Below are 52,624 nucleotides of genomic sequence, written 5' to 3' on the forward strand. Positions count from 1 at the left end.
AGTAAATAAAGTTGAAAAAAAAAAAGGACATAGCACTTAGCAATAGTAAGCCCCCACAAAGTGAAGGTCCCACCTCTCTGACCCACCCCTCCAAAATGCGAGGACTGAGGTTGTCCTTCAAAACACAAACTGGGGCAGCCCGGGTGGCTCAGCGGTTTAGCGCCACCTTCAGCCCAGGGCCTGATCCTGGAGTCCCACGTCGGGCTCCCTGCATGGAGCCTCCTTCTCCCTCTGCCTGTGTCTCTGCCTCTCTCTCTCTCTCTATGTCTCTCATGAATAAATAAATAAAATCTTAAAAAAATATAAGAAAGTCCAGGAGGGCAGGGACTGGGTCTCCCCCATCAGACTGGGGGCTCCCAGCAGGTGGGGACTGGGCCTCCTTGAAGGCAATGGCAGTGTGTCTCCCCTGAGCTTGGGACTCCCCGAGGGTCAGGCCCTTCCCCTGGCTCTGCTTCCCCTGTGCTCCCCCACCCTCCAGACTGAGATGACAGGGAAGTTAAGTCCCAGACTCGGGAGATGGGATCAGGGAGGGGCCACCTCACCCATCTAGTCCAGCCTGGCCCAACCCGTGAGAAAGTCCCTCCAGCCTCCCCTCCCATCCCCAAGGCCCTCTTCCTCCTCTTCCGTTACCTGGGCCTTCATTACTCAGCAGTGCTTTTAGGAGAAAGTGCACAGGGGCCCCCAACGCCCCCCTACTTGCATCCCCAAAATTCTGTGGGCAGAACCTTCTCTACAAGTCAGGCTTCTCAGAGTTCAACCACGGAGGGGGCAGTGGAGGGACCTGGGCCACCCAGCCTCCCTTGCTCCTGCGACCAGGGCAGGAGGGCCGGAGAAGGAAGGAGGGCAGGGGCCAGGGAGGGGGCATGTGTGACTCTCCCCGGGTTGGGTGGCTGCCACGCCACAGCAAGGGCACAGAGCCTGCACCAACATCTCAGGGAAACTGAGGTGCACACACTTGGCAAGGGACAGGAACATGGGGCTGAGAAGGCCTAGCAACGTCAAAACCAAGAGATTCAGGGCATGGCCAGACCAATGAGGACAAAGTCTGAAGGGAGCCCAAGGCCCGGGTGCCACAGAGGCCCCCAGAACCCAATGGCAGCTCCATGGCTGTGTGTGGCAAGAAGAGCCAAGCCTCCCGAACCCACAGGGGAGCTAGGCAGAGTGGGGCCAGACACGGAACCCTGAACCCCAGAGGGTGCCTAGGAGAGGGAGAGGCTGGGAGGAGCCCATTGGAGGAGACATAGGGGTCAGGGAGGAGGGGGAATCCGGCGGCGGGGAGGGGAGCCAACTGAGGGCCAGTGGTGGAGGGGGCCCAGGGGAGTCCGGGGGAGGGGGTGCTGGTCAGGCCCTCTGACCCCGTCCTGACAAAGGGCCGCCTGGGGACTGCCACAGGAGCAAGATGGATGGGGCTGGGGCGGCCAGGCCCTTTGTGGCGGGGAGATGAAAGGGAACAGCCTTTGAGGAGATTCTCCAGCCCACCCCCTCCACCCCGGCTGCCCCCCACTCCTGCCCGTTGGCTCCCTGCCCCTCCCCCCACCTCAGGAGCCTCGAGTATTGTGGGAGAGAGGGGGTGGGGGGAGTCGGAAACAGGGCGGGAGGAGCTGCGTCCAACCAGGTATTTCCCCTGGCTGGGCCCGCATACCTGAGAGATGGGGGGCAGGCCGCTGGATGGGGTGGCGGGGGCGCTGGGTCCATACACAACTCGAATGGGCGAATGAGCATAAGAAGCAGGGTCTGTGCCCGTGCCAGTGAGGCCCCGGAGGAGCTGGGGGAGACTGTGGATCCAGCGGGGACCAGGGGTGTCTGGGCGGGCCCTCCCGCCACTACCACAGGCCTGCTGCCCTCCTGACCTCTCGGCTTCTTCCTGTCCCTGTCCCCCTTGGCGCTGCCAGTCGAGAAACCAGTTCTGTGCCTGTCCTGGATAAGGATCTCTAGCTGGGCGCTTCCCAGGCAGCGGCAGGAACCTGGCAGGCTGACTGGCACCGCCGCCCCAGCCAGGGCGCAGGGGTCTCTCCGCTTCTCGTCTCTGCCACGGGCCAGGGCCAGGGCCGCCCTCCCTCCCTCGCCCTCGAGGAAGAGATCTCCTCCAGTAGCCTTGTAGGGGGCAGGGGGCCTCTGTTGCCTTCCCCCCTGGGTGTCCCAGAGGCTGGGTCCCTCTCCTGCCCCTTCTGCCCCCTCTGCCCCCTCCCCCCAGGCTCCCCACAGGGTCCTGACACCGGCTCCCTACACTAGGGTCAGCCCCCACCCAGCCACTGGCATGGAGGGGGGCAGGGGAGACAGGGTTGACCATACTTAACCCTAGTCCATGCTCTTCTCCTGAACCATCACTCAACTCCCCTGACATTCTGGTCCCTTTCTCATCCCCCTACTGGAACTGGAAGGGACTTTCAAAGGTCATCTCCATTCTTCTGCCTCTCATCACATGTCTGCCTAACCTCTGTCCCTGCCCAGCACCCCAGAAACCACAGACCACTCCTAGAGCCGCTGCCCGCCCCCTGCCCGCCCTCCGCAAGTTTGGCCAGCCTCTCCCAACTGCCAGATGAGCAACTCTGGCAGCCTTCAGGGAGACCTGGGGGCGTCTGGAGGCGAGGGGCACTCAGGTCTCAGCTCCTACCCCCACCCCTGGAGGTGAACAGGTGTGTCAAGCCAGGCTGGGATTCAAGCTGGTGACTCAAGCGCGCAACTGAGCCGCCGACAGCTGTGCTTGTCCTCAGCAATGAGCCCTCCCTTCCACCGCCACCCAAGATGGAATCTTAGAAGCTGGGAATTCTAGAAGCCAGGAATAGAGTCCCAGAAGGAAGGGCCCTCAGGGATCATGCCTCTCCTTTGTCTGAGAGGAAACTGAGGATCAGAAAGGGGTGTGGCTTGCTTAGGGGGTCACTCAGGCAGCAGGGAAATGGTCGCTTGAAAGGCTGTGGCTTAGGCCCAGTAAAACCCTCGTGGTCCCAGCACCTATCAGCTGGGCCCCTCACACCTCTTGCTCTCCAGCAAGGGGAGTGGGTTCACTGGTGTGGAGAGGACTCTTCCCTGTCTCCTGCCCTGGAGCCCTGGAGCGAGGCAGGCAGGTGCCCCTCGCTGGGCCTCTTTCCTCTTCTGGGCCGCAGATTATGAGGCCGGGACAGGTGCCGGGGGCCCTTCAGTCTCAGGTGGGGGATTAGAAGCTAAGGTTTCAGCAGGAGACTGAAGGCAAGGGTATCCCTGGCTCAGCCCAGAGCTGCAGGGGGTGGGAGAGCCCTGCTCCCCTGGCTCAGCAGGGGCAGGCAGGACTCCCAAGCCCCTTCTACCTCTGCCCAGCCAGGGATGTGTGGGAGCATCGGGAGGCCAGGGTGCCGCATCATCCCCCAGCCGGGTGACACACAGGGAAAGGTGGTATCACTGTTTTCAGGGGAGCCTACAAAGGGAGGAGCCAGGCCAGGCCTTTCGCAGCAGCAGCAGCTTGTGTCCCCCTGACAAACATTTTCAAAGCCCGGACTCCGTGCAGACATGGAGCAAATATTCTCTGACCCCTGAGAGGTGCCAAGCGTGTCATTTCAACTCCCCCCTCCGCAGTTCCAGAGTCAGGTGGGCCCTGGGAGGTCGCTGTGCAAGATGGGGTCCTCTCCTGCCACCCTGCCCAGACTGCCTGGGGCTCAGCTCCCACCTCTCCTCTAGGCCCTGCAGAGGCTAAACTTTGCAGACAAGCTTTCCTGTAATTGTCCTTCTGTCATCACAGCTCTTGACACAGAAACCAGACAAGGGGCTGTGGAAAGGCATAGGCAGAAAGGTGAGGTCGCCTTTCCAGGACCCTGTCTGTGGGCGAGACCATGGGGACACAACCCAGTTAAGTCCAGAGACTCGCCAGAAAGAGATTTGCCCTCCCCCAGCCTGCTCTGACTCACTCCTGCCCTTTGTCCCCAGCCTTCCAGGGAAGTCCCTCCTAAAGCTAACCTAAGTGCCTCCTGCTGTAGCATCAACTCCTCTGGGGATGGAACCCAGGGGACAGGCTCTGGTCTCAGGGGGCCTCAGGAACCAGGCTGCGGAGTGGGTAGGCACACTTGGGTGGAGATGCTGCTGCTGCCTCCCTCACCTTCCCTCCCTCGTTCTCCACCCAACACCCGGCCTTCCCCTTTCCTCAGCCCCCCACTCAAGCTCTTGGCTGGGAGCCAGCATTGTTCCCTCCCGGCTCCCACTCCCCTCCTCCTTCCCTCCCTGCCATCCAGAGGCAGCAGGCCCTGGGCATCCCCACCCCCCCCCACACACACACACCAGGTCCCTGCTTGCCCAGAGGGAGAGATGTGGGAGCAGAACTTCGGTTCCAGGTTCTGCTTCCTCATCAAGCTCCACCAACAGAGAAGGCTGGGAGCTTGGGTTACTTGGGGCCCCTGATTATTTTTAATGCCACCAGCTCACAAGATAAATATACCTCCCCTCCCCCAGCTGCCCCAAGGACTCCCTCCTTCCTCACCATTCCCCCAGGCTCCTCAGACCCTAGGGGCCTTTCCTTCTTGTCACATGCTGTCCTGCTGGGTCCCTTCTTGTCTCTCTGGATTCCCAGCAGGGAGACAACTTGGCCCCCAAATCCCATGGATGAGTTGGGGAGATGTGCTGGCGCTACCCTGTACCTTCTTGAGAACTGGCACTCTGCAAAGGACTTCCAGGGGAGCCTGCCCCTGGGAGGAGAGGCTGGGGCAGGCCTCCCAGAGCCCTGGGAGGAGGCGCTGGACAGAAGGCACTCCTGCAGGTTGGTCTGTCTCCTTGGCACCAGGTGGGGCCTTGGGGCCCCACTCCTCCTTGGCCAGGGGCAGGGCTTGGTGGAGGGGTGGGGAGAGGGCTGGTGGAGCCCACCTCTGCCTCCTCTCTTATCCCACTCCACTCCCGCTGGTTGGTCCCACAAGACAAGCAAGTTCTGCCTGCAATTCACTTCTAGGCCTCTTGCTTTGATCCAAAGAACATTCTGGCAATAGTTCAGTGCAGGGACTGCAGCTCTGAGAGAGGGCAGAAGAGGGAGACTGGGATTGGGATGGATTGTTGTTGGTTCCTTGATTGTTGGAGTCCCCGGGCTGAGAAAGCCACCCAGGTCCTGAGGACAGATCCTGTGAGCCAGCCTGCAGCAGGTAGCTGGTCTGCGCAGCAGATACCTGCCACCACACAGGAGCAAATCTTGTGATGGTCGCCTCTGTTGGGCTGGTCCCACAGCTTCTGCCTCACAGGCCTGATCGTTCCCTGGATCCACAGAAGAAAAGTCTGGGCCATTTTCCCAAGAGCCCCCAGATGCCCAAGATGACCTCGTCTTCTGTAATTATTTTCAAATACTTCAGGCAGTCTATCAATTAAGAATTATACTGGGGGGCAGCCTGGGTGGCTCAGCGGTTTAGTGCTGCCTTCGGCCCGGGGCGTGATCCTGGAGTCCCGGGATCGAGTCCCACATTGGGCTCCCTGCATGGAGCCTGCTTCTCCCTCTGCCTGTGTCTCTGCCTCTCTTTGTCTCTGTGTCTCTCATGAATAAATAAATAAAATCTTTTAAAAAATTATATTGGGGCACCTGGGGGGTTCAGTGGGGGAAGCGTCTGCCTTCATTCGGCTCAGGTCATGATCCCAGGGTCCTGGGATCCAGTCTCACATTGGGCTCCCTGCTCAGTGTGGAGCCTGCTCCTCCCTCTCCCTCTGCTGCTCCCCCTGCTTGGGCTCTTTCTCTGTGTGTCAAATAAATAATTATTTTTCAAAGATTTTATTTATTTATTCATGAGAGACACAGAGAGAGCGAGAGAGGCAGAGACACAGGCAGAGGGAGAAACAGGCTCTGCAGGAAGCCTGATGTGGAACTTGATCCATCTCCGGGATCAGGCCCTGGGCTGAAGGCAGCACTAAAACGCTGACCACCCAGGCTGCCCAAATAAATAAAATTAAAAAAAAAAAGACATACATGGCACAACTTGACCCCTGCTTCTCCCTCCTTCCCCCCAGAGGGAGCCATTGTCCTCTCCTTCAGTTTTGTTTTGGTTTTTAAAAGATTTTATTCATTTATTTATGAGACACACACATACACAGACACACAGAGAGAAAGACAGAGAGAGAGAGAGGCAGAGACACAGGCAGAAGGAGAAGCAGGCTCTACGCTGGGAGCCCAATGTGGGACTCGATCCAGGGACTCCAGGGCCCTGGAGCCGAAAGCAGGTGCCAAACTGCTGAGCCACCCCGGGATTCCCCTCTCCTTCAGTTTTACCATCCACTTGCTTTCCAGAAATACTTCTACATACACACATCTGTCCAGATGACACATGGTTTTGCAGTGTTTTGAAGCCCCTTGCTTTTCCAGAATGAGAACAGCATGATGCTCCTGAGGTTCATGCACATGGATGTGATTCCACAGTTCTATCAAATGAACACACCTCACAACCAGAAAACATTTAAAACGTGACAGCACCCCAACTACTTGGAGCCCTGGGACCTCTTCAGCCCTGCTGAAGTTTAGCCTCTGTAGGGCCTAGACAAGAGGCTGGAGCTGAGCCCCAGGCAGTCCAGGGAGGGTGGCAGGAAAGGACCCCTCCTGCAGGGCTCTGTGGGTCCTCAGGGTGGCATTGTTCCTGCAGTGGAGGTCGAAGATGTGCAGTCCCTCCTCCCAGATGGTGCCTATGAGCTGGGAGGCCTGGGTGAGGGTGGCTGGGAGGCAGTGGGGGCAAGGACCCAAGTGCCCACCTCCCTCCCTCACTGCTCCACTTCACAGACATACCCTGATCTGTGGAGGACCGGGTGCTGGGAACTTGCAAGGGGCAGGCAGAGGTGAGCAATCTGGTTCAGGGTAGGTACGTATTACTGTCCCACCTTAATGAGAAGCTGAGACTCAGAATTTGGGTGTCTCTCCAGGACTCAAACCCGGGTCTGCCTCTAGAGCCAGTGCTCTGGACAGCCTTGTCCCCTCGCCTGCAGTGGCCTGGGCCCCCAACAGGCCCACTCTGTCAGTGGGGTGCTCGGGCGCAAACTCAGCCCTCAGTCAGGAGGGCATCCAGGCACTGGCACCGAGTCCTGCGCCCAGGCCTGCACCCTACCCCAGCTCCTGTCCACCCCCAGCAGCTCTCCTGGTTTTCTCTGCCGGCTTTTCCCAGAGCTGGGCGGGCCAGTGGTAGCAGGAGACAGAGACTCCACTTTAAGCAGGGTAGAGGGGCTTGAGTTCCATGTCAGTCACCTCCTGGTTCCATGTGGTCTACAGTAGCCCCCAAGTGAGATGACAGGAGAACATAAGGGATGGCAGAGACTAGAGGTCCTTGTTCGTCCCCTCTGACTCATCCTGTGAGCACCACCATCCGCTTCATTGCTGGAGAGAGGGACAGGGATGCGCAGGCTGAGTCCGGACCATGAGTCCAAATTCTGATTGTGTGTTCTTGGGTAGGTTACTTAATCTCCTTGAGTTGTTTTCTCCAGTGGAAATCATGGATGATCACAACATTACCTGCCTCACTGCACAATCTCTAGTTTTTAGAAATCCTGTTTCAGGCACCTAGGTGACTCAGTGGTTGAGTGTCTGCCTTTGGCTCGGGTTGTGGTCCCCGGGTCCTGGGATCAAGTCCCACATTGGGCTCCCTGCAGGAAGCCTGCTTCTCCCTCTGCCTGTGTGTCTGTGTCTCTCATGAATAAGAAAATCCAGTTTCCTGGGGAGGGGATGTGGCACTTCTTGAGGCAACAGCGGCCCCTGGAGGCTGCACTCTGCTACGGGGTGCAGCCACACCCTGAGCCCAGAGCAGGAAGGTGGCCTCTCTGTGGGGGTGCTTGCCAAACCCTAGACCCAGAGGGCCAGAGACAGGAGGGGACAGCGTGTCTCTGTACCTTCTCTCCTGGGGCGGCCTCATCCACCCTCACGGTGCCCCCCATCTGCCCCACTCGGGCATCATCCTATACTGGAGCCCTGCCCTACACACCTCCCCAAGCCCCGGACCTGGGGCCAAGCCACAAGTGCGAGGTCTTCCTGGTCCACCCCGCCCCCCCATCTCACTCTTCCTGGAACTGACATTCTGGGTATTCCCACGTCTCTTTCCTCCTCTCCACCCGGAGCTCAGGTCTCATCATGTTGAGCCTTGATGGTGGCAAGGGCCTCCTGACACGCTGTGCTGCTGTCTCTCCCACCACACCCCACCCCACTTTAATCCTCCCCCAGCACACCCCACCCCACCCCACCTCACCCCACCCCACCTCAGTTCTCCACAGTGATCTTCCTAAGATGCGCATCTGACCAAGTCACCCTTCCACCCATCTGACCAGACCCCTGCCAGGCTCCTTGCTGCCTTGAGGGCCAAGGCCTCAATTTAACCATACTGCCTCCTCCTCTGCCCGCCCGATCACACTCTGGCCCCCCCGTATGCGGCACCCCCATGTGGCCAATATGCCCAGGGGCTCCCAGGGATGGGGCTCCATATTGGTCCTCTGTGATTGCAATATTTACTCGGTGCATACCTGGCAGTCAGTATGGGCTTCTTGAGGGCTATTTGAATAAATTAATGAGAAAACAGACCCAAAGAAGTACACTGACTACTCAAAGTGGCCTAAAGGGACAGGGCTCTTTGCTCAGTGCTCTTTCCACCCTACTCGCTGTCCCTTGGCCGCCTGGCCAGGAAGGAGGCTGGGAAGGCCTCCTGCCCTGTTGCAGAGGATGCAGCCAAGGTTGAGAAGGAGCAGGTCAGGGAGCCAAAGGCTAGGGGCTAAGTTAGGGATGGATGCCCTAGCCTCTGCGTTATGAGGCAAAGAAGGTGGGAGAGGGGATGGAAGGGAAATGAGACCTTCTGAGATGTCCCTGATCATCAACTGCGATAACCTGCTGCTGTAGCTCCCTCTCCCACCCCTGAAGGGCAGCTGGCAGAAAACCCCTGAGGTGTTTTTTTTTTAAAGATTTTATTTATTCATGAGAGACACACAGAGAGAGAGGCAGAGACACAGGCAGAAGGAGAAGCAGGCTCCCCACTGAGCAGGGAGCCTGATGGAGGACTCGATCCCAGGACCCCAGGATCATGCCCTGAGCTGAAGGCAGATGCTCAAACACTGAGCTACCCAGGACCCCCCCCCCAACTCTGAGCTTTTCTGTCCCCTGTTGTCTGTCTGAGGGGGGCAACAGGGGTGAGTGTCCCTTACCCAGCCTCCCTCAGTTGTGGACCTTCCTTCCCCGGGGCCCACGGGGGCTCCTTTCACAGAGTCTTCTTGGCACACCAAGCCTCACCTGTCCCTCCCTGTGGCCCCGTCTATTCCCCACCATCCCTCTGCGGGGAATGGGACACCGGTGTGCCCCTCAGGCGGACCCCCACCCCTGAGGACTCGTCCCCTCGGGAGCCCGCTCTCACTCGCCCTTGTGGGCATCACAGGTCCCCTCTGCGCAGAAGAGGGAGAAGCTGCATCTGCCTTCCAGGGATGGCTGGCACCCCCCAGTGCAGCTGCACTGGGCTCTTCCAACTCCGCCTGCCTTCCCCACGTAGACAGGGCGCAGAGGCCTTCCTGCGGCTCGGGAACCGCTCTTCAGGGGGTGTGCGGTGCTCAGAGGCTGCCGCTTTTAGCTTTGGAGCTTAGCGGGGACATGAGTAGATTGAGAAAGTCTTCATCAAACATTATTCCAAGTTCTCTTGTCACCCTGTCTTCTTCCTCTGGGATCAATTCCCACCTCTCAAGGTCCCTCTTAAAATACAGCATCCAAAACTATACTCCATGCACGGAGGGCCACAAAGCTGTCGCCCCTTGGTCTGGACACCCTGCACCCGCTCAAGGCAGGTGGAGTCATTTTGCCACGTTGGTTACATGAGGACCTTGAGCTCCGCAGAAACCCCCAGGCTGTCTTCAGTGGACACACTCTCTCTTCACTGTTCCTTTCTTAGGCTGCTGACTTTGAAACCAAAAGCAGAATTTTACATTTATTCCTATCAAATGTCATTTGGTTCATTTTTTGGTACTCAGTCAAAACGTAATTCTCCGGCAGCCTGGGTGGCTCAGCAATTTAACACCACCTTCAGCCCAGGGTGTGATCCTGGAGACCCGGGATCGAGTCCCACATCGGACTCCCTGCATGGAGCCTGCTTCTCCCTCTGCCTGTGTCTCTGCCTCTCTCTCTCTCTCTCTCTGTGTGTCTCTCTCATGAATAAATAAGTAAAATCTTAAAAAAAAGAAAACCTAATTCTCAATTCTTGCATAGTCTGTAGATCGGACAAATGCGGCTTCTAGGCTTTCAACCCAGTCTTTGACAAACATTTGCGATAGTAAAGTCGGAGGGCAGAACTCTGTGAGGTGGCCCACAGGGCCTTACTCTGCCTCTGGGTGTGGCCACTGAGCTGTGTATCTACCCACCACAGCATCACATGGCCCAGGTGTCCTGGGCCCAGGGACAGAAAAGTGCCGCCAAAGTCCTCACAAAAATCCTAGGAATCCATGGGGTGCCTGGGTGGCTCAGTGGTTGAGCGGCTGCCTTCTGCTCAGGTAGTGATCCCGGGATCCTGGGATGGAGCTCCGCATCGGGCTCCCCACTGGGAGCCTGCTTCTCCCTCTACCTGTGTCTCTGCCTCTCTCTCTGTGCCAGGCTGTGGTTGCTGGAACCTACTTCCCCTGCCTTAGGAAAATCAATACCACATTTTTTCTCCAGCATCCCAGAGCATCTCTGCTCCCCATGAGCCCCCAAGTTCACCAACAGTGTCCATAGGAGAGTTTGCTCCAGTGCAATGGCTTTCATGGTGATGGTCTTCAAAGACTTCCCCACACGTGGTTTTGTTTGATCTTCAAAGAAAATGTATGGGAACGGAGAAGTATTAACCTCCTTTACGGACAGGTACACTGAGGCTACTTAGAGAAGTTACACAATTTGCCCAAGGTGGTTAGCTAGAGAATGCAAATGTCAGACACGGTGCTCTCTCCTGGACACAGCTCTTGGAAGCCCCCAGCCCAAGCCAGACAGCAGTTTTGTGAGGTAACGTGAGGATGAAGAAGCCTCAGCCTCAGGTGTGCACTGATCCTCGGTCACCCCCTCCATTCTACACCCACCAGCCCCTCCCGGCCTTCATTCCATGTGCTGGTAGTAAATTCCAAAGCCTAGCTGGCCTGGGGATGGGTGGTGGCATCGGTGGGATGGCCTTCTGGTCCCTGACCCCGTTCTATCCCCCACCCCATTCTCTGTGCTTCCCTAGCTCTCTGTAGACACCCTGGGAGCTGAGTATTGTAATAATCTCACTACTTTTACCTCCACCAGCCGACCCTGAGCATTCATCACTGTTGTCCTCACAAACCAAACTGTGCGCTCCTCTGGGGCTGGGGCAGAGTGCTGACACTTAGCAGGTACACAGTGAACACTTACTAGCCTAAACTGGATTTATGTGGGCAGAAATTCCTTCCCCAGAGACAGCCTCCGATTCTTTTTGGCCCTGCCTCTCCTTTACATACTCCACATCTTACCCTTCCCTCATTAACCAGCTCAGGGATCGCCCCCTCCAGGAGGCCTTCCCCACTGCTCCCAACTCTGGTGAGCTCTCCACTTGCAGAGCTGCAGAATCCTCACAGGGATTTTGTTTTGTTTTGTTTTTAAAGATTTTATTTATTTATTTATTTATTTTTTTAAAAGATTTTATTTATTCATGAGAGACACAGAGAGAGGCAGAAACACAGGCAGAGGGAGAAGCAGGCTCCATGCAGGGAGCCAGATGCGGGACTCGATCCCAGGACTCCAGGATCAGGTCCTGGGCCAAAGGCAGGCACTAAATCGCTGAGCCATCCAGTGATCCCCAAGATTTTATTTATTTATTCACAAGAGACGCACAGAGAGAGGCAGAGACACAGGCAGAGGGAGAAGGAGGCTCCCTGCTGGGAACCTGATGCAGGACTCGATCCCAGGACCCTGGGATTACGACCTGAGCCAAAGGCAGATGCTCAACCACTGAGCTACCCAAGTGCCCCTCCTCAGAGGGATGTTTTGAGGATTCCGTCAGAGAGTGCCAGTAAAATGTCAGAATATGCTGTGGCGCCTGCCAAGGCTCAGGACATTTGGGCTGTTTCTGCGGGCTTTCTCTTCCTGGCCCTGTCTATCCACCACCAGGGGGCACGCTCTGCCCAAAAAACCCCCCGACACAGAGGGCAAGATGGGACCCCTCTCGCTGAGAACTGGGGGAGGCCTTGACTTACCAGAACCGTGTGTTTGTGAGCCTTGGGTCATATGGAAGAGCAGTGGGAAGGATGGAGGTGCATAATGGGGAGCACATCCTCTCCCCCGGATCTCCCCGTTTCCTGGTGTGTGTGTGTACGCGCTGCGCCTCCGAACAGAACATATTTGTTCTTGTTTTCCAGGCTGGGTCCCTCTGTCCTCTCTCTGCAACGCGGCTTTCTCTCGGCATTTCAGGAGGGCGAGCACTCCTGTCTGCCAAACAACCAAGGTCCGGTGGCCCAGCGAGTCTTATCATTGCTCCCATTTTACGGGTGAAGAAACCGATTCCATGAGTGGTACCTCTCCTGGGTATGCTGAGTAACTGGGACTCGCCCTGCTGCCCCCCACCCCCACCCTCCGCCTGCCAGGCCTGAGTACCCGGCCCCCTCCCTCTGAAAACCACCCCGTAGGATTGGATTCCCCAGGAGGCCCCCCACTCCAGGATCCAGCACAGCTGCCAGCCACCGGCTTCCCGAACTCCAGGGGTTAAGGCCTGGGTCCCGCCCCTTTTCCCGCCAGGCTGGCGGGAGTATGAATAGCCTCGTTTCCCACTCCCGACGTTCAGTCGCTCGGCTGCTCCTCGCCCCGCCCCGTCATTGTCCCTGCGGGTCTCCTTTTCCCTCCCGTCCGTCCTCAGGGCTGGGAGAGTTGCTTGCTGGCTTCTCCCGCTGCTGCCCCGTGTCTCTCCGCCTTCGGTGGGTCAGACTCTGGAGCAGGATGGAGGGCTGCCTGGGGGAGGAATCTTTTCAGATGTGGGAGCTCAACCGGCGCCTGGAGGCCTACCTGGCGCGGGTGAAGGCCCTGGAGGAGCAGAATGAGCTGCTCGGCGCGGAGCTCGGGGGCCTCCGGGCACAGACCGGGGATGCCTCCTGGCGGGCCCGTGCAGACGAAGAGCTGGCGGCCCTGCGGGCCCTCGTCGAGCAGCGCTGGCGGGAGAAGCACGCGGCCGAGGTGGCGCGCGACAACCTGGCGGACGAGGTGGAGGGCGTGGCCAGCCAGTGCCAACAGCAGCGGCTGGCGCGGGAGCGGGCGGCGGCCGAGGCGGCCCGCAGCCGGCGTGCGGCCGAGGCCGAGAAGTGCGCCCAGGCCCGGCTGGGCTCCCGGGTGGCCGAGCTGGAGCGCGAGCTGAAGGCGGTGTACGCGGCGCACGAGGAGGAGCGCGCCGGCCTCTGCGCCCGGCCCCTCGTCCCCAGCCGCCCCGCCGCGCCCCGCGGACCCCCCGCGCCCGCCCCGGAGCTGGAGGAGCTGGCGCGGCGGCTGGGGGACGCGTGGCGCGGGGCCGTGCGGGACTACCAGGAGCGCGTGGCGCGCATGGAGACGTCGCTGGGCCAAGCCCGCGAGCGCCTGAGCCGTGCGGTGCAGGGCGCCCGCGAGGGTCGCCTGGAACTTCAGCAGCTGCAGGCGGAGCGCGGCGGCCTCCAGGAGCGCAGGGCCGCGCTGGAGCAGAGGCTGGAGGGCCGCTGGCAGGAGCGGCTCCGGGCCACCGAGAAGTTCCAGGTGACCGGGGAGGGCCGGGGAGGCGCGGTCCCCGCCGGGCTCAGGGACCTGCGGGAGGCCGTGGGGAGCGGAGGTGGAGGTGCTGCCGGTGCAGGGGCCCCTTCTTAGAAAATCCGTCCTGGTGCAGAGGCCCTTGACTTTGCCGACTTTGTCTAGAGTCGGTGGGAATGGCGGGGGTTCAGAGCGTGTCAAGCACTCCCCGCCCCGGCGGACAGGCGCAAGAAAACGGCAGCAGCCTCCTCCTCGCTGTCTGGACAGGCCCCGGGCTTCCTGGGCTCTGCTATGGCTCAGAGGATGCACTCAGAGGGTGCACAGGGCACCACTCCCACCCCTACGCCAGCCTGCCAGCCCGCAGCGCTGAGTCTGCCCGACTGGCCACTGGCCACTGCCCAGATCCTAAAGGCCTCTTCCCCAGGACAGGAGGGGTTCGAGCCCTGGGTGTGTGGCCACCAGCCTTACGACCATGTCATGGCTTCTCGGCTCCTGCAGCACATTCCAAAGGCCCGGTACAGTTGCTCGCTCTCACAGGGTGCAGATGGGACCAGCAGCTGAGGAAATAGCCTCCAGCCCGGGCCAGACAGAGGTCTGGCCATGGCCACTTCCCACCCTTCCTCTCTGAGGAGAAAGATTCCAGAACATGTGGGAAGCAGAGGGGGTAGGGGCCTGGTGTGAGAACCTGGAGACAGGGATTGGGACCCAGTGTTTGGCTTCCAGTCCTGCGGGCTCCAGGCCTCTTGATTAATCGTTTTTCCTTCTGCTTCCACTTTTTTTTTTCCTCTCCTCTCTCACCCCCCACTTCCTGTGGGAGCTGAAATCCAGGCAGCACTGGCTTCCATTCACTCTGCATCCTCTGAGCGGCAGCCAGACCTTGGGAGAGGCCCGAGAGGGGTCACCATCCTCATCTCCTCATCTTGGAGGCTCCAGGGGGGGTGCTCTGGAGAGGCATAGGGCAGTAGAGGCAGGAATTTGCTCTATGGAGAAGCCAGAAGCCAGAGAACAGAGGCAGCAGCAGCAGGGGGGTGGAAGGGGTAGGGGGGTGGGAGGGGGAGAGGTGGGCACAGGTTAATTAGCAAGAGGAGCCCTGCCCCTCACTGGCCCTCTCTGGCTTGTTCTGCAGCTGGCAGTGGACGCCCTGGAGCAGGAGAAACAGGGCCTGCAGAGCCAGATTGCCCAGGTCCTGGAAGGTCGGCAGCAGCTAGCACACCTCAAGATGTCCCTGAGCCTGGAGGTGGCCACATACAGGTATGGGTTGATGGTGACCAGCCCCAGCACACAGATACACACCTGCTCAGAGGCGGAGGCTCCACTGCAGGGACCCAGAGCCATGGGCCGTGGCAGCTGTGCTACCAGTAGGTTCCGTGACTCTACTGATTCTTCCCAACCCAGGATGTGTCCCCCTACCCTCAAGCCCACCTGCTCTTGTGGGTTTGGGACCAAAAAAGTATCCTGTGCCTAGGAAGTCCCCCAAGGAGAGATGATGTTGCTCAGTGGATGGCCTCAGGAGAGACAGCTGGACACACGTGGGGCATCTCCATCCAGACCTTCCCGGAAGGGGCTGAAAAGCCTGTGTGTATATGTGTGTGTGTATGTGTGTGTGCACGCTGAGGTAATGATGTCCTCTGGCAGCCCCAGAAAGAAGGAATTGCAGGTTGGGTGGAGGATGGCACTGACTTGCCACCTGACCTGGGCCTCAGTCTCCTTGTCTGGAGATGGGAGATGGGCTGGGTAACATCCAAGGCCCCTTCCGTCCTGAACATCATGGGCTTGACTCCCCTCAAGCCCTAGTGCCCCGGTTCTGCCCAGACCATCTGCTGATCACATTTCCTGTTGGCTCCAGAAAGGCTGAGACCAAGGAAGTGCTGCCTCTCTGGCTCTGTGGCCTTGGGCCAAAGTCCAGTCTCTTCTGGAAACCTGATCTGTTGGGTGGAGGACCCAGTGATGGAACCCAAGGAAGGGGCTTTGCCATAGGGTGGGGGCCAGCGCTGGACACACCATGAGGACAGTACCCTCAAGAATTTCCAGGCCAACCAAGACAGGGACGCTGGGGCAGGGGAGGCAGGGCCGTGAAAGGGAAGGTCAGTGAGGATCTTGAGATGAGGAAGAGGACACTGTACCTCCATGGAGCACAGAGCTCAGAGAGCAGGTACCCGGTAGGCAAGGACAGGTGAGACCATGGCAGACACTAAGCAGACTCCGAGTCCTTGAGAGGAGCAGGGAGTAAATGTTCAGCATGATCTGTTGAATTGGTTCGTTCCCCCTCCTCCTCGTCCCTTCTTCATTCCTCGTGGGGCACGGAGGCAGGGCTGTGGACACAAAGACTTCCATTGCCCTGAAAGGCTTGTGATCCAGAGTACTTAGAGATCTCAGGATGAGGGCCTTGACCCCCAATCAAAACATGCAGGGCAAGGGTCCGGGCAGGCTTAACCACTGGTTTTTGAGGCATGAAAAGGATTTGGAGAGAGAGAACGGAATTCATTTGCTTTTGTCTGTGACCAGCTTTGGGGGCCCTGGGGGAGAAAGAGGGAGCCTATCCCATGGGAACCGCCTGAGAATTCCCACTTCCCCTGGGAAGCCCCCCTACTCAGACCCTCCAGACAGCCCTGTGGACAAAGGCAGCAATTAGCATGAGAATCAGCCCCACAGAGAGGATGAGATCACTGGCCTGGGGGCGGGGGGGATGGGGGGAAAGAGGGGGAGGTGTGTGAGTGTGTGCGCGCGTGCTGTGTAGACTGTGTGGGAATCTGCTCCTGTGTCTGTGAGTCTAGCGGTGTGTTCCAAATAAATGTGCGATGCTGTGTGACCTAGTGTGTGATATCTGTGGCATGTGTCCATGTGATTTCCAGAGCACAGCCAAGTATTGGCCCGCATGTGGCTTTTGTGTGGCGGCAGAAATGAAGAGAAGTCTGGCAGGATCAGGGACACAAGCTCAGTGGAGTCCTTCATGGCTGACTTGCCAGAGGCCTGTGAGCAGAGGGGTGACCCAGCTTTTCCTCCCTCATCCCCAGGACCCTCCTAGAGGCTGAGAACTCCCGGCTGCAGACCCCTGGCAGTGGTTCCAACCCTTCTCTCGGCTTCCAGGGTAAGAGGAGGGGCCAGATTCCCCTTCAGACTCTTTCCTTTGCTCTTTATACCCCGAATGATTTCTCTCCCGGGAGACAGAGTCTAGATCTTGACTCCTGGGGCTGCAGTAGCCGTGGCCTCTCAGCCCAGCCAGTGGAAGGTGGGGGCAGGGCTCATGGGCACTCTTGCCACACATGGTAGCTGCCTGGAAGCTCCCCGCCACTGCCAGTCCCTCCTGACACTGTTTCTTCCCCTCTGCCTTTCCAGACCCTAAACTGGAGCTGCATTTCCCTGGGACCCCAGAGGGCCAGCACCTGGGACCTTTGCTCTCTGCCCTGAGCCCTACTTCCCTCTCCTTGCCCTTGCCTGATACCCTTGAGACACCCATGCCAGGCTTTCTGAAGAGCCAAAAATTCCTTCAGGCCCGTACCCCAACCTTGGCCAGCACCCCCATCCCGCCCACACTTCAGGCTCCCTGCAGTGTTAGAGATGCAAAGATCAGAGCTCAGGATGCCCCCCCCTCCCTGCTCCAGCCACAGATTGGGAGGCAGCAGGTTCCAGAGGCTATACAGGCTAAAGCCAAGGTGGCCATCCCTACCAGCATCCTGCCAGGACCAGAGGAGCCTGGGGGCGAGCAACGAGAGACCAGTACAGGCCAGTCCTCTGAGGATGCTACCTCTTTGGCCTCATCCCTCAGCCCTTATCACTCTAGTTTAGAGGCCAAAGGTAGAGAACTCAGTGGGTCTGGAATGGCCAGCAGATTCCAAGAGGAAGGCAAAGGGCAAATCCGGAAACTGGCAGAGGAAGAAACAGCCATAGAGGTCAAAATGGTGAACAGTTTGCAGCAGGAAACACAGCAAGAAGAGGGTCTGAACATGCAGGAAATCCAGGACTCCCAGGGTCCTTTGGAAAGAGAGACTCTGAAGTCTGTGGAAGAGAAAATTCAAGAGCCATCAATGTCTCTGGAAAAACAGAGCCATGAGACATTGAGATCTCTAGAGAGGGAGTATCTAGAATCTCTGAGGTCTTTAGAAGAAGACAAGTTAGATAGGCCAAACAGTCTAGAAAAGGAGAATCAAGAGCTATTGATGTCTTTAGAAGAGGAGGATGCAGAGGTAGTGAGACCTCTAGAAAAAAAGACTCTAGGACTAGTTAAGTCTGTAGGAAAGGAGGACCCACAGATGTTGCAATCTCTAGAAAAGGAGAATAGAGAAATAATGAGGTCTCTTGAAGACGGTCTGGAGACATTTTTATATCCAGAAAAGGAAAACCAAGAGTTAGTAAGGTCTCTGGAAGAGAACTTTGAGTCAGTGAGAGATCTAGAAAAGGAGAATCAAGAGCCACTGTGGTCTCTGGAAGATGAGAATCAAGAGAACTTGAGACTACAAGAAAAAGAGAACCAGGAGTTGCTAAACTCTCTAGAAGATGAGAAGCAGGAGACCTTGAGGCCTCTAGAAAAAGATAACCAGGAACCACTGAGGTCTCTAGAAGATGAGAACCAGGAGACATTGAGATCTCTAGAAAAAGAGAACCAGAAATCCTTGCGGCCTCTAGAAGAAGAGGACCAGGAGACAATGAGACCTTTAGAAGAAGAGAACCAGGAGCAAGTGAAGTCTTTAGAAGATGAGAATCAAGAGAACTTGAGACTACTAGAAAAAGAGAACCAGAAATCCTGGAGGTCTCCAGAAGAAGATAACCAAGAGACATTGAAGCTTCTAGAAGAAGAAAGCCAGGAGCCAGTGGGGTCTTTAGAAGAAGAAGACCAGGAGACATTGAGGCCTCTAGAAAAAGAGAACCAGGAGCCAATGAAGTCTCTAGAAGATGAGAATCAAGAGAACTTGAGACCACTAGAAAAAGAAAACCAAAAGTCCTGGAGATCTCTAGAAGAAGACAACCAGGAGACACTGAAGCCTCTGGAAAAAGAAACCCAGGAGCCAGTGGGGTATCTAGAAGGAGAAGACCAGGGGACATTGAGGCCTCTAGAAAAAGAGAACCAGGAGCCAGTGAAGTCTCTAGAAGATGAGAACCAGGAGACATTGAGATCTCTAGAAAAAGAGAACCAGGAGCCAGTGAGGTCTCTAGTAGAAGATTTGGCAACACTGAGACCTCTAGAAAAGGTGAAACCAGAGCCACAAATGTCTCTTGGAAAAGACCAGGAGATATTTAGACCTTTGGAAAATGAGGATCAACAGTTATTAAGGTTCCTAAAAGAAGAGAGTGTAGAGGCAATGAGATCTTTAGAAACAGAAAATTTAGAACAACTGCAGTCTGCAAGAAAAGACTTGGAAATATTGAAACCTCTAAAAACTCAAGAGTCACTGTGGTCTCTAGAAGAAACGAATCAGGAGACAATGAAGCCTTTAGAAAAGGAAAGTCAGGAACCACTGGAATCTGTGGAAGAGCACCAAGAGACACTGAGACCTCTAGAAAAGGAAAATCCAGAATCACTGAACTCTCTGGGTGAGGGGAACCTAGAGCATCTGAGACCTCCAGAAGAGCTTGGTAAGGAAAGTCAAAGGTACCTGGCTGAGGAAGAGACCCCGGAGCATATGGAGAATCCAGAGTCACCAAGGTCTTTGAAAGAGGAAGGACAGGAGTTGCCACTGTCTGCCACCCAGCAGGGGTGGGAAGATATGGTGGGGGGCCAAGAAGTGGATCAGAAAATGCTCCCTGGCAGGGCTGCAGTGGGTCAGGAGGCTGAGGGAAAGCTGGACCTGAGAGAGTGGGATGGCTCCGGGAAGGAGTCTGTAGGGCATGGAGAACTGCAGCTGGCAGCCACAGGGGAGGTCTGGAACCCTGGCAAGGGGCACCCAGGTTGCCCTGAGCCCAAAGAGCAGAGGATCCCGGTTAAGGGAGTCGGTGGGGAGGGAGGCACTGAGGGTTTCCAGGACCTTGAGGTTCAGCCAGAGCAAGTGGGGGCCCCAGGGCTCCAGGCTCCCCAGGGAATGTCAGAGGCAAGACAGCTGGTATCAGAAGGTGGAGATGAGTCCCCAGAGGGTGGCCAAACCTCCCTAGAGGTCACTTTGGGGTTGGAGACAGCTGTAGAGGACTCTGCTCCAGGAAGCCGACAGGTACCAGAGCAGGAGGTGGTAGGGCTGGAGGACCCAGGCCACCTGGCCAGAGAGGAGGTGATGGTCCCACCCATAGGTGAGGAAGGTTTGGAGGCAGAGAGGATGCAGGGCTTGGAAGGACCCTTTCTGGGCTCAAAAGAGGCAGTTGCTCTGGATCCAGAGCCTTCAACCCTGCTCAGGAAGAGCACAGACCCCCTGGCACCTCCCCAGTGCTGGGAGGAGGTGGAGCCTGAGGCTCCTTGGGGAGCAGAGGTAGGGCTTCCCGTTGAGACCCAGGGCCCCTCTCACAGTGGAAACAGTGGGGGTACCCCTCAGTCCAGGCCCCTGGGGTCAGAAGAAGCAGGAGAAGATGCAGACCTAATGCTGGGACCCCTCAGCCCAAGGCCCACTGAACCCCGGGTGCCCACCCCAATCCCTGGAGATGCTCCTGGGCTCCAGCTCCTGGCTGAGGGGAGCCAGGAGGCTGGCTGGGGGCTGGAGGGCAGAGCAGAGGCTCTGGGAAGGGTGGAGGGCGAGCAGGAGGAGTTGGGTTCTGAGGGGAGCCCTGAGGATCTCCAGGAGGAAGGAAAGAACAGAGAAGACAGTGAGGCCGATGAGCTTGGGGAGACTCTTCCCGACTCCACTCCCCTGGGCCTCTATCTCAGGTCCCCAGCCTCCCCCAAGTGGGACCAGGTTGGAGAACAGAGGCCCTCCCCTCAAGGCCAGGCCGGAAAGGAAGGCTGGGATCCTTCTGCCCTGGCCTCCCAGCTTGGGGAAGAGGAGGAGGAGGAGGGGGAAGAATGTGGTCAGGACTCTGACTTGTCGGGCGAATTTGAGGACCTGGAAACTGAGGGTTCTGTCCTTCCTGGGGTCCCTGGGGAGGCTGCAGAACGTCCAGGCCAAGTGCCTCAGCTGCTCCTGGAGCCAGCAGCCTGGGACAGGGATAGGGAGTCTGATGGGTTTGCAGATGAGGAAGAGAGTGGGGAAGAGGGAGAAGAAGAAGAGGGAAGAGAGTCAGAGGCTGGCCACTGGGGCCCGGGGCTCGCTGTTGGCACCCTTCCAGGGCCAGGTGGCCCTCAGAGAGGGAGCTTCCTGGGGTCTGAGAGCGTGGATGTCAGTGTTCCCTGGGATGATGGCTCAAGGGGCATGGCAGCTGCTTCGTGCGTGAGTGTCCTGGAGACTGAGTCCCGGGACAGCACGGAGCCCTCAGGCTCAGATGAGGAGGCTGACCCTGTTCCCTTAGAGAGGGGGGACCAGGTCCCTGGCCCTCTGGGAACCCTCACTGGGGTGGAAGAGCCAGGCCTGGGAGGAGGGGACGGGCTTGGTGTCAATAGCCAGGGCCCCAGCCTGAAGGAAGAGTTAGAACATATGAATGGGGAGGTGGTGAATGGGCTGCAGCAGTCTGAGGGAGGAGGGCAGGGGGAGCTGGGGGGCCCCGAGGGGAGCCAAGGGAGCCCCTTGGAGGAGGATGAGAGGGGTGCCCTGAAGACCCCTTGGGCGGGGCCTGCTCTTCACCTGGGCCCCAGCCAATTCCTGAAGTTCAGTCAGAGGGAAGGAGATGTAGACTCCTGGTCCTCAGGGGAGGACTAGAGAAAGTGCCTCCTCCCTCACTGACAACTTGGTGTGTGTGTCTCTGTGTGTGTGTGTGCGCACACACACACACACGCACGTGCACCCATACTTGTAGGAGGTCCCTAAGCCCCCTCCCTGCTCAGAGGCAGCACCCTTAAATTATAATCTCTTGACCTGTGGTTTCTGTCCAGGAGGTCTGGCTGGCCAAGGTGAGGCAGGGTGTGGTGTAGGGATGTGTTCCAAGAATGGAAGCTCTGGGAATACAGCCCAGCCCCTTAGACCCTGCGAAGGGGGACGTCTGGCCTGCACTGTCCTGTAAGGCTGAAGCCTATTGAACCACTGTAGGACTAGGCCCCTTCCCTCGAGCACCCCTTCTCCCATCTTATCATTGGGGAGGAGCTCCTCCCAGGAGAGGGGGCTGGGTGGTGCTCACCACAGGGCTCACCAGCCCTGTCCTTCCTTGCTGCATCCTCTTGGGATGCCTGGCCATCTGGTGAGGGTGTGCTCCCATGTCCTGACCACTGCCCCACCCCCACCCCCACAACGTATTCCTGCTGTGTTGTATCTGGCTCCTCCCTGCCTGAATAAAGTCATTCTCTCGCCTCCAAAATCTGGACTCTTCCTTCCCCAGTGTGGGGGGGGCCTCAGGGCTGGATGGAGTAGAGGAAACAGGGTGACTGGGGAGGAAGCTAGTGCGGAGGAGCTGTCCTCTGAGGACAGAAGGACCTGGAAGGCCTCACAGGGCCCTGGGAGGGCAGGGTGGCAGTCCAGGTGACCCCAGTGCCAGCAGAAGCCAGGCCCATCATCATCTCTGCCCACAGTGCTGATGACAGGGATTAGGCCTGGGGCCACCCCACCTTACCCCCCTCCCCTGACCCCTCAGTGCCGCCATATAATGAGCCCCTTGCCTCCAAACCCAAACAGTCTAGCCTGTGATGTCTGCTCCGAGTGGCTGGGTCAGAGCTGGATGAGGGAGGCTGTGTGGCCTCTCATCATGTCTAACCTCTCTGAGCCTCAGACTCAGCCACAATGTGAGGTGTGCTGGACAGGGTGATGAGGTGGGGGCAGGAAGAGCAGGAGAAGGCCACGGGAGGCTGGGTGGGGAATGCAGCCTAGATCTTCAGTAGGACTTCCTCAGAAGATGGGAGGAGAGGGGGGATAAACTCAAGCTGTCAGGTGTGAAGGAACCAGCGGCTGTGCTGCCAATGGGTTTTGGCCTGGGGTCCCCACAGCTGCAGCTTCTCCCCATCCCCACCCCTCTTCCCAGGAGTTATCCCGGTCCCTGTGTGGGGCAGGGAGAGACCAGGGGCTCCTGGATTAGATGGGGCCCGAGGCCTTGAAATCAGGATACCCAGCAAGAAACCACTCCCGCTCAGGGCCGCGGCAGAAAGAACTGGCAACCCCTCTAAAGGTCCCGGTGCCGGCAGGCTGCCACATTTGGAGGGCAGCCCAAGTCCGGAGCAGGCTCTTCCTCTCCCCAGGCCCAAGGCTGAGGGCAGAGGGACAATGAGAGGATGAAGTCCCAACCCCTCTGGCCCCACTCAGGTCCTCTGGCCAAAGAGGGGTGGCTGGACAGGAGGTGCCCTGACGGAATCTCTCTGTCCCCTTCTCTGCTCGGGAGTCTCTGGATGCCCAGACCCTCATGTCACACACGGCCCTGCCCTTGAGTGTAGGATCTTGGCTGTCCCCACCCTTCTGGCAGCCCCAGCCTCCGCTCTCCCTCCTGTACCCACCGCTGACAAGGCCTTGTCTGATCCCGCTGGGCCTTGGAGCCAGCACTCTGGCATCCAGGCGAGTAGGGACCACTCCCTGCCCCTCCGCACAGGACAGAGGAGCCCTGTGCAATATCTGCTCCCCTTGGGGGCAGCTGCCTGGGCCAGGGGCCAAGGACAGAGGCCACGCCAAGCACTCCTTCCCTGTCTCCGGGTACCCATCCTGCCCCCCTGACGCCAGGATCCCTGGTCTCCTATGGGGTGGGTGGGGGACAGGGAGGATGTGAGTTAGAAATCAGGACTTCTGGGCAGCCCGGGTGGCTCAGGGGTTTAGCGCCGCCTTCAGTCCAGGGCGTGCTCCTGGAGACCCAGGATAGAGTCCCACGTCGGGCTCCCTGCATGGAGCCTGCTTCTCCCTCTGCCTGTGTCTCTGCCTCTCTCTCTCTGTATCTCATCAATAAATAAATAAGATCTTAAAAAAAAAAAAAAACAAGAGTATTACTTTTCAACAAATAACTTGCTGAGCATCTGCTATGTGCCATGCACTGTGCATACACTGGGAATCCAGGGTTCCTTGCTCCCTTCGGATTGAATAAGAGCTTCTGAGCATAGGGATCCCTGGGTGGCGCAGCGGTTTGGCGCCTGCCTTTGGCCCAGGGCGCGATCCTGGAGACCCGGGATCAAATCCCACATCGGGCTCCCGGTGCATGGAGCCTGCTTCTCCCTCTGCCTGTCTCTCTTTCTCTCCCTCTCTCTGTGACTATCATAAATAAATAAAAAATTAAAAAAAAAAAAAAGAGCTTCTGAGCATAAATCACACTTGAAAACAGCTGTAGGAGGTTGTGGGAGCATAGAGCAGGGGACCCCGCCTGACTTGGGTGGGGGGAATATGAGGAGGGGGAGAATGGGAGGAGGGGGAGGGAAAGCATCCTAGCTAGAGGGAACAGCATGTGCAAAATCCTGGGGCAAGACCAGAGACCCTGGCTTGAGGAGCAGAAGGAAGGTGGGTGTGGCCAGAGGTGAAAGATGAGGGGGAAGAAGGTTCACAGTGAGATGATGGAAGGTCTGAGTCCTGGGCTGATGCCTTGCCAAGCAGCCAGGAGGTGTGTACATTTTCCGGGGGGAATGAGGAGCCTCTAATGGGCTTGAAGGCATGGGTGGCATGACCAGGTTTGCATTTTCAATAAAACCTTCTGGGGGTTGGGCAAGGAGAGGTGGAGTGTGCAAGGAGTACTTCAGGAAGGCTACTGCAGTGGTCTGGGCAGGGGCGCTGGTGGCAGTAGGCATGTAGAGGACAGAAGTAAGGGAGGCAGGACCTCAGCTCTTGGTGGCACCGCTGTGGGAGACAGAAGGGTATGTGGCAGCGGAGGCTCTCAGGTTCTTGGCTGGGACAGCTGGGAGATGGTGGTGCCATCTTCTGAGCTGGAGAATCAGCTCAGGGGCTGCCCTGGAGTTCAAGAGAGAGGGCCAGGGTGGAAACAAGAGCCCGAGGGTGGGCAGCCTGGGGGTCACGCAGAGAGAGCCCAGGATGGAGCCCCCAGGTAGCTACCTGCAGAGGCTAGTCGGGGGACCCTGTCCTCTCAGAAAGTTGCAGGAAGGCTTAGACGTTGTTGGCACACAGGGCCTGGGGGGGTGGCAGGGTGCTCAGCAAACAGGTATGGAATTAATGAAGGAAGGAACGAATGAAGGAAGGAAGGAAGTGTGATGAGGTCCGACAACAGGAAGCCCTTCAGAAGGTGGAGTCCCGAGAAGGGAACAAGGAGGCAGCACCCACCCCTCCAGCACCACCTCCCAAGGAGGACAAGTGGGAGGTTATTCTGGGGCCTTCATGGGTAAATATAGCCTCTGAACAGGGTGGGGGCAGGGTGGGGGGGCCCCCCCGGAGATGGCTTCCTCGGTTTGTTTGGGGCACTTCCTTATAAGGCTATGCAGGCTGAGGCGCCAGAGGGTGAGGTCAGGGGCTGAGCTCTCCAGCCAGCCAGCCCAGCATCCCTGTCCCTCCAGCAACTCCTGTCCCTCCAGCACCGGCCACCCACCACCCATCACCCAGCTGCTGGGTCTCAGAGGGAATCAAAAGCCTGGGCTTTGGGCTCGGGCCAAGGGAGCTCCGAGTGGGGCCTCTTAAAGGAGCCGTGGCCTTCCAGCCTGTGTGCATGCCCAGGGCCCTCGGCCGTGGCTCCCCATGGCCGTGACTCCCCGTGGCCGTGACTCCCTGTGGTCTAACCTCATATCTCCTGCCACAGGCTGCCCCTCTCCCCAGCCTCTTAAGAGCAAACACTGGGGACGCCTGGGTCGCTCAGTGGTTGAGCGTCTGCCTTTGGCTCAGGGTGTGATCCCAGGCCCGGGATCAAGGCCCACATCGGGCTCCCCGCAGGGAGTCTACTCTCCTTCTGCCTATGTCTCTGCCTCTTTCTGTGTGTCTCCCATGAATAAATAAAATCTTAAAAAAAAAAAAAAGAACACTGAAGTTCATCCACTGCTTCCAAAGGCCCAGGCCCCTCAGCTCCTCGCAGTGCCCCCCTCTCGGCCCCTCCTTGGGGACCAGCTGCTGCCACTTGACCCTGTGGTGCCCCAGCTGCTGTCTGCAATGCCATCCTTGGCAGGCAGGGAAGGAGGAATGTGGTTTAATTTCAGCTGGAATGTGCCCTCTGGGCGGCCCACAGTGAGGGGAGGGACAGAGACCAAGCCCACAGGAGCCCAGGAAACCCAAGAGGACTCTGGGTTGGGGAACAGGCTGCTGTGTCCTCCTGGGCCCCCTGCATCCTGCTTCGAGGCTCTGACCAGGATGGGTTCTCCAGCAGGACAGGGCTCCCTGGGAGCTGGGCAGAGACGCTTCTTGTGCACGCAGCTCTCACGGGTGAAGAAAGGAGCCTTAGAGAGAGAGTCTCAAGTGACAGCACTGGGAAGGGAATGAGTGAAAGAGGCACAGAATGGCCTAGGGCAAGGGCCCCCAAGTCTGCTGTGGAAGCAGAGGGAAACATGGAGCTCTGCTTCCTCCCTCACATCCACTTTTCCTTGTCTGCCCATGCAGGGGTCCTTTCCCGATGACCTCTTCCACCCAGCACCCCCACACCCAGAGCACATTTGTCACTTCTCCAACATTCCAGGAGCAGTGGGTTGGCCTTCTGCTCCCCTGCACCTTCCCTAGGCCCCATTATTTGAAGGACCCCAGGCTGGACGGCCCCTCTGCATCCTGACATCAGGGACTGAGCCCAGACCCCAGAGGCCCAGGCCCCAGGGACCCTCTGGCCCCCTCCTGTCTTCTCCACCCTGACCACCCCCATGACTCAGCTGTGGCTCCAGAAATAATTCGAGGCAGATGCCAGGGGCCCACCATTGAGAAACTACCTCTTGGCAGCTGTGCGCTCAGCTGCTGACAAGCCAGGGCCTCACAGTCCTGAGAAGGGTGGCTGAGGGCCTCAGGGCTAGGGAGGTGGCACATAGGCTCTGGCCCCTCTGGGGCCCCCCACTCCCAAGCCCTCCCTGTCTCCCTGTTTTCTCCCCTCCACTGTCTGCTACCTGCTCTTCTCCCAACTCCCAAATCCCGTGGTCTCTCCTGGGCTCCTTCCTTTTCTATCCACCTCACATGTCATGGAGAACTTCAGCTCACCCTGATAGGAAATTTGATGCACAGAGTGATGTCCCCTACCCATGCTACTAAGAGTCCCTAGACGCCTCTTGGGGTACACAGAACACAGGTCAGTGGGCTGTGGGCTGTTCCCCTCCAATGCCCCAGCCCCAAGCAGTCAACAGGCCTTCCTCTGCTAACAAGCTAGCCAAAGACTCAGGGAAAACCAGCAGGGAATAAACACAGAGGCCGCAGATCCTCCCACTCAGACGATTAATTAGAGCCCAGAGTCCTTTGGTGGGCGAGCGTCCTCACATTCTTCCTCCTTCTCCTTCTTTTCTTGTCTTTCCTCCCCTTTTCCCAGCTCTTCCTCTTGCTCTGCCCCTGAATTTTTCCTTTCATCCTTCCCAGGAGGAAGCAGGCTGCTTTGTAGCCAGCAGAGTGGAAGTGAGACCCCAGGAAGGACCTGGGTACTTGGGGGAAGGCAGGAAGGCCAGTCCAGCTGGGAGAGGGGGCACCTGAGTCCTCACTAGGGGCAGTGATCAGAGGATCAGAGGATCAGATACAGCCTCCAGGGTGAGCCCTCCCACCCCCGGGGCCGGGCGGGGGGGGGGGGGGGGGGGGCTGCTGACAGGCTGAGCATTTTTGGAAGTCTTTGGGAGGCCAGGACAATGGGGCCCTTTCTCTCATTGCACAGGAGACAGTTCCCTGGGGCTGGGACAAAGGCCCCAGTGAGGTCAGGGCTCTGTGTGGGAGTTGGAGGTGGGGGAGGAATGGTGAGGTGGGGTGTGGGTCAGAGCAGGCTGGGGGATTGCTGGGGACCATGGTAGTCGGTGGGCACCTGGAGGGCCCATTTCACTCATGGGGCCCTCAGGCCCCTCTGCATGGGGCCCTCAGGCCAGACTCCTGAGGCTGGCCTCCCTTCTCAACTTATATCCCTACATTCTGACCTCACCCCAAAAGGACAGGAAACCCCTGGAGAGGATGTCTCCATGTCTAACGTGGGGTTAGACATGTGGGCAAGAGGCTTGGAGTATAACCAGCATCCATTGCTGGGCAGGGCTGGGCAGGGCTGGGCACATAGTCCATGCTGTGCCCTGGAAGCACAAGCAGACACCCTGCTGCAGGCTCTTCGCAGAGAGACAGGGCAGGCACTCCAGGAGCTGTGGATCCCCCCTCCAGTCATCGCACACGTGCCGATGTGCACACACACACAGACACGCATACACACACATGCAGGTCAGTGTTGGATTTTGTTCACGGTGCTGAGTCATCCCTGGACCAGCTCCCGCTTCTCCAGGAAGCTCCACAAAGCCAGGAGAAGGCTTCCGTTTCCGGCAGCCTTGCTCCAGTGGCCAGCAGGTGTTGGGGAGGGGGAAAGGATTCCAGTTCCAGGCCCGGTCAACCTCTGGCACTGTCCTCATCTAGGCTCAAGCAGTGGAACCCTGCCTCCAGCCGTGGGGAAGAGTCAGTGAGGAAGTGTTGGGGACAGGGCTGGGCAACCCAATCCCCTTCCAGCTCACCCCAGGAGCCTCTAGAGGATCCAACCTGCTGTGTCAGCTCCATCTCTGTGAGGGCCTGTTTCTCAGAGAACCTCTCTTAGGAGCCCAGGGACAGACACAGCCCCTCCTCAGCCTTCTCTTCAGGCCCTACTTTCAAAAGCCCACCTTGGGGGATCCCTGGGTGGCGCAGCGGTTTGGTGCCTGCCTTTGGCCCAGGGTGCGATCCTGGAGACCCGGGATCGAATCCCACGTCGGGCTCCCGGTGCATGGAGCCTGCTTCTCCCTCTGCCTGTGTCTCTGCCTCTCTCTCTCTCTCTCTCTCTCTCTCTGTGACTATCATAAATAAATAAAAATTAAAAAACAAAAAACAAAAAAAACCAAAAGCCCACCTTGGTCTTGATGCACAATTCCAGCCAAGCGCCTGCCATCCCTAACAATGCACTGACTAGGCAATCCAAAGGGTAGTACAGAACAAAGGGGGGGGGGGGTGTCCAGGGCCTACTCTGGCCCCAGGACGGTTTTCCTTCCTGTGGCTCCTGAAGAAACAGCCCCATCCCTAGCCATGGGAGGGCAAGAGGTAGGGCAGGTGAGCCTGGGGAGGAGAGGAGCGAGGTGGTAGGGGGGCTGGGAGGTCACGCTGGAGTCCTGGAGACAGTGAGTTTGGGGTCTCCATCCAGGGTGGAGAGGCCGAGGAGCGGGGCAGCGCGGTGCTGCGGGTGGGATGGGGTGAGGCCCCCCGCGGCTCCCACAGGCACCTGCCGGGCCTCCCCTCCCGAGGCCCTCCCGGGCTCCCAGCCCTCCTGCTCCGCCAGTCTGTCCCCTGTCTCTGAGTGTATCCGGTTCTGCGGACTCGCAGGAAGAGGACTCAGAATTGCCCACGTGGGGGACACTGGTCATGGGCAGCGGCCAGCGGCGGCGTGCGCGCGAGTGTGACTGCGAGTGGGCAGGGCCCCCATCACGAAGGCACAACCCCGCGCCCTGCGAGGCGGTACACGCGCACTCCCGGCGCGTCATCCTCTCCCCAGTTCTGAGAGTGACCTCACCGTCCCAACCTCCGCTGACTCACGGCCCCAGGGCCAGCGCAGCCTGGCCGGAAGTCGCCCTCCGCCCCGCGGCCCCCTCCCCCTTCCCCGCCCCCGCTGCTCGGAGCCAGAGGTCGCGGCGCCCCCTGGCGGCCTCCCGGGGCCCCGCGGCTCCTCGGCCCGGCCCCACTCGCGCACGCGCACAGCGCACTCTCGGGCCGCCGTCCCCGCGTCCGCAGCGCCCTCTGCCGGTCACAGTCCGGAGACCCGCCAAGGTCCTTCCCGGAGTCCAGCCGGCCAGCAAGGCTGGGACTTCAGGGCCCTTGTCTGGCTGCCGCATTCCCGCGTCCCAGCTTCCTCTGCGGCAGTCTGGCCCCCAGACCTGCATTCCCTTCACCCTAACCCTCAGCCCCGAGAGAACACCTCCCTGGGAACTTCAGAGCGGAACCACCAAGGCACCGGCCTCCCAGCCTTGCTCTGTGGGCCCTCTGTCCCCAGACTGTCCAGGTCTGCTCAACTGGGCACCCTGGCACTCCAGCTCTTTCCAGACACCCTGACACTGGCCCCCTGTCCCAGTGAGCTCCTCCACTCGATAAATCCGTCCTGGGCAGCTATGCGGTGCCGACATCATTCTCTCTGCTGACATCTTGGGGACTTCTCTGACCTTCAGAAGCTCATCACTGCATAGGATCTGTTTATCCCAGGAGGCCCAGCCCAAGCCCGTTCTCCTCTCTTCCTCTCCCACAGAAGCATCAAATTTGCTTGATTGCAGTTGCTCAAATGCAGCTTTATTTCAGGCTGGTTTTACTGGTTCTCCATCCTGTAGACCCATTTCCTGGGAAATCTGATTGTAAGGGGGCCAGGTGTTCCCAGAGGGATGGAGTGGACAGGAGGGGACAGGCTGGCTGGCAAGGAGAGGGGCAGTTGAGGCACTTAGGGACTCCCTTGAGCCCCCCCCCCCCCCCCGCCCACCATAGGGGTTCTGATGCCCAGGGTAGGGGCCAGAGGGTCTAGTCTAGGGTGGAGCTGCCCAGGCACTGCCACCTGGACTCCAGCTCCACCCCTCACGTGGTCACTTCCTATGATGGGAAGAGGGTGGGAGAGAGGGCAGTGCTGGGGGCAGCAGTTGTTTAAGGCCTTGCTCCTTGAGGACCAAGAGAGGGCCTGGAAGGAGGCATCCGTGGTGCCTGCCAGCGTCCCAGTAGCCTCCCCTGTTGTCCTCCTGAGGCCTTCATTGGGTGCAGAGCCCGACCCTGGGAAAGATGTACACGTTCATCCTCTGTCCTGGGCTCCTCCCTGTGTCTCTTCTCAGAGCCTGCCCTCTGGTGTTACTCCTCCTGACCCCTGATCTCATCCAAACACTAGCCCTGGCTCAGCACGTAAGAGTCCAGGGTGTGGCCAATGCTCTTGGACATCCCCCCCGCTGAAAGGGACCCCAGAGTATCCAGCTCACCACCACCTCCTTCCTGTTGCCCCAGAGGGGGGCAGCGATTACTGCAAGGTAACACAGCCAGGGGCTGGCAGAGCTGGGCTAGAGCCCAGGGCTACTGTTGGATAGCTCCCCACCTGCATCTTCCTGGCACTCACAGGCCTGCGGGGCACACAGGAGATCTGGGGTGGCTCCCAGTGACCATTCTCCTGGCAGCGGATTAGTGGCAGGTTGCGCTGCATCAGCCCCTCCCGGCACCGGTAGCGAAGCACCGTGTCTACTTCATAGCGCAGCCGTGGGCGGCCAAACACTCGAGCCAGGGGCAGCTCTGGTGGAGGCCCACAGGACACTGCAGGGGAGACACAGTCAAGGACTGGGAGCCTAGGGCAGCCCCGGGTGGTTCAGCGGTTTAGCACCACCTTCAGCCCAGGGCCTGATCCTGGAGACCCGGGATCGAGTCCTGAGTCAGGCTCCCTGCATGGAGCCTGCTTCTCCCTCTACCTGTGTCTCTGCCTCTCTCTCTCTCTCTCTCTCTCTGTGTGTGTATCATGAATAAATAAATAAAATCTTAAAAAAAAAAAAAAAAGAACTGGGAGCCTGGCTCTGTGGGTGACAGTTCCCAGAATCAGGAGGAGGAGGAAGGGGAGGGCCACAATGTGATGCAAAAAAGAGCAGAGGTTCCTGGTGGGTGCACCTCATTTGTTATCTCCTCCTTGCCAGTGGCCTGGGACACATTTCTGACTCCTCCGTAGCTTTTCCCCCTCCTTTTACACACATGCGGCTTGGGTCCCCTGGCGCTCCCCTCCTCCCCCTTGCCTGGCCTCACCCAGCCCCATCTTGCAGGTGTAGGACAGGTGGTAGTTGCAGGGTACATCACTCCACTGTCCCTGATCGTGCCACACCATGACCACGCAGTTCTCTCCAGACAAGAAGTAGCTGTCAGGCTGCCCAGGGTTCCAGTTCTCATAGAGCTGGGGGGTCGGGTGGAGGGTGTAGTGAGGGGGAGGGATGGACCTGGAGGGCCTAAGAAGGAGGGTGGGAGGAGTGCTAGGAGACAGCCAGCAAGGGGGATGAGGAGTGGGGGCCCAAGGACAGTCACAGGCTTTATGGGGAGGGATAATGAGAAGAGAGAGGAACGCAAGAAAGGGAGGCCTGCCCAGGAGAAGAGGGACAGAGAACCCGCCAGAAAAAGAGGGCAAGTGATGGGTCACTGGGGGCGGAGGCAGAAGTGCTTGGGACAAGCGACCTGGCCAGCTCGAGGGGCAGCCGGAGCCTCTCACCAGGGGGACGCCATCTGACCACAAGAAGTCGCCTTCGATTGTCCGGTCGTTAAGCCCGATCCACTGGTACTCGCGGTACCGACCTGGGGAGGAAGCGCCGGCGGACGCGGGTGTGTGCAGTGAGCCCTGCTGCCAGCAGGTGGCGCCGCTCCCCGCTGCCGGCGGCCTACGGCGGGGGGAGGGGGTCGGTCCCGCCAGACCCGGCCCGCGCTTCCCTGCTTCCCTGTCCGTCCGTCCGACCTCTGCCCGACCTCTGCCCGCGGACGGAAGGAAGAGGTGGGGAGGAGAGATATGCCAGCGGGGCCGGGAAAGGGAAACCGAGGACAGAGTCGGGGAAGTAGATGGCGGTGGCAGAGGCTGCGAGGCGGGGAGGGGCCGCGGGTGGCGTCTGGCGGGTGCAGGTGTCGTTCCTGCCACAGCCCCCAGCCGGTGCTGCCGGAGCCCCTCGCCCCTCGCGTGGCGTGCAACGGAAGGAGGGAGACGGAGATGGGAATGAATGAATGAATAAAGCAAACCAAGTAATGAGCTCCCGGATTAATGAATTAGGGAGTTAATTAATTCACACACTCACTCGTGATTAATGACTGGTTAATGAGTGAGTGGGAGAGAGCAGGTGATGAGGTCCCCTCCAGCCCCATCCCCAGCCCACTGTTGATGAAGTCCTGTTCCTCCGGCGTGCTGATGCTGGCCAGGTGCGAGCCGTACATCCGGCACTGGGTCTCTGCCTCCTCCCAGCTCCTCCGGGTAGAGAAGTGCTTGTAGCAAGCCCCCTGGAAGGCGTCCCAGCCAGGGCTGCAGAAGCGGAGGCCTGGGGCACAGAGGGGTGGGTCACTGGGGCCGGAGGGGCCACGTCCCCCAGAAGGGACTGGGCTCCTCCTGCTGCCCCAGCAGATGCCAGAGAGCCAGCAGAGGATGGGGGGTGAGGAGGAGCGCCTGGGGCCCTGGTGGGAGGAATCCTTAATGGCTTCCTCCTCTGAGTACCAGGGACCAGCGAGGGTGAGGGCTAGAGTCCTCGCCCGGGTCTCCACAATCCTCCATCCTAGGGAAGGGCTGTGCCCTCCTCTCTTGCCAGGAGAGAACTAGCAGGTATGGACTGCCTGCCAGACGCAAGGGGTATGCTGTGCACTCCTTGCACGGGGACCACTTGAGAAAGGCTTGTGTGGTTCCACTTAACAGATGAGGAAATCCAGGGTAGGGCTCAGAGAGGTTACATGATTTGACTAAAATGGAGATTTGTTAATGACAAGGCCCAAACCAGTGCCCTCCCTCTTCGCTCCAGAGCTAGTACATGGTGGCAGGGTCCAGGCTTCAGGTCTACCCCCACCCCAGCCCTGCTCCTCAACACACTCACCAACATCACACAGGTCCCCCCCATAGCCAGGCAAACACAGGCAGCGGACCCCCTCCTCCTCCTCCAAGCATGTCCCACCATTGTGGCAGGGGCTGGGGACACAGTCACCTGAGGGGGGAGAGAAGTGAGGTGGGGGGAGCAGGGGAGCACAGCTCTGCATCCTGAGCCCCCCAGAGAGGGTTCAGAGAGCCCACAGCTCCAATCTCCTTGTCTTGGGAGCTATCACAGTACCTTGAAAGTCAGCCCAGCCCTAAGTTCTGGGGTTTTCTCCCACACGGGCCACCACCCCCATAACCTCTCACTTCAGCATGGACTCAACCCTGTACTGGCCATTGCCCTGCCCACCAGTGTGGACGCTATGGAATGGGCTGGGGAAAGTGGCCAGGAAGGCCCTCAGGACCCAACCCCACGAAAGGGAAAGATACTGAGTTGTCAATCATGAGACCTGGACTCTTATCTGGTTCCTGGCTCTGCTGAGTGACACTGGGCAGGTCACTTTACCTCTCTGAGCCTGGAGGTCAGTCCCCACCCCCTTGTGTTTGTACCAGGTTTCTGCACAGTTCTGTACAGTTTAGGTGGCCCGAGTGCTACCTGAGAAGAGGACCATCACCACAGCAACACAGGTGTGGCCTGACCTTTACTGCTCTGGGACCTGATGGGGGTGGGGGGGCTAGCTATTCCTCCTGCCCTCTACCAGATAGAGTCAACCTCAGAAGCTGATAGTGAGCAATCAATGTATTTGCCTAACTCCATACCCTAATCATCAACCCCCCACCCCCAGGAATGAAGCTGGAGGCTCCCACTGCCCTGCTGGCTCCATGCACTCTCAACATCATGCAGCCTCCTGCCTCCCCTTATCTCCCAGACTCTCTCTCCTCCCCAGACTCCCCTCCACTTTGGGCTTTCTGCACATTCCCCAGCCTAGAATCCCCTCCAATCCATCTCTTTTCCTTTTTCTGGCCCTCTCTCCCCAGAAAGTCTTCTTAGACCAACACACTACACTGAAGGCCTGCCATCTGTCCTCTGGCTGGGTCACCTGCCTTCTCCTCTGGACTTGCTCCCTCTGGATCCCAGGATCCCATCCTCCCAGGTGGCTGCCCTTAGACCAGGCCTGGGTGCTGGATAGGCAGCTTTCACTCCTTCTGGTCCAGGAAGAGGAGGATGGCCCCACAGACTGACAGTGCAGGGCCAGGCTCTCAGCTTGGGAGGGGAAACATTCCTGAGCAGGGCTCTTCACACCCTGCCATACCCTGGCAACCAAAGGCAAGGCCCACTGTGCTTCCCTCTGCCTGGTGGGGATGAGAGCAGAGGTAGGGGGAGGAGAAGCTGGAGGTGATTCCAAGATTTTTGCTGGGATGACCTAGCTGTTTTGGGTGAAATGAATCAGCTGTTCCAGCACACACACACACCCATCATCTCCCCTCCTGCCAACAGTTTCTTCCAAGCTGGTAGCACTAGCTCCCTGGGCAAAGGGGGAGGGGAGGTGTTTTATGTAACCCACTAAGCACCAGGCCCCACAGAGGGTAGGAAGAGGCTAGGAAGCCCATTCCATTCCTCACACTTCCCTGGGGGGCAGAGACTTCCAAACTTGGTCCTGCACCCAGGCCACTAGGTCCCTCCTTGGGCTGTGGGTGGCAGCACCTGAGCCAGGACAACAGACTGGAAGTGAAGGCACTCCTCCTGAGACTTTCTGCTCTTCCTTCTTCCCCCTCTGGAGGCCAATGACTTCTACAACCAGAAAGTTCTTCCCTCCTGGTGCAGTAGCAGACCAGAGGACATCCCTCAGCCTCCAGGTGGGGTAACTAAGGTACTGCAGAGACTTCCCTTGATGCTTCTCTTCCCACCAAACCCCCTCCCAACCCACAGGGCACTGAACTCCAAGGCCAGTGGGGCAGAGAGCCAGTGGTTGGAATGGGCAAGCCTGCTGTGATTCATGGGCCCCTACCCCACCCTGGACCATCTAGCAAGGGTAGTCCTGGGGCTGGCAGGACCCCAGCCTTCTCCAGGGCTCTCCACGGGGAAGCTCAACCTTCCCTGAGTAGGCAGGGCTTCTCTGAGACCCCAGAACCTAACTCTCCACTGCTCCCCCTCTATATTTCCTCTCCATCCTCGCCTCCTGCTTTGTGTCTTCTGTAGCATTAAGGACTTTGAGATCCTTTAGGTTCAGAGAGGGTGAGACCATTCTTCCTAGGGGTGAGATGGTTGTTAGTGCAGGGGTCAGTGGAGGAGGGGGTGGCTTTGGGCAGTGGGATGAAACTTAGATCCCATCCCCCTGCTGAGTTGTGGTGGGGGAGGCTGGGGCACCTGGATGCCAGGCATGGGCTTCTATGCTCAGATAGACTTTCTCCATCACTAGTCTGTATGTATGGCTCTAGATGGGAGCCATTGAGATGGATCAGAAATGAATACAAATGCTCTCTCTCTCTCTCTCTCTCTCTGGCTGAGGTTTCTCCCCATCAGGGGTGCAGGACTACAACTCCCAGCAGTCCCTGGGCTGATGGACAATGACTTCTCTGACGGTCAGATTTGGGCTCTTGGCAGTGAGGAGGAAGACAGAGGACAGCCTGAGAGGGGAGGCTGAGGACCAGTGAGCGCTGTTAGATGGAGGACAGGAAAGGGCACTGGCTGAGGATGAAGAGGAGGCAGAGAGGCTCGGATTGATGGGAGAGAGGAGAGGGAGAGGCAGGGCCAAAGGGAAGCATCAGAGAGCTGCCCACGACACAAATCCAAGGAATGAAAAGGGCAGGCAGCTGGGGGTGGAGACAGAGGGGGCCAGAGTTTTGGTTATAAAGTGGTTTAATAGAGATTTATTTCCAAGGCTTGTTTTCCATGAAACAGTCGAAAAAATACTTCACAGAAGTAGTCGCTTAAGGCTCTGTGGGGATAAGGGCTCTCCTGGACCCCAGAGGCTAAGGGGCAGGGACAGAATCCCAGGCTTCCCTGATATCAGTGGGAGGGCTGAGGTGGATGGCACACAGGAGGGGGAGGGGGCAGCTGGAGGGGAAGCGGCAGCAAGAGCGGAGGCCTGGGCCTTGGAGAATACAATAGGAACCCAGGACACCTGAGGTGTATGAGGATGGGGGGTGGCCTGTGGGGCCGCTGAGTCACAGGTGGAGAGCCAAGAGCAGGAAAAGGTCCCAGGTGGTTAGTGGTGGGGCTGGAGTCAAGGGTGGGGCCATGGAGTTGGGGGTCATGAAGTGAGAAATCAGAGAGCTGGGATGGAAGTCACAAGTGCAGCATCCAAGACTGGACACCCAGGTAAAGGTGTGTAGGAGAATGAAGGCAAAGGACAGGAGAGGCTGGGGCAATGAGGGTAAAGGACCAGAGATCATGTGACCCAGAGCTTCAGGGGGAGAAAGGGAAGGAGGAGAAAGAGGGAAGTCGAGCCTTGGGCAAAGTTACCTGATGAGGGGGCCACGGCCACTCCACCTTGGCTGGCGCTGTCAGTGGGCAGCACTGGCTGAACCCGCACTGAGGTCCCTGCTGGGACAGTTCTTCCAGAATTCTCTTCAGAGGGGGCCTCCGATTCCCTGGCACTCTCAGGGGCCCGTGTGGCTGGAAGCAGGGCAGGGCTATCCTCAGAGCTCCCTGTCTCCTCACTCTCTCCTCGAGGGACCCCAGTCAGCTCAGGACCACCAGCCTCCTCCCCCACCTCTCTCTCCCCAGCCGTAGCTGAAGGTGGTGAGGATGCCAGCTGCCCATTCCTGGGAGTGGATAGAGTTTCAGTGGGTGGCCCAAGGACTCTTGGAGGCCTGGGAGCCTCTGGCTCTCTGTCGGAAGGTGGTGATGGCCTAGGCTGTAGGACTGCACTCGCTGGTGGTGGAGAGGCAGGGAAGAGTAATTCCTCTAGGGCTGGCTCAGTGGGCAGAGGGGTCTGTGGGTCTGGGCTGCTGGGCTCGCTGGACCAGGCCCATAGGGCCTCATCTTCCACCTCCTCCTCTTCTTTCTCTTCTTCTTCATCCGTATATTTCTCTTCTTCCTCCAAAGTCTTGTCTTCCTCTTCGGAGGACCCCAGGGGAGGCACAATGGATTGTGTTTCGAATTCTAGACAAAGCACAGATGGTTCAGCACCAGGGACAGCACCAGCCCCAACCGGGAAGACTGAAGAGAAGAGGAGGGAGGAAGGGGCTGTGGAGGGTGAGGTGGGGGAGCCTGCCCCTGGGACAGGCTGTCTTTGCTCCCCACCGGAAGACCTCCAACTTGAACAGCAATATTGAGGCTACCTGGTGAAAGCTCTGTGAGCTGTCATTAGCCCAGGAAAAAAACACAGTCGTTGTATCTCACTCACTCTTGTAGGCTTAAAATTCTCAAGTCTATTTTGGGTAGGTAAGGGGGAGGAGGACACAAAGGAGGGAGCACCCTCCTTCCAAGGCCCAGAGAGTTGGGAGTGGAATGTGCTGCAAAGGCAAGGGTTGGGAAAGTCCTGGAGAGATGCCTTGCATCACCAAGATGCTGAGAAGGGACAGGACGAGTCATGCCAGCCATAAGCCCAGCATCACTCTGGACACCTTCACCCCCAACTCCTCTTGACAGGGGCTCCAGTTACCGAGGAGGGTCTTGGGGGCCTCTGCGGGGTCTTCTGGAGTGGAGCTTCTACCACCTCCGTCCTCCACGATGGGGATGGAGTAGATGGCTCCCCGGGACTCGCTCTCCACAGCTTCCTGAGGCAGCCGCAGCTCCTCCAGGGTCTCTGTCACTGTGACAATGGCCTCCAGCCCATCAGAGGCTGGGTCAGACGCTGGGTCAGAGGCCTCAGGCATGGCGGAGGGCTGGGCAGAGTCTGTGTCAGGAGGGAAGTGCCAATGGGAGGTTAGGCAGGTGGCGCTGCCCTCCAGCCACAGCCATGGGAGAGACCCACAGTCTCTGGACTAGACTCAAAGACCATGAGACTCTCTCAATTCTCACTCATCTTCCCTGTGGAGGACTCACAGGACCCAGGGAGCACTGTGGGAGTTCATTATGTGTCCCTCAAGCATTAATCACAGGCCCACTATGTGTCATGCCAAGCATTCTTCTGGGCACTGAGGACACCATGGAGGAAAAACAGCAAGCCTCCTGTCCTAAGGGAGTTTAGAGCCTAACTATAGATAATAAACCAGTAAACATATATTATGTTACTATATAAAGAACAATTGGACAGAGTAAGGAGATAGAATGGTGGGAAGTACTACTTTAGATGGAGTGGTCAGGAAAGGCTCAGGAGAGAGACAGTCCCTTGAGTAAGGAGATAGAGACAAGAAGGATGGACAGGTGGCCCATTATCCAGGAGGGCTGGAGGGTGGAGTGCAGGAAGGACATTCGGCAGCCACCGGCTGAGGGTGTCAGCACTGGGGCCGGAGAGCAAAGGAAGGGCCTGCTCCATCCTTCCAGGAGCTGCTCCCTCCAAACAACTGGAGCTTTAGGATGGATTACCTTGTCTTTGAAGAGGAGAACCAAGATCAGAAAACCAATGAAGTGACAGTGAAATTGGGCTAAGAAAAGCCCTGAGGGCTGTCTGTGCTCAGCCAGACATGACAGCACAGAACGTCCTGCCCCCTCACCTACTCTGGTGAGCCTCGCTCCTGCCAGACTAGCAAACTTGTGCCCTTGCCTGCCTGTCCCTGTTCCCAACCAGTCATCCTCCCTCCTCCTCCATTCAGCTCCTCCTTCCATGTCTCCCTGGAACAGTGCTCAGCACAAAATCATAAGCAACGCATAAGACATATTCACTACAATTATGATCGTCATCATCAACCCTCTTGCACTGGCTTTTCCAGATGGATCTTCCTTCCTAGGGGCTTCACTTCCCCACCACTCCCTCACCCTGGGCTAAGGATGTTTGGAGATCTGCCCCAATAGAAGTAATGCTTTTCTCTCAGTCTCTTTTCAAGCTTATTGTTTTTTGGATTGGGGGCCCCCATGGCAAAAGCAGTGTCTTTCCCCTTCAGACCAGGAGCTCCCCGAAGGTCGAGGCTGTGTAGTCTCCTTTCATTTCTGCCTCAACCCTTGTACCAGTGCTGCAGACTCATGATTGAGGTGAGGACCCAGACACCCCCTGACACTGCCTCCCTGTCAGTCCCCCTAGGTCTGGGCCCTGTGTCTCTGGGGGTCCCAGGCACTGCATTCCTATAAGCCCCCAATAGAAGATGTGGTCAGATAAACCATCTCTACACCCAGTGTCCTTGAGGACCTGCTCCCTGTGGGGGGGAATTGTGTCTGTCCATCAATATTTGGTGGTTAAAAATCGGACACCCTCAAGCTGAAGGTTCTGAACACCCCCCACCCAGGGCTCTTGAAGGCATTATGTTAACTGGAGCAGATCATTCATTGCATTCTGAGAATGTCTATCATCCCTGCTCTACTCATGAGCAGACCAGCAATGGAAACCTCTCCGATCACCCAATATGGAGTGACATGGGAGAGGCGAGTCATGGATTGGAGAGAAGGTAGGGGAGGGGATACAGAGATGCAGGTGCTCTCCCCGAGGCTACACAGCACAAGACAGAGGGCAGAACCACAGTAAGAACCCTAGGTGCCAAGCTGAGCTGGGGGGAGGGGGGAAACTTCAGAGCTCAAGTCTGTCTCTGACTAAAGGAGGGTGGTCTCGGCCTCTGCAGGAAGGCCGGCTCACCTCGGAAGCAGTACACGTTGAAGCGGCTGTGCTTGTTGGGAAAGCCGGTCTGGTTGGGGAAGAGGAAGAGCGTCTTGACACCAGGCAGGCCCCCACCGCAGCGCTGGCTGGGTGTGACAATGGGATAGCGCACACTGCCATCGGCCAGCCAGCCCGGGCTGCAGCGGTCCAGGCCCCCGTCCCAGGCTGCATAGAGCTGGCCCGTGGTGGCAATCTCTGCACCCCGTTCCCGGCAGTACGCCCGTGCCTCCTCCAACGTCAGCTTGTCTGGGGGGGCACCCAGGAACAGCTCTCCTGGTAGAGAGGAAGAGGAGGCCGGGTGACCAGGAAGTCGGGAGCCCCATCCACCCTGGGCTCCCGTAGAGACCCTAGGCTGGCTTCTCTGGGCCTTGGTCTCTGCATCTGTGACATGGAGTCAACTACCCTATTTCAGGGTCAAAGCTCAGGTAAAACCTCAGGATAGATGTTATTACTCAGAGGGGCCTGGCTCAACTTTCTCAGACTGCAAAGAAGCACAGTACAGCCCAGAGATGCTACGAAGTAGAGAGATGCACAGCAGGTGGCAGCAGAGTCAAACTCAAAGTCGGTCTCCCACCACTTGTCGGAGGCTTTGGCCATGAACCTGCTTCCATGACAGTATCTGGAAGGTGGGACACGGGTTGTTCCTTTGGATGCCCCCTTGGATGCCTGCTTGAACACATGAGGTCCAGCAGAGGCCCCAGGAAGACCTCTGGACAGCACCGGAGAAGGGGCTCTGAGAACCCCTCACCCCCAATCACCATTTAGATCTTCAGCATAGCAGTAGACATCATAGAGGTCATCTGGGTCCACCACTCCATAGTTCCGGACCCCAGGGAAGCCATCCATGTCTCCATAACAGGCCTCTCGTGGTGTCTGGATGGGATACCTGGGAGCGAGTACAGATGCCTCCATCAGGGAGCTATCCAGGGATGCCCCTCCTGAATCGCACTGCCTTTCCATGCAGCCAATTGTTTTCTTCTGCAGAGACACCCCCAGGGGCAGGGGGTCCTGGATGGTTGACCTGAGGCAGCCAGCAGCCCCTGGCAGAACCAGGGCCCACTGCCACTTCCAGACACAACTAGAAGCTCCTGGTCCACAGGATCCCCCGTCCCAACCCTGCTCACCTCACGGTCTGGTCAGATAGCCAGCCAGCATCACACTGTTCATAGCCCCCGAGGTAGGCGGCATAGAGCTGCTCCGGGGTGGCAATGCGGGCTCCAATGCGGGCACAGGCCTCCTGGGCCCCAGCGAAAGAGAAAGCATAGCGGGCAGAGCCTTCCCGGTAGAGAAAGACGACCCCTGAGGGGCAGAGAGGAGCCCTGAGGCATGATCACCCCACCCTGACCTCCTCTCACCCTCCTTGGCACTCCCCTGTACACGAGGGTAAAGTTCACATTGTGCTCTCTCTACTGCTGAGGGGCCTGCCCCAGGCTGTGCTCAGGAGTCTGTCCACCCCAAGAGAGAAAGGAGGTAACAAAGGTCTGTCTCTACCCACTCCTTTTCTAGCTCACTGGGTGCCTTCCAGAGCATTTGCTCCCCCCTCACACTGTGGGCTCCCACCCTGGGGGAACCTTCCTGGGTCCTGCCCCTCACCTTTGACCTTGACCTCCACGGCATCGCTGCTGTCATCTATGCCGTGCTGGACCTCGCAGCGGTAGATGCCGGAGTCGTTGGGCCGAAGCTCACTCAGCACCAGGGACACGTCGGTGAGTGATGCCGGGTAGGCAGGCAGTGCCACACGGAAACGGTAGGCCTCGCTCACCTTGACGCGCAGCCCCCGAGCCACCAATACTTCGGCCTCACGGCCCCCGGACAGGAAGGTCCACTTGACCCGCGGGGAGCCCAGCACGGCCCGGTGGCCCGGCAGCGGCCGTAGGTAGTGAACGTGGCAAGGGATGGTGAGGGCGCCGCCCAGCACGCCCTGCAGTGGTGCGTCACCCGCGATGCGCACGTGGAAGGCCCGGTCCTCTGTGGGTGGGCGGGCAGGCCGGTGGCTAGAACTTGGCACCTGATCCACAGGGTCCCACCTGGTCTCCAAGCCCGCCCCAGGATCCCAGCCACCACTGCTCCCAGGGCCCCACATGCTTGCCTCTAGGACCCCAGGCCCATCCCACTCCCTCTCCAGATCTGTCCCCAAATCTTCCAGTCTGTTCCTGTGGACAGTGGCCTGGTAGGTACCATCCCAGGACTCCCTGGGGCCCACTCCAGATCTAAGCTGGCCCCAGCCCTGGCCTTAAAGTTTCCCCTCAGTTTCCCTCAGACTCACCTTTGGGATTTCTCCCCACTCTATCCCTGTTCTGTCTTCCAGCCCCCTTCATTGGTCCCATGCCCTAGGGGTTGGCAGTCCTACCACTAATTTTGCCTGCCCTACCCAGAGCCAGCAGCTTATCCCTTATTTCCAAGCATCCCAGACCACATCATTCCCCACAGTGCCCTCTATCCTATCTCTCCCCGGGTCCTCCAAGGCCACCCTCTTCCATAGAGGAGATGCAGGAGACAGAGACAGTGATGCTGAGTGCGGTTGCTTACCTGAGCTGTCCCCTTCCAGGGCATCAGCTAAGGCCACAGGGCCCCGGGCCAGGGCCAAGGCTACCAGCAGGGGCAGGAACAGGGGGGCCATGCTCAGGCTGGTGGAGGGACTTGAGGAGGAAAGCTGGGGTTAGACTTTAGGATGGACTTCCCCCGGCTCCTGACCACATCCATGTGGACTCACACATATGGTGGTCCAAGAAGCCCACTGTCCCAACCTCACCGTTAACTCCCTTGTTTTTGATTCTGTCTCCCCACCAGAGGACTCTTCCTTGGAACCAAGACCTGGGTTCTAGTCAACTTCCTGTGTGACTTAAGGCTAATTCATTAACCTCTGTAGGCCTTTGTTTCCTGACTTGTAGGACAGCACCTGGGTGGTGATGAGGCTCCGGGTTCTAGAGCGCCTTTTATCCTATAAGCGCTGCACAGATGCACAGAACCAGGCACACCGTAGGAGCTCAATAAATGCTTATAGCATGAGTGGTAGGTGCTATCATACTTCATTCCCTCTGGTCTTCACAGTGCCAGACTCCTTCCTTGAACCCAGAGCCCCAGGACCCTGCCAACTTTTCCTTTCCGCCCCTTCCTCCCTGAGTACCATACCCACCCAGCCTCTTCCAGGAGGGCCTCCTAGACTGAACCTGGGTGATGCACACCTTCTCTCTAGCTATACCCCTCCTTGACCTCCCCCTACCCCACCAGTACTTATAAGGAAACTCTTCTCTTTACCCTTAGCATCCTCCACTCCCCTCCGCCCTTGGCTGCCTTCTCACTTCTTCCCAGCCTTCCTTTCTGCCTGGCACGGGCTTTCCCACCGGATCTCCTGGCTCAGAAACCAGCTGGGACAAAGCCCCTGTCTCTGCCAGTCTGGCCTCCATCCAGCCTCTCCCTTCCCCCACCACAGCCCTAGGCTGGGGGGGTGGGCTAAGGGAGGGGGAGACTAAATGGGAGGGGTCATCTCCCTCTTGCCCTTGGCTCTCAGACACCCTGAGAACCCAGAATAGTCCTCTGAAGATCTCAAAGCACTTACACTTTCATAATGGAGAGATGGGGGTGTTGGGGGGTGACACTGAGAAATGGGACCCAGAGAAGGATAGGGCTGACTCTGGTTCCCAGCAAAGCCAAGTCAGGTACCAGGCCAATGTGCCTGCAGGAGGGAAGGCTTCAGAGCTAGTGACCAACAACATCTGTAAGGGCTAGTAGAAAAGCACAGAGACCCAGGTCTGCCATGGCATAGGCCAATGGCGCAGCAGGAGGGATGCAGGTTAGTCTAGAGGCAGGATTTCCTAGAGGCTCATTCCCACTCCAGGCCCATGGTTCAACCTCCATCTTCTTTGCCCTCTTAGGCTCTGCCTTCATGCATGTGTTCCCCTTTCTGAGCCTGAACTGCTGGGAAACCTCTCTTCTCCCAAATCCTCCCAGGGATCTGAGATCCTCCTTGGAATGCCTCCCCACCTACAACACCTCCATCCCTCCCGCTATGGCTGGGCTTCATTTCCTCAGGGTTAGACTTGGAGAAGGAGTGACAGGAGCCAGATGTCCAGGGTGTCTCTTGTTGGGGCCAGATCAGAGGGTGCTGAGACCAGCTCTGGGTATAGGGGCACTTGGGAGGACTGCCTTCTGGGGTAGAAGGAGGGACCATTTGGTTTAAGAAGCCGGTGCCAGCTGGGTACTGGGCAGACTGTTTGCCTTGCATCTGAGCTGTGCCAGGTCCTGGGCCAGGCCCCTTTCTGGCGCCCTCCCTCCCCTCTCTTCAGGCTGGAGCTGGAGCTGCTCATAGACCTGGGTCCCAGCTCTCTGACAGACGGCCCAGAAACCCATATATTTGGAGCCACTCTGGGACCAGCACCCTGGCCTGCCCTTTTACCTCTGTTTTGAAGGTGAGGGAATGAAGGGAGAAAGTCTGAGGCTGATGAAGACCTGGTACCCTGAAATATGGGAGCCATCCCACTTCCAGGAAGGGGAGTCACTAACCAGAGGGGCCAAGAGGGCACCTGGATTACATGGTTCTCATGATCAGAGACATCTGCATTGCCCCCACCCCATTGCTTGGGCCTCAGCCCCATCCTGGTACAGCCAAGTGTCCTGAGAACACTACTGCATCCCCTCCTCTGCCACCAGTGTCAGACCTGGGGTGGGGAAAGGGAAAACAGACTTGGCCTTCACCCCTCTGCTGTCCTCCAGAGCAGGATACCCTCTCCGTCCCTAACCTGGAGAGTTTCGGCATCGACAGGCTTCCTGTCCCTTCCCTGATCCACACCATCCCTCTCTCCAGCTCATCCTTTCCTGCTCCAGCTCCAGGATTTCTGCCCTTGCCTTGAGCTTCCCAAGCTGTTCAGGAAACTTCTCTCTCGATATGTTATTCCTGTCTGATCACGGAGCCCATCTTTCTCACAGGCTTCGTAGACCCAATCCACAGAGGATTAAGATCAGGACCAGGGTTTGTGTGTGTGTGTGTGTGTCCATGCATATGCGTACACACATCCAATACCTGCCATCTCCATGCTAAATGCCCCCCCCCCTTCCCTGCTGGCTGTGCAGAGTCTGCCCCATAGGAACCAGGCTCCTGTAGCTAGCAGGGTCAGCAGGAGGGAAGCTCTTATGGTCCCCTTAGTGGCCGTGCAAGCAGCAACCTGACCTTACACGACAGCAGCCAGGCATTAGCAGAGCTTGTGGGACCAGCTAAAGACATTGCATAAATAGTCCTATTTATTGGACGCACAACTAGTAATACTATTAGCGACATCACAGCTGAGCTACTGCAGCTCCTCCTAGTTCAGAATCTGAAAGGTGGATGATGCCAAGTTAGCCATGAAAACACAGGTGCTGGTAATGCTGTGGGGCCAGGGTGAGTGGGGGTGGGTGGTCCATGGGTAACAGTGTCCCTTGATCTTACTGCTCTTATCTGGAATAGAAGTCATGCAGATATTAACGGTGCTAACAAAACTGATGGCAAATCTCTTGGTCCTGTTGGAAGCATGTGGGCAGAGCTATTCCCATAGGAGGGTGAGGGGAAAGGACCTGGGAGTGGGGGTCTCCAGCCCCCTGGCAGTGCTAGAGAGGAAAGCAGGAGGGTAACTGGAGCTCTGGCTACTGGTGACTGACCATCCACCTGAGTCAGGCCTCTTATCCAGGCTTCGCATGGATAACCTTAACTTTGAGAAAAATATGGTCTATGCATCACACTGAAGAGGAACCCGAGGTTCAGGGAGGTCAACTAACTTGCCCAAGGTCACACAGCAAGTAAGTGGCAGAGTTGGGACTCCAGCGCCAGTCCGCCCCGACCACCCGCTCCGCTGTCGGCTGTCCCGGGGCTCCCCGAAGGGGCCTCCAATGAGGGGCTGCTTCCTGCTCCTCCCGCCGCCCGCCTGCCCCGCACAAGGTCGGAAGCCTGAGCCGGGGGCTGGCGCCCGAGGGCGCAGCAAGGAGGCCGCAGTGACGGGGGGCGTTCCTATCATCCGTGGACTCGGGGGCGCGGGAGGGGCCGCACGCAGCGGAGGGGCGCCTGGGGGCTGTCAGGGTCAGCAGGTGGCCTGCGCCGGAGCCCCGGGAGGCCAGAGCTGCGGGGCGGGGGCGGGGGGGCGCGGACCACCGGCGGCCGACGGCGCCCCGGGCTCCCTGCCTCTCGGGTCCCGGTGGTCCGGCTGCGCTCGTGCTCACCTACCTGCAGGCGGCCGGGGCTGCGAGGGTGCTGCACCGCCAAGTTTGCAGCCTCCTCCGGGCTCTCCTCCGGGCTCTCCTCCGGGTCCACGCTCCGTCCTGCGGCTGCGGCCGACTGCGGCGAGGACTGCGCGGGCGCAGGGAGGGCCGGGCCCGCAGGACGTTCGGAAGAGGGCGCCGGGCCGCCGGGCTCGCACAAAACCCCTTTCTCCACTCCCCCGCCCGTCCCCGCCCCGCTCCTCCCCGGGGCCGCCCCCGCCCCCTGTCCAGGGACGCAGGGGGCTCGGGAAGGTCACGCTACCGCTGCCTCCTCTGCGTCGGTTCCTAGAGGCAGCAGAGAGAGCAAGGACGTGCGAAGTAGGACATGGTTCTGGAGAGAAGCCGGGGACTTGGAGTAGGGGGGAGGGCTGGAGGGGCGGGAGCGAGCGTTCGCGGAGCTGGAGGATGCTGCTGCAACTGGACGGATGGAAGTTAGACAGCCAGAGGGACTTCCCGTGGGGCCAGGGGCGAGGAGGAGGGCCTGGGAATTGGACAATAGGGACAGGATGCCAGAAGCATGAGAGTGGGGGAGGGAAGCTCTTTTTTGGAGGCAGGATGAGGGGCAAAGGACCACAACCACATCCCTGTTGGAAGCCCTGATTGGGTTTTGCCTCTGGTGGTGCTCCTGCTCCCTGCACAGAGGAGGAGCTGACTTTGCAGCTGGACAGATGGAGGTTAGACAGCGGATTCAGGGGTTAAGAAAAGCAAGTCAGGGACTCTCTGGATGCCGTGTGGGGGAGGAGCGGCACTGTGAATGGACACACTGGTCACAAAAACCAATGTGCAAAACACAGGCGTTGCTGGGAGCCCAGAGGGCCCACTGGCCAGGGCTGTTGCTGATGAATGTGCAGCCTGGTGCCAGGGGGTGGGCCTTGAGTGCTGCCTAGCACTGGGGGACTCCTCAGAATACCAATGACACCCCCCCTCTTCAGCTCCACAGCCTCCCCTTCCCTCTGCTTTCCCAGGCTCTCTCTGCCCCTCCCTCTTCTCACTCCCCCTGTCCCTCCTGGGACTTGAAGCAGAACCCCTGGCACTGACTGTGGGCAGGACAGCTAGATGCTTGAATTCTCTCCCCGGATAACTGTGGTGGCACCAAGGATAGCTTGTTGGGGAATTTGATCCCCATAATCTCCAGCAGCACCCCGAAAATATCCCAAGTCATGCGGGGTGCCTGCAGTGCAAATCAACCTCAGGACCGGTCCCTGTCCTTCCATTTAGACGGCACCCAAGTCCCTCCCTCCTGTATGGGACTCTGGACTGCCCTCTGCTGATGCCCTAACTGTCCCAGTCTTACCACTGTCTGGATTCTACTTCAAATGCTGTGGACTGGCTTCCAAAGCGCTTTTCAGAAGGTCACAATAAACTCCTCCCTAAATCCTCAAGGACCTAAGGTAGAGCTCTGGCCAATCCTTGGACACCCATATACTGTAGAGACAGGACAGGAAGTCCTGGGGGTGGTGGGTGGTAGGGTCTTTTAGTAAAAGAAATGACCCAGGCGGGGAGGTGAGCCTAAAGAGGACAGAACAAGGTGCCTGGCAGAGTCTGGGGAAGGAGAGACCTCTGTTTATTCATTTCATTAAATAAATACTAACTGAATGCCCACTATGGACCAGGCACTATTTCAGCACCAAGTCCTCTGATGGAGGCCAGAGGGATCTGGCCTTGGGGCAGATCTAAGCAGCACCTGGCAGCCCTAGGACCTCCCTTTGCTCCCCTCGGACCTTGCAACCCAACTGAAAGAGACATCCCCCCCACCCCAACAGTCTCAGCATAGGTCCATGCAGCCAGCCTGCCTCCACCAGGGCTGGGATCAGCTCCACCCGGGTCTTAAGCCCAGCCAGGCAGAGCCAGGCAACCATGTGGCTGAAATTTAATCTCAGTGGTGGCTCCCAGGTAACCACAGTTCTTGCTGTGGGGAAACCTGGCTGTGATGGGGAAAGAAGAGAAAGTGACCTTCCTTGTCACCTCCCCTCATGACTAGAAGTGTGGGCACACGTGGCATCCTGAAAGAGTCTGACCTTGATCGAGGCCAGAAGCAGCTGGGTCTGGACTGGGGCTGGTACCAGACAGTCTGTTCCAAGAGGCAGTCCCCCTGGTGGGAAACCAGACGTGGTGCGGGAACAGGGAGCTGCTGCTGTGAAGGCTGGTGAGAGCCAGGACTCCAGAGGCTCCGGCCCTGAGGTCAAAGCCCTAGTTTGCCATCTGCAGCGGCCAAACCTTGTGCAGGGCTTCCTTTCTCTGAAACTCTTTCCTCTTCTGAACAACGGGCTGAAGAGTATCAATGGCACTGGGTAATGTGTACTGCACCTGGCCCATGGACGAGCTCAGCAAAATCTAGTTCTTTCTCTTTGCTAGTCATGCACGCACATACACACATGCCCAGTGTGCACAGATCTCCTGGCCAGGAGGCCAGTGAACCAGTCTCCTGTGGGTGAGACGGAGCGTTCGTTATCTGAGAGAGGAGTCCGCCCTGAGGAATTTCCAGGGGAGGCAATGAGTGCCCCCTCGCCCCCGAGACTCTTCCAACACTTACAGCTCTGAAGACTCATACTGCAGTCTAGCTGGCACTTGCTGGGCAGGGACCTTCTGTACTATTTTTACCTGCATCTTGTCCCCTGGCCATGTGACAGTCACCATCACCCATTTCTATCCCTTCCTAAGAAGAGGCAAGAAGAACCAAGACCTCCCTGAGGTCTCAGAAAGGGACCCTCGGAGACTGGCTGAAAGCAAACAGGACCAATGGAAGCAGGAAGAATTCAAGTCTGATTTCACGTAGAACTTCCTGCCCTAATAACAGAAGGAGAATGTCTCAGGGAAACTGAAATATCTTCTGGACAAGGAAACAGACCCAGAGGTGGAAAGTTATCTGGGGTCACACAGCATGTCACAGGCTGACCATGACCAAAAGCAAGTCTCCTGATGGACGCCCAGGCCAGGGTTCTTGCCAGGGCCCCAGCTGTCTCTCAGGGGACAGAAATGGTGGAGGTGGGGGGGGAGGGGGTTGCAGCCCAGCTGGCTGGCCTCCCAGCCTCCTGGGTCCTGGGGAGCTTTCCAGTCTCTGTGGAGGAGAATAATCAGTCTCCTCCCTCTCCCTCACCCCCACGGCCCCCCCACCAAGGCCAACGCTGAGGCCATGACCCAAGTTGAGGAAACAGACCCTCCCCAAGGTCCTGGCGTCCCTGGCGCCCCCGCCTCCAGTGTTAGCCACTGGTCACTGGACTCCCAGCCACAGTGGCCACTGGGAGAGCCCATCCTTCTGGTCCCTTGAGCACCTGTTCCCACTTCCCCAGACGTGGGGGTGGGGCCCAGCAGCTCAGATCCTCTCAAGGCCCTGCACGTCATGTGGGCACCTGGGTCCTCTGCAGGGGGACGTGGGAGTGGGGCTGCATGCGCACAGCTCCAAGCGCTGCCACAGCTGTGCTGGCAGAATGGTGGCTTTGAGAACTTCTGAAAGGGGCCAGGAAGCGCGGGACCCTGGCCCAGATGAGGGAGGGCTCCTGCAGCTGAAGGCCTCAGGGTGGGCAGGGGAGGGGGGGTGGCGAGGAGGCAGGCTGAACGGCACCACATCTAGGGGAGCCCCTGAGTGGACAGAACTTTGCGGCCAGGGAGCAAAGTCCTATGCTCAAAGGGCATCCCAGACTGTTCCCCAAAGAACAGCTGAAGGAACTGGAGGGCTCGGCCCTGAGAACATCCAGATCTCCTTCTGGAGAAAGCCGTCCCATCTGCAGGCTCCTCGCAGCCCCCTTCCCTACAGCCCAGGGCCAGAGACCTCTCAGGTTTTCTGAAGAGCAGGCTGCAGGCCTGTTTCTTCACCTGTAAAATGGCAGCAGCTTGCTTTCTGGCTTTGACATTGGAACTACATAAATATATTATATAATTGAAACAGAATTAAGTTCAGAATAATGAAGTTAATTTTAGGCTAAATTAAGAAGCAGAACAGGGATGCAATTCCTAAAAATCTGAAACAAAGTGAGACAAGGGCCCGTGATTGTACTTGGAGCTGGAAGCAAAGCCACATGGAAGAATTTTCTTTCAAGTGATTATGAAACTGAGCATTTTGACTATTCATCCCTAAGAATGAAAAGAACTGCAGAGAGATCATAATGTTGGCTTGGCATTTCAAAACGCACTATTTATTGGGATAATGCAAACAAATAATTATAGTAATGGTGTTTGGAACTCTGAGTTTCAGTGTGAGGAAAGGAGAGTTAAGCTAAACTGCTAATCTTTCACGTGAACTGAAGACAACAGCATGAGCTCACGATTTGTATGTCTGTGAAAAAGGCTTAGAAGCAGTGACACTCCCCCCCACCCACCCCGTTAATGCTGAGTGCTCCTGGGGTCCAGACGACCGTCTCTAAATAGTACTTTCCACTTCCAGGAACCAGGCCTCTTCAGGATGTCCCAGTCAGGGGCAGGACAGCTCATCACATTTGCAAATAAAGGAAGTTTGGGGTCTCAGGTCAGATCATGTCAAAGGGACCCAGTAGCCACATTGTGGAGACTCTCACTGGCAAGGTGACATGTCAGCATTAAATGAATAAATCCCATAAGAGATGGAAGCACATCAAATCTATAAAGTCCAAGAATTCATCATGATACTAAACAAGAAAATCCCTGATCACCTTTGCACACTGATGGGGGCATGGACTCACAGTTGTGAAGATTAAGAGGGTGTAGCAGACCCTGTCAGTGTCCCCTTACTGGCCTATGTCCCCTTACTGGCCACCTAGACAGGCCACAGGCTGAAGACTTCCTGAGGATTTTTTCTGAATGGGCAGGTACACTGGGCCCAAGAACACAGCGAGTCAGACGCATGTAGGAGTTGATGGCCTGGAAACAGCTTCGGCCAGTGACAGAAGGGGAGCCCGCAGACTAGAAGCCCCACCCCGCCCCCCTCTCCCTTCACTCTCAGCAGCTTTGAGCTCCAGCTGGGCACCTGTTCCAGGTGATTGGACTGTTTGCTCAATGATTTGTTGGATTCTCTCCCTTCCTGGACTCACTGTCTTATTAAGACCTGGGGGTTCAAAGCCTGCACATACATATGGGTGGACACAACGGCAATCCCAGGTGGAATGTGTGATTGGGTGAGACTGCTCAGAGAGCAGGAAGCCAGGCTCCCAGATGCCCTGTGTCTGTGGCACCCATGCCTCTCTCTCAGTGCCTCTGTGATCAGGCCAATCAGGCTTCAGAGGAGGAAGTCCAGGCCTACTTCATGGATGGATCAGTCTGGTGCACTGATGTGAGCTGACCCGGGATGGAGGCTGGGGAGGGAGTTCAGGCAGCACGCTGGCCACCCTTGCCTGCAGGGGGAGAGGTGACTTGAGAGAGGTCTATTGGACTCTTGAGCGGTGGCACATGGTTTGGCTGGCTGGTCAGGCCAGGAAAGGGCAGGACAGGAAGGGTGGAGATAAGGAAGTGGAGGGAGAGCCATGGATGGACTTGCAGGAGCGGGCATTGTTTTTACAGCAGTACCATTAAGGAGCATTCACTGCAGGGGAACGTTGGACAGCCAGGAGACAGGAGACTCCAGGGGATACCAGCCAGACTCTGTCCTTCCCCCATGCCAGTGCCTGCGTGAGGGCCCATGAATGGAGTGGCTATGGCAGTGGGTAGAAGTCTGCATGGTTCCCTCTCACTAAGGCCACCTGACGTGTCGGCAGCACAGACAGGTGCTGAGCCCTCACATGGCGCCATCCCTCAGGGAGATCAACCAGCCACTGGGAAGCATGTTGACTACAGTGTCTCTCTTTCAGTCTGGTTGGGAGGGCAATGTTTCCTTCCTGGGACTATGCACATTCTGGGTATGAATTTGCCTTCCCTGCCCAAGTGCCTTGGCCAGTACCAATATTCAAGGTCATGAAGGAGATGGCTTATACTTATGAGACCCCATATAGTATCACTTCTAACCAAGGGGATACACTTTAAAGTAAAGGAGATGCGACAATGGCCACAAGACCACCGCATCCATTGTCCCTACCATGTATTACATGACCTTGAAATTGCCAACCCTGGGAGTGCTTTAGTATGACCTCGTTACAGCACATCTAAATACCAGTTTGGGGAAAACATCCTCTGAAATCAAGAGTACTGGACTTCAAAATGCAGTCTACATTTTGAACCAATGGCTATTATATGGTGCTGTAGCCCACAGAGCTAGAAGTCATGGATACAAGAACCAAGGGTTGGAAAGAGCAATAATTTCCCACCATCATCCCCAGTGACCCATGTGAAGATTCGTGCTTCCTGTACCTATAAATGTAGACTCTGTAGGATTAGAAGCCCTAGTCCTTAGGGTGGGAGATGTGTCTGCCAGAGGCTACTATAAGGGTACCACCAGACCTAAGGTACTAGCAGCCTCTGGGTCCTTTTGGGTACCTCATGCCAATTCACCAACACGCAAAGAAAAGAATTATACTGGCAAAGACTTTTGTTCTTTTTTTAAAGATTTTATTTTATTTTATTGTTAAGATTTTATTTGTTTATTCATAGACACAGAGAGAGGGGCAGAGACACAGAGGGAGAAGCAGGCTCCATGCAGGAAGCCTGATGTGGGACTTGATCCCGGGTCTCCAGGATCACACCCCAGGCT

At 57.9% G+C, this 52,624-nt stretch overlaps 2 protein-coding genes across 6 annotated transcripts; one reads left to right on the forward strand and one right to left on the reverse strand.

The window, feature by feature from the left end:
- Window positions 1–12,668: 12,668 nt before the first annotated feature.
- NES (nestin) lies at window positions 12,669–21,919 on the forward strand. Its single transcript, XM_025430810.3, has 4 exons — window positions 12,669–13,627; window positions 14,745–14,869; window positions 16,633–16,706; window positions 16,955–21,919. Exons 1-4 carry the CDS (start codon window positions 12,848–12,850, stop codon window positions 21,325–21,327), a joined length of 5,352 nt encoding a protein of 1,783 aa, XP_025286595.1. The 5' UTR covers window positions 12,669–12,847; the 3' UTR covers window positions 21,328–21,919.
- A 7,960-nt stretch (window positions 21,920–29,879) lies between these two features.
- BCAN (brevican) lies at window positions 29,880–46,208 on the reverse strand. 5 transcript variants are annotated; one of them, XM_049112530.1, is made up of 14 exons: window positions 45,998–46,208; window positions 42,334–42,443; window positions 41,398–41,812; window positions 40,929–41,103; window positions 40,563–40,690; window positions 39,784–40,077; window positions 37,720–37,953; window positions 36,576–37,217; window positions 33,174–33,281; window positions 32,394–32,630; window positions 31,823–31,905; window positions 31,369–31,513; window positions 30,680–30,891; window positions 29,880–30,366 (listed from the first exon to the last, which is right to left on the reverse strand). In XM_049112530.1, the coding sequence occupies exons 2-14, from the start codon at window positions 42,355–42,357 to the stop codon at window positions 30,244–30,246; spliced, it is 2,820 nt and encodes a 939-aa protein (XP_048968487.1). In that variant the 5' UTR covers window positions 42,358–42,443; window positions 45,998–46,208; the 3' UTR covers window positions 29,880–30,243. The 5 variants fall into 5 exon arrangements, with proteins under 5 accessions (XP_048968487.1, XP_025286596.3, XP_025286598.3 ...); XM_025430811.3 differs by having other exon boundaries at window positions 41,398–41,772; window positions 45,998–46,207; XM_025430813.3 differs by having other exon boundaries at window positions 32,472–32,630; window positions 41,398–41,772; window positions 45,998–46,205.
- Between the last annotated feature and the right edge of the window lie 6,416 nt (window positions 46,209–52,624).

The sequence above is a fragment of the Canis lupus genome, chromosome 7, assembly GCF_003254725.2.
Source record: "Canis lupus dingo isolate Sandy chromosome 7, ASM325472v2, whole genome shotgun sequence".
NCBI classification, from domain to species: Eukaryota; Metazoa; Chordata; class Mammalia; order Carnivora; family Canidae; genus Canis; species Canis lupus.

What these genes read in the sequence shown, in the direction of transcription:
- NES (XM_025430810.3), top strand. Translation starts at nt 12,848, where the DNA reads ATGGAGGGCTGCCTGGGGGAGGAATCTTTTCAGATGTGGGAGCTCAAC. An exon ending in GGGCCACCGAGAAGTTCCAG is followed by an intron (nt 13,628 to 14,744) that starts GTGACCGGGGAG and finishes CTTGTTCTGCAG; the next exon opens with CTGGCAGTGGACGCCCTGGA. An exon ending in CCCTTCTCTCGGCTTCCAGG is followed by an intron (nt 16,707 to 16,954) that starts GTAAGAGGAGGG and finishes CTGCCTTTCCAG; the next exon opens with ACCCTAAACTGGAGCTGCAT.
- BCAN (XM_025430811.3), bottom strand. Translation starts at nt 42,424, where the DNA reads ATGGCCCCCCTGTTCCTGCCCCTGCTGGTAGCCTTGGCCCTGGCCCGG. An exon ending in GGTCAGATGGCGTCCCCCTG is followed by an intron (nt 31,514 to 31,822) that starts GTGAGAGGCTCC and finishes CCGACCCCCCAG; the next exon opens with CTCTATGAGAACTGGAACCC. An exon ending in TGAGTGCCAGGAAGATGCAG is followed by an intron (nt 30,367 to 30,679) that starts GTGGGGAGCTAT and finishes CATCTTTCCCAG; the next exon opens with GGTCGGGCTCTGCACCCAAT.